Raw genomic sequence first — 71,156 nt, 5'->3', positions numbered from 1 at the left:
AGGAGGCTCATGGATATAGTAGCTTTGGGGCTCTGATTAGGGAAAGAGAAGGATTGCAGAGAAAGCCCAACCATCCTCTGGGGAAGAATTTCTCTGCCCTGGCTAGCTTTTGCACAGAGCAGGAGGCGACTGTGAGCAGAAGAGACAGTCGTGAGTAGGGAGCTTTTCTGTTAGCGAGTCAGCAGGGGCGGCCCCTGCCACTCATGTTTGTGGTCAGAGACGCGGAGTGCCTTTTTTTTTTTTTTCTGCACAGCTTGGAAGAGAGTGCAGAAAGAGTTACGCACTGACTTCTCATGACGACTGCATTTGGGGAGGTGGCATGGTTTGCAGGAAATGAATTTTGGCTTTGGAAGCAAAGACAGCAGCTAGGCTATTCATAAAGTGTTTGATTTAGAACTCAACTTCTAAGAATTTGAAACAAGGGTAACATTTATTTAGAAAAGGTACTGTGAAGATGAAGGGGGAGGGGAGTTGAGATTTCCTAGTGTTCCCTTGTTCTGCACTGCACAGTAACAGCCAGCAGGTGACGCAATGGACCTCACCACTATTCCTACCTTTGCTCTCCACCCCCAAGTGTATGTTTTTAAAAATTAATTAATTAATTAATTTATTTATTTATTTATTATTTGTAGCCTGTTCCTGGCCCCTTCCCTCCTCTCCTCCCAGCACCACCTTCATGCTCTCTTCTTCCATGCTCCCCTCTCCTTCTCAGAGAAGGGGAGGCCTCCCCTAGGGGTACCAACCCACCCTGGCACTTCAAATTGCATCAGGACTAAGGGCATCCTCTTCCATTGAAGCCTGAGAAGCTGCCCGGCTAGGGGAAAGGGATCCAAAGGTAGGCAAAGGAGTCAGAGGCATCCCTACTCCCAATTGTTAGGGAACCTACGTGTTGGCCAAGCTGCACAACATCTGCTACATATGTGTAGGGGGTGTAGGTCCACTCCAAGAATGTTCTTTGGTTGGTGGTTCACTCTGTGAGCCCCCCATGGGCCCAGGTTAATTGACTCTGTGTTCTTCTCATGGTGTCCTTGACCACTCTGCCTCCCTCTATCCTTCCTCCCACTCTTCCACAGAACCCTCCTCAAGAATGATCAAATGCCACCACGTCAATTGCCTCTGCCAGAGGCGCGCTCATAATTGGACACTAGCTCAAGGGGCATGTCCCATGGAAGTCTTCACTTACCAGGAAATTGGGATAGATGTGAGGACATCCTATTGGGACTCTAGGCTAGAGAAATATGGGAGAATGGGGAAATAGAAGAATCCAGAGGGTCCTAGAAACCTGTAAGAACATTATGATGGGTGGATCTAAGCCCAGGAGTTCTGCTCAAACTTTGGCACCAACCAAGGACAATACATGCAGTAAACATCGAACCCCTACCCAGATCTAGCCAATGGACAGGACATTCTCCACAGTTGAGTGGAGAGCGGGGACTGACTTTCACATAAACTTTGGTGCCCCATATTCGACCACGTCCCCTTGATGGGGAAACCCAGTGACACTCAGAGGAAGGATAACAGGTTATCAACAAGAGACTTGATAGCCTATGACCATAAAGTGGGGGAAGAGGTCCCCTTCAGTTACAGTCATAGGGGAGAGGAAGAGGGTGAAAGGGGGAGGGAGGGAGGAACAGGAGGAAACAAAGGATGGGATAACAATTGAGGTGTAATATGAATAAATTAATAAAAAAGAATGATCAAATGCAATAGAGTTAATGATAAGGGAGGATAAAAGGATTTTTAATGATAAAACAATCTTACATTATCTAAGTTTTATGATTTAAAGTACTGTTTATGACAGAGCAAGGTGAGGTGGTGCCAGCCTGTAGTCTCTGTACTTGGGAGGCCTGGGCAAGAGGACTGCCACAAGTTTAAGGCCAGCCTGAACTTATGTGAGTTCTTTAGAGTGACCCTGTCTTTAAAAAGGAAGAAGAAGAAGAAGAAGAAGAAGAAGAAGAAGAAGAAGAAGAAGAAGAAGAAGAAGAAGAAGCAGCTCATCACTGGGCTGGGTGTGGTGGGATGCAGGGCGTGGTAGCATGCATCTGTAATCTTAGCACTTTTAGGAGACTGAGGCAGGAAGATTGAGCATTTAGCGCTAGCCTGTCTACATAGCAAGATTGTGTCTTAGAAAAACTAAAGAGAAAAGAGTTCCTTACTGAAACCCCAAAGTGACTCCAGTTTGTTCTAATTTCAGCTGTTGTGCTCCACCCATTTGGTCCCCAGCCACCCTGTACCCCCAAGCACATCCTATTGAGCAGAACATTCTCATGAAGCCAGAACTTTAGGACATCCATTGTTCTACCACATAAAACAAATTGCTTTAACCAACTAAACTGAAAATCTAGAAACATCCACCCCTTGGCCTGCCTCCGCTATGACGTAACGGTGGGTTTGGGCTTCATAAATCTTAGCCTGCCTTGAAAGGTCTTTCTGGCAGGAGCTTGCTCTGCACCCCTGGCAAATAAAGGCCCTTCATTGGGTAGCCTGTGTCTCCCATGGGTATATCACTCACTCTTGAGTACACGCTTTGAGTGGTTGAGCAGGACCAAGCATATGTTTTTACTGGGATGAGAAGATGACTCAAAAGATCCAGTTTAAACTCTGAACTTCAGCAGATATAGATTATATAGATGACCTGGCATAATGACACAGTCTACAGTTTGATTTAGTTTTTTTTTTATATTTATTTAAACATGACCCGGCAAACATAACAAAGGTGCCAGGATCAGTCAAAGGGGGGAAATGTGTCTTCAAAAAATGGTGCTGGAAAGTTCCTTGGACTTCTACACATGAAAGAGTTAGCTTGGATCCCTACTCTCATCCTAAGAAAACTTCATTCAATGGGCCAGTAAGGTGGCTCAGCAAGTAAGGTGCTGGCCGTGCAACCTTGACAACCCGAGTTCAACCCAGAACCCAAGTGGAAGGAAAGAACCAATTCCTGAAAGTTGTCCTTGACCCTGTGTGTGTGTGTGTGTGTGTGTGTGTGTGTGTGTGTGTGTGTGTGGCCTGTGGTGTGTATGTGCAAAGACACACTACACAATCAATAAAAAAGAAACAAAACAAAACAAAAAACCTCACTCAAAATAGAGACTCTTAGGAGGACATATAAGTATAGACCTTTGTGACCTTGGATTAAATAATCCACAGTCGATCTGTAGACCAGGCCACAAATAACAGGAGGCTGGAGCTACAGATCAGCAGTGGAGCGCTTGGCTATCTTGCTTTAGGTCCTGGGGTCAGGTACCAGGCTGGCGAGATGGTTTCGTAAGTAAAGGTGCCTGTCACCAAACCTGACAACCTGAGTTCAATCCTTGTCTCCCACATGGTAGAAGAAGAGACCTGAGTCTGAAAGTTGCCTTCTGACTCCCACTTAGATGCCACACAGTTAATTAGCCAATTAAAGAAACGAAGCTAAGTAAGCCATAAATATGGATGAAACTGGGGAGAAGCTAGGAGCCTCATCCATTGCCGATGGGCAGGTTTTGGAAGTTCTTCAGAAAGTCAGAGGAGCTGTCACAGAATGGAACAATTGCACTGAAAGTGCAGTCACACAAAATTTGCTGCGTGAGTGTCGGTGAGAGCGTTTTGTAAAATTTACAAGGTGGAAACAGTGAGAGTGTGCCACTGACCAATGAGTGTGCAGACACCCATATGGCACAAGCATTCAATGGACATCATTCATACCTCACAAAGAGTTAAGTTTTGGTAGATGTGCTTGGCACAGATGAGCTGTGAAAAGACTGGGAAGTGCTGCACTTAGAAGACTAGAAAGTATTTGATTCCATTTATAAGAAACTTCCAGAGTAGAGAAATGTTTCAAGACGGAAATCAGGGACCCAAGGAAGCAAAGAGCAGATCATCCGTGTCTCCCTAAATACCTACGGAGTTTTGTTTTTGTTTTTGTTTTTTTTTAAACTTCGGAGTTGTGGAGCGGTTCTGTATTAGATAGTGCTGATGGCTGCCTCAAATTGTGACTACACCCTAGCCTGTGTACTTTGTAATTATGTGGAACTATTTCATTAAGTGCACCACACAGCTGGAAGATGTCCAGAGAACCCGATTTAATGGATGTGACTCAAAGGCCCTGGCACTGGTGTTCTTTAAAAACTTCCAGGTGACTCTAAGGGATAGGCCGAGGTCCCTTCCTGGGAGATTGGAGCCTTTCAGGGTGAGCTTCCCTGGCTTGCAATAGCTCCATGGGCTGATATTACCATACCTTGCCCCTGGGAGAAGCAAAAGTCGCCCTTGTGACTCTATTGGGCAAGGACAACTGGGCTGTCTGTGTCTGGAGCATTCTGGCCCTTTGCCTAGACACTTCTTTTTTTGTTTTTTTGAGACAAGGTTTCTCTGTGTAGACTTGGCTGTCCTGGACTTGCTTTGTGGACCAGGCTGGCCTTGAACTCACAGAGATCCACCTGCCTCTGCCTCCCAAGTGTTGGGATTAAAGTGTGGCTGGTTGCAGTTAAAAAGAACATAACGGCTTTTCTGAGTTCTACACGTTCTTCTAGGAAACTGTTCACCATTGGCATGATCGTGGTGGACCTCTCAGGTTTCACAAACGGGATGACGGGAGAACACAGAACTGCTCCGACACTCCTGAGGAGCCTGCCCAGAGTGTGTTCTCATCTGAGTTTTGTGAGTTGGAGTAGTGCAAATATGTGGAACTTAGAAACACAAACTCAGAAGGTTCATTTGTGAAAGGCTGATAGGAGAAGGACAATAGATCATTCTTCCTCATTTTTTTTTTTTTTTGGTTTGTTTTTATGTTGAATTTGGAGATGCTGCATTTGATTGAGTTGACCAAATCACTTTAGAAGATTGATGTGTGTATGACTGTCTGATGGTGCTTATGTGTATATGCACATGTGTGATGGTGCTTTTCAAGACCAGAACAGGGTGTTAGGCACAACTAGAGCTGGAGTGACAGATCATGGTGAGGCGTGTGTGAGGAGATGTGGGTGTCTCACAGTGTGTGTGTGGAGATGAAGGACAACCAGCAGGAGTTAGCCTTTTCATTCTACTGTGTGTATTTCAGAGATTGAACTCAGGTCATCACAATTGGCCACAAACATCTTTACTGATTGAGCCATCTCACTGCTCCTAGATCTTCAGTTATTTTCTTTTCTTTTCTTTCTTTCTTTCTTTCTTTCTTTCTTTCTTTCTTTCTTTCTTTTTTCTTTTCTCCAGACAGAGTTTCTTTGTGTAGTCTTGGCTGTCCTGGACTCACTTTGTAGACCAGGCTGACCTTGAACTCACATCAATCCACCTGCTTCTGCCTCCCAAGTGATGGGGTTAAAGGTGTGTGCCACCATGCCCAGCCCTCAAAATTTTCAATTATCAAATATAATGTCTGCATTTAACTTCGGAAAACTATAATGTTTGCAGTATTAGATACTGCTAATTTGGTTGTTTTAATTATGTAATTTTATTTGTCCTTAGATCATTTATTTGACCTTTGTGCTTTTGTAGAATCCCACTAGGGCCTCTAACACCACAGTCAAGTGTCCTTGACCAGATTTACAGTGCCAGACATGAGTTTCCTCCTGTGGCGTGGGCCTCAAATCCAATCAGAAACCATAATGGTCACGCTACTGTTGTACTGGTGGGCATACTTGCCAGGCAGGTCACTACTGTAGCCACAGGGTCGGAGCAGGATAGGGCTGTCGGTGATTTCTTTCCCTACAGCTTGCGTAGCACCTTCCAATTCTTTGAAAGCCAGTGAGCAGAAAGGAAAGTCCTACCTGAAATTCAGCCCGATTTCTCAGTGTCTTTAGCATTAGAATCTCATGTTGTGATAGGATAACATTCAACGTTCTTAGTATTTCCACTTGACAGACAACAAGCCCCTAAGGGAGAAACAATGACATCCCCTACCCAGTACTTGGGGTTGAACCCAGGGCCTTATGCATAGTAGGCAAGTACGCTGTCACCAAGACACATGCCTATTCATTAAGAGGTTTGAACTTTAGGTAATACGTTCTATTTGATGGGGATACCCACGATCAAAATGCGAGAGGCAAGAGTCTTCTCTTACCTGTGTAACTACCTAATCCATGTGCTAGCCCATGGGACTTGGCTTTATTACCATTGAGTAGTACCCCTGAGAAGTACCTGTGTCTCCTAGCTATGTTTGTGGAAAGTTTTTACATGTAACAGTTTTAACATCTACAGAAAAGATGCTTGCATACAATACCAAAGAGGCCTCTTACACCCTAACTCCATTCATAGATTTTTGACACAGTGAAGTCTTTACAAAGTGGCTCAGGCCATTTCATTGTGTATATAATTAATAATAAGTCAAAATTCCCAGATGGACGTCCATTCTTGATGCTTTGTGTTGGGAGCAGTCGTGGCCGGGAGCTTGCAGGGTTCTCGGCAGATAATTCAGCTATAGCTTGAGTTCCAGAACTTTCCATCTTTCACAGTGTTAAAGGAAAACTTACTTTCAGGGTTTTTGTTTGTTTGTTTTATTTTGTTTTGTTCTGCTTTTATTTCATGGCCTCACAGACTTACTCCATGGAGACCAGGACAAGCCAGGGTGCAGTCTCCATACCTGATCTGGCTCTTCCGCTTTGCAGCAAGGTGTCACTGCTGGGCTCTGCTCATCTTTAAGACTTCCTTCTTGGGGATGGAGAGATGGCTCAACAATTAAGGGTACTGCCTGTTCTTCCAGAGGAGCCAAGTTCAAATCCCAGAACCCACATGGAAGCTCACAACTGTCTGTAACTCCAAGATCTGACACCCTCACATAGACACATGCAGGCAAAACACCAATCCACAGAAAATAAAGGTTAAAAAAAAAGTTAGACCTGTGTTATTAAAAAAAAAAGGACTTCCTTCTTCCTTGCAAGATGAGTCTGTCCCTCTTGCTCTGGACTCAAGTCCACACTGTAGCTGGCAGGAAGAAGTACAAAGTGTCCAGATTAGAGACAGACAAAAAGGAGATGGAGAAAGCAGTCCATGATTTTCTCCAACTCATACATCCCAGGGTTTGGGAGTGTTAGGTGATAGCTACTCACAACAAAGTGAGAGTTTGAATGCTACCCGGTCTTTCCTTAATCCACCGGGGCAAAGGGATATTGGGTTTACACAGATCTGCACACAAGTATTCGGTTACGAGAAAATTAAAGTCCCAACAATTAAATGTAAAATGTAAAATGTAAAAGAAAACAGCAAGAAAACAAGCAGCACTATTTGTTAGTTCACATAACAAACCAATTATTTGCTTACTACATTTATTTAGGTTTTTTTGAAACAGGGTTTCTCTGTATGGCCTTGGCTGTCCTAGAACTCACTCTGTAAACCAGACTGGCCTCGAACTTAGAGATCTGCCTGTGTCTGCCTCCCAAGTGCTGGGACTAAAGACCTGCATCACCACTGCCTAGGTACTTTTTATTTTTTGAGGTGACATTTTTGCTACATACCTACACTTACAGTGCTTGAGCCTCCCACATGCTGAGATTGCAGGGCCCAAGCAAGCAACACTCCTGAACTCAACATTTACTGTCCAATCAATACCCAAGACAAGCCAGTTTAAAAAAAAAAAAACAAGCCATGCTGTGGATACATGCTCCGTAAGAGGGGTTCTATAGCAGAGACACTGGCCCACCCTGGAACTGCTCTTTTCATTCCTGGAAGCTAGTATTGAGCATCCGGGGATCTGCCTGAAAGCCCTACTGATGGCCTTGTCTTTTTTCTGCAACCTTCAAGAACCTTAGACAAATACTGAAAAAAAAACCAAAAACCAAAAAACAACAACAACAAAAAACCTATCATAAAAGGTTCTAGGACCCAGGCATGGTGGTGCACACCTTTAATTCCAGCACTTGGGAGGGAGGCAGAGGCATAGAGAGCTCTGTGAGCCAGCCTTGTTTGTATAGTGAGTTCCAAGAGAGCTAAGACTGCATAGAGAGACTTTGCCTTAGGCCCTTTGAGAGATTTTTGTGTGCCAGAGCCCTTCCCTGTGAGTCAGAGGAGAAGCTGGGCTGGTTTTCAGTTGAAAGCCATCTATAATGGCCTAACCCTACAGCCAATTAACCAGTTACGTTTACTGGATTTCACTGAGGCTAAGAAACAATTCATTTTCAGGAATTTGTTGAGACCTGGCCCCCTTCACACAGCTGTAGCCATTTTTGCTTCAGGCCCCACCAATCAATTCTACTCGTGACTGTTGTAAAAGAATCTCTGTCCAGAGTCAGGTTGAACATAAACTATATTTATGTCCATTGAGAGACTCTGTGGCCTTGTTCTTCTTGGAAGTTTCCCAACCATCAGCATAGCTGTCCCCAGCTGCCAGACACCCTGGAAGGGTGAGTAATTCCGATTTTTAAAGATGTTTAAACATAAAGAAATAGGTATAGACAGTAGACGAAACACGGTAATCTCCAAAATGCTGGCAGTCCAGCCCCATCACACTTCCACACTGTAGATAATCCACCGCACACAGATTGGCCAGGATTCTCCTGTCCTACATGGGAAAAACCAACACTCGTGGAGAACTCTACAAAACTCACTTCTTTACCAGACTCTTTTTTTTTTCCTGAGACAGGGTTTCTCTGTGTAGCCTCAGCTTTCCTGGACTAACTTTGTAAGCCAGGCTGGCCTCGAACTCACAGTAATCCACCTGGCTAAAGACTGATTTATACAGTCAGCCATTGTTATAAGATAGTCAGAGCAAGTAAAGTATATGGAAAGTCTGTGCATTGCAGCTTTTTTTTTTTTAAATGATCCTAGAATTCTGCCACTGACTTGAAAGGAGCCTGATGTGGATTACTGGGTGACAAAACACATGGGTCAGTCCAGCCTGTCAGACCCAAGACATGTAAACGAGGTCCACTTTCGTCTTCCATTTACCATGAGAAAAGCCAGGTGCCTGCAGATGCCACTGAGATGGAAGGAAGCAGACTGCCCTGCCAACCTACAAAAGTTTGAGATCAGTAAATGGTTGGTTATCTTGTAGTTTTATTCTTTTAAACATTTATTTATTTATTATTATGTATACAGTGCTCTACCTGTGTGTACACCTGCGTACCAGAAGAGGGCACTAGATTGCATTATAGATGTTATGAGCTACCATGTGGGTAGCTAGGAATTGAACTCAGGACCACTGGAAGAGCAGTCAGTGCTCTTAACCTCTGAGCTGTCTCTCCAGCCACTCTTTTTATTTTCTTTATCTTTAAGGCAATTAATGTTTTATACTTGGTTTTGGTTTTTAATCCTTAAGGTTTGGGGTAGTTTGATTGATACAGTCAAAGATCACTCAAAATGTACTGTGCAGTACAGTCTAAAATTTGTAGCATGCAGATGGAAACTGCTTGTAAGCTGCTCCTCAGTTTGTAGTATTCTGCTACAGAAACCTGAATAGACTAACACAGAAAGAGATGAGAGAAGAAAGATCTGATCCACTTTCAAGTGGAAATTGGAATATAAAGTGAGGAATTTCTGGATTATAAGACAAAATCTTTATCATTTGTAATCTCTTAGAGCAATAAAAGACTGCCAAAGTAACATGTAATTTCAGGGTAAATTTAATAATTATGACGATGATAATTTGTAAGCCTTGATCTTTTACACACATGCTTTCTTTGGGGTTCTTTAATGCCTATACCTCCCTTCCAACCCACCTATCCTAGACAGCAGAGATAAGAGGTTAATGGGACAAGAGAAGTCGACCTTTCTAGACTCAGTTTCTTGGGGGCAATTCCAATCCTTGTCATTGGTATTCCAGAAGACCCATTAAACAGCAAACCAGTATTTCAGCAAAAAAAAGTGACCTCGAAGCATTCTCTTGAGCATTTCTCTATAGGAGTGTTTTGAAGTGGAGTGATGAACAGCCAAACGATAGGAAGTGATGCAAAAAACAGAAAACCCCAAGCCTCTCAGAGTCTGTTCCAGGATGTTTATCAGCTGGCAAAAACCATGCCCCGGCACGAGGCAGTTCCCTCCTATCAAACAAACATCATGTCCCCTCTCACAAGTCTGTTTCCAGTAGACAAACACTGCTGCTCTCACCTGTCTCTTTTACTTCTCACACTCGGGATCAAAACAAAAACATGTTTGCATCCACTACAAATAATAGTAATAAAAGACCACTTTGTAAAGACCTCTTTGGATTTTAGAAAGAAGTCAGGACTGGTGAGATGGTGCAGCAGGAAGAGGCACCGTAAGCCAAGCCTGATGATGCTAGCCCCACCCCCAGGACCCACATGGCAGAGGGAGAGAATTGAGTCCTATGAGTTGTCTCCTGAAATCCTCACAGACACTTATACAGGCACATGTATACACAAATAAGTACTTAAAGGATCATTAGTTAGTAAGGAGACACTGTCCACCTTCCATGAGGTGACCAGTTGCTTCTGTGGGTATTCTTGCCTAGGGATTCTGAAATGTCCCTTGGGACGCTGCTTGGGTTTGCAGCCAGCAAGGCAAGCCCCAACAACATGAACCAACTCCAAGCTTTCTTCATGTTTATCCTACTTATTCTGGGTTCTGGTTGAATCCTAACTGGCCTAAGAGGTTAAGAGAGGCCGACTGAGATACAGAGTCACCAGCTTCATTAAGTGTGGTGGACACACTGAGATTACATGAGCGGCATGTCTGATCCAACCCCATATAAAGTCTCTAGGAAGGCACAAGCAAGGAGCTGGGGTTTAGCATGTGAAGAGACACAGCAGGTGAGCTGTCAGGAGGAACTGGGAGCTCAGGAAGGGTGAAAAACAAGAGAACTGAGAATCAGAACTCACACAGATAAGAGACACGCATTTAACAGGGCTTCTAGAGGAAATGGGCCTAGTGAATTGGAGAGAACGAGATGTGGAGCAAACATTCTGGAGGGAGCTACACAGAAGGAGGCATAGGGCTGTCAAGTTATAAGGGAAGCCATGTGAGGCATAGGAAAGGTGTGACAGAGTCAGGCAGGAGACACCAGCCATTGGCAGACAAAGTTGAGAGATCTAGGAAAGTTAACAGACACTGTTTCCTGGTTAGATTCCCCCATGAAAAGGAAGGATTTAATTAAAAAAAAAAAGTACTGATCCTTTGCAGTGATTCTCATAAACCCTAAACAATGTTGACGGAACCAAGCCATCAAATGTGGACATGGATTGCACCTCATCCAGCTAAAGCCCGGGAAAGGAGAAGGGGAAGGGGAAGGGGAAGGGGAAGGGGAAGGGGAAGGGGAAGGGGAAGGGCTCAGACACCAGTGCTGAGCTTGAAGGATAGAAATGGACCCGAAATTCCTAGAGGTATTTCAGCTAAGTTCTAACTCTCAGTGAAGACAGGAACTGGTACTTCTAATCCGTGCTTTTTTGAGATTTAAAAAATTATTTTAAATTATGTGTACTATGTTGAGGAGGTATAGATGCACATAAGGGCAGGTGACTCGGGAGGATCCTAATAGAGCTGGGGCAGAGGGAAGCTCTGAGCTGCCTGACGCAAACACTAAGAACTGAACTCAGGTCCTCTGGAAGAGCAGTCTGTGCTATTAACCACTAAGCCAGCTCCCCGGACTCGGACTCTTAACTTCTGCTGAGAGGAACCATACCCTGAAGGTCATGGTCCTGCTCCTGGATTTCTATCCTGTCCTGCAGGATGCTGGATTGTCCTAGAACAGGGAATTCCAGAGCCCTCCCTGCTGCTCCTGTGTCATCACCCAGTAAGTAAAGGCAGCCCCAGCAGGACAGCTCAGTGGGACGTGCTCAGTTCCTTTTGTTCATTTGACGAATCTTATGTTCACAGAATGCCCCAGGAAATATTCTCATGTCCCCTGCCATGTCTGCAGATACACATGCGGCAGGAGGAAAAGATTTACTTAGGGCACACTTGTTCCCAGTCTGCTGGGATCCAGAGGAGTCAGCGTGGTGTTCACGGGACTCTCTGCCGGCTCCAGGGATGACTCTACTGACTAGAACGGTCAATAGGATGTGTAACTGGGAAGAACTCTTTAGCAAAGTGATTGCTAGGGATGGTTTATTTTGGACACAAACACATTAGGAAGCCGTCACCAAATTAGAGATCTTCATCTTGTAAGGACGCAGGTCTAGGTCTAAGGAGTAGGCAAGCATGGGCTTCGTGGACTCAGGAGGAATCTTCTGGGGCTGGCCATCAGTCATGCTTATAATAGTCAAATGCTGCTTTCACGGGGCTGCCATTGGTCTACAATACAAATGTGATAGTTAATTCTTCTGTTTAGAAACCTTCCATTGTTCATCCCTTGCTCTGAGCTTTGCAGCTCATTGCTGTTTGGATGTGGACTTGTTGTAGCATCCTCCCAGCTAGACACTGCAGCCGCCTTCCCTATCTGGTGGGCTCTGTGCATCCTAACTTAAGCTTTCTCCTAGTTCATCTCCAGGCTGACATCTTTCCCACCTCCCCCCAGGCAAAGCCAGTCACCCACTTTGAGAACTTGGTAGAAACTGGCACAGAGCTCAGGCTGACACACAGGCCCGGTTCTCCATTGTACTTACATTTACCGTTGGCCCCTGGTTCTAGCACATTCCTGCCTGACATTGAAGGTATTCCACATCAGCTTCATTGTCATCTCCCTCCTAGGAAGACATGGTTTCCTGAGGGAGTTAAACCTGTTTGTCTGGGGAGAGGAAGAGTGAGATGCCCTGGCAATGACCATGTGGCTTCTAATCATGATGGCCTTTATCACTTTAGTGACCATGGGCCTGTGTTTGGCCATGATGGTGTAACTCAGTGTCCTGCTGCCATTTCCTTCCAGCTCCTTTCTCCTGGACACACCCAGACCCTTGTGTGCAGTCAGTGGACAACGTACATGAGACTGTCCCACAAAGTCCCCTGGAATCTCCCTCCCTCCCTTGGACATACCTTGACAGGATGTTGTGGACTGGGTGATAATGGTCGTCCTAGCCTGATGTGTTTGTGTATTTGCTTCCCAGTTACTGGAAATTGTGGGAAAGGATTAGGAGGTGTGGCTTGTTGGTGGACATGCACAACTCAAAAGAGGCAAGCAGCTGTCAAAGTCCCATTACTCGTCCCTTTTAGCTCACTTTCAGCCTCAAGACTTTCTGCCTTGGCATGTGTTGTGGGGGGGGGGGGCTGCAAGGCGATTTGTGGCTTTTTTTGTTGGTTCAGTTCCTGGTAGGGTGAGATAGCTGTAATGGCCCTTGGCAATGGAATTTTACAGAGTTTGGTTTCCCAATGGGAGTTAATTGTATCTAATTGCTCCTGTGGGATTTCTGGAGGCCACTGGCAGGTCTGGTTTGGAGCCATATGTGGTCATTCCCGGAATGCAGGAAGAAGTGAAGTCACCTGGAAACAAGTTCTCATACAGAGCATGGTATTAAATGCAGAACATAAATTACATATAGGATTTGGCAATACTTTTGCCCCTATAACACACACACACACACACACACACACACACACACACACACACACACACACACTCTAGAGGGTGCCCATCCATCAAGGCACATCAAATCCCAGCAGGACGAAATGCCTCCCTCCCAGTAAGGCCAGGCAAAGCAGACAGCTAAGGGAAAGGGATCCAAAGGCAGGCAACAGAGTCAGAGACATCCCACACTCCAATAAAGAACTCTAACACCAACAACGTAAATAACCCAATTTAAAAATGGGGTACAGACTATGGAGAAATGTCTTGAGTAGATGTAACAACTGTCAGTAAAGCACTGTTTAGCCAATCAGCTGGGCAGAAGGACAGGAAGTGGAAGGCGGGACTTGCTGGAGAGGGGGAGGAGCCTGGAGTTGACAGTTGATGGAGAGAGTAGGAAGAGAGAAGTAGCCTGAGAAGGATCAGATTGGCGAGTGCTTGGGATATACGTAGGTTATGAGGATTAGAGTAGTTTAGTTTAGTTTGTTGTTAGATTAGTAGCAGTTTAGAGTCTGCCCAGTGAAGTGCTTGCAAGCTTTGAATTACATTTCAGTCTCTTTGTGTCAGTTATTGGCTTCCTAGGCCCAACACATACAATTTATTGTAACAACAGATCTAAATAGAGAATTCTCAACTGAGGACTCTCTAAAGGCTGCAAAGCACTTAGAGAAATGTTCATTGTCCTCAGTCATGAGAGAAAATTCAGTCCCATACCTGTCAGAATGGCTCTGATCAAAAACCCACGTAACAGCACATGCTGGCGAGGATGTGGAGCAAGAGGAACACTCCTCCATTGCTGGTGGGAGTGCACACTTGTACAACCACTGTGGAAATCAGTCTGGAGGTGTATCAGAAAATTGGGAATAGTTCTACCTCAAGTCAGCTCTACTACTCCTGGGGATATACCCAAAACACACTCCACCATACCAAAAGGACACCTGCTCCGCTATGTTCATAACAGCTTTACTTGTAATAGCCAGAAACTGAAAACAACCCAGATGTCCCCCGACCAAAGAATGAATCAAGGAAATGTGGTACAATTAAAGAATGGATTGCTACTCAGCTATTAAAACCAATGACATCAGGAAATGCACGGGCAAATGGATGGAGCTAGGGCATCATGAGTGAGGAACCCAGGCCCAGAAAGACATGCATGCTATCTACACACGTGTGAGTGGATATAATCCACAAAGCATATGAAAGTCATCTGACAATCCACAGACACAAAGAAGGTGACTAACAAGATCAGCCCATGGGAGGATGCTTGAATCTCACTCAGAAGGGGAAATAAAAGACAGGCGAGGTAGATGGAGGGAGGGAACTGGATGGGAGAGGGGGGTCAGGGCGAGGACTGGGGGTGGGGTTCAGGTATGGGGAAAAGGTGAGGAGTGCTGGGAAGAGAATGGAAATCCTTGGGGGGCATCTTGGAGAGAGAGGAGGAGGGAGACTCAGTATATGGGGTTGATCCTAGCTGAGACTCCTAGCACGAGGTCCTTAAGGGGTCTGAAGTGGTGACCTCCTGCACCCGGGCAGGACTTCCAGTGTGTGTGGGGGCCACCAACCCACACAAAAATGCTTCAACCCAGCAAACCACTGAATTCTCCAACTTGAGTCCTATGCCATAAGAGAGAGTATCCATCACTGACACTATTAACAATATTCTGCTACAGATGCAGACAAGACCTTAGCATAAGTGTCATCTGAGTGGCTTTGCCCAGCAGCTGATGGAAACAGATGCAGAGATCCACAGCCAAACACAAGGCAGAGAGTGGGGAGTCTTATGGAAGATGGGAGGAAGGAAGGCTTGAAAGAGCCAGAGAGGTCCAGGACACCACACGACAATCTACAAAAGCAATTAACTTGGACCCACAGGGGCTCACCGAGACTGAACCACTAACCAGTGAACAGCCATGGGATCAAGCACCCCAATATCTAAGAGATATAAGCTTGTTGTTCCTGTGGGACCTCCAACAGCAGGAGCAGGGGCTGTCTCTGACTGTGCTGCCTGACTTTACATCCCTTCCCGATACCTGGGATGCCTGTGTAGCCTCAGTGGAAGAAGATGCACCAAGTCCTACTTGATATGCCAAGGCGGGATGATAGCATGGGGGGTCTCTCCTTCTCTCAGAAGATAGGATGGGGGAGGGGGAAGAAGAAGGGAAGGAAGAAGAGGAGGGACAGGGATGAGAGGAAGGAGGGGAAGTTCCTACTGTGTTGTAAAACAAACGAATGCATGAATGCATGAATGAGTGAATGAAAAGGAAGGGTTTGCCTTTTAATACCTGATCCTTTGCAGTAATCCTCATCACACCCCCCAAAGGCTAGGAAAAAAAACCATTAATCAACCCTGGACATGGCTGGCACTGCCTCTGGCTAAGGCCAGAGGAAGGGCAGAAGCACTTCCTGCACACCAGTGCTGAGCATGAAGGACAGGAATGGCCCCAAAATTCCTAGAGGTATTTCAGTTATGTCCTAATTCCAATGTAGATGTAAACCGATGCCTCTAATCCAGTGTTATTAAAGACTGAATAAATTATTTCAACGTATCTGTATGTGTATTGGGGGTATGGTATATGTGCATTGAGTGCAGGTTTATGAGAAGATCAGAGGTGTCAGACCCTCTAGAGCTTGAGTTTTCAGGAGTTCTGAGCTGCCTGATACAGATGCTGGGACCGTGCTCATGTCCTCTGGAAGAGCAGTCTGTGCTATTAACCACTGAGCCAGCTCCCTGGACTCTTAACTCCTATTGAGAGGAACCATACCCTCAAGGTTATGGTCCTGTTCCTAGGTTTCTTCCCAGTCCTGCAGGATGCTGGATTGTCCTAGAACAGGGAATTCCAGAGCCCTCCCTGCTGCTTCTGTGTCATCACCCAGTAAGTAAAGGCAGCCCCAGCAGGACTGCTCAGTGGGACGTGCTCAGTTCCTTTTGTTCGTTTGACGAATCTTATGTTCACAGAATGCCCCAGAAAATAGTCTCATATCCCCTGCCCTGGTTCACATGGGGCAGGGGAAAAAGATTTACTTGGGACACACTTGTTCCCAGTCTTTGGGATCCAGAGGAGTCAGCGTGGTGTTCACGGGACTCTCTGCCGGCTCCAGGGATGACTCTGCTGATCAGAACAGTCAATAGGATGTGTAACTGGGAAGAACTCTTCAGCAAAGTGATTGCTAAGGATGGTTTATTTTGGACACAAGCACATTAGGAAGCCGTCCCCACATTAGAGATCTTCATCTTGTAAGGACGCAGGTCTAGGTCTAAGGAGTAGGCAAGCATGGGCTTCGTGGATTCAGGAGGAATCTTCTGGGGCTGGCCATCAGTCATGCTTATAACTGCCAAATGCTGCTTTCACGGGGCTGCCATTGGTCTACAATACAAATGTGATAGTTACTTCTTCTGTTTAGAAACCTTCCATTGTTCATCCCTTGCTCTGAGCTTTGCAGCTCATTGCTGTTTGGATGTGGGCTTGTTGTAGCATCCTCCCAGCTAGACACTGCAGCCGCCTTCCCTATCTGGTGGGCTTTGTGCATCCTAACTTAAGCTTTCTCCTAGTTCATCTCCAGGCTGACATCTTTCCCACCTCCCCCCAGGCAAAGCCAGTCACCCACTTTGAGAACTTGGTAGAAACTGGCACAGGGCTCACTCTGACACACAGGCCGGGTTCTCCATTGTACTTACATTTATCTTTGGCCCCCGTTCTAGCACATTCCTGCCTGACACTTAAGGTATTCCATAAGTGAAGGCTGCTGTCTGTTACACTATCATCTCCCTCCCAGGAACACATGGTTTCCTGAGGGAGTTAAACCTGTTTGTCTGAGGAGAGGAAGAGTGAGATGTCCCTGGCTATGACCATGTGGCCTCTAATCATGGTGGCCTTTATCACTTTAGTTACCATGGGCCTGTGTTTGGCCATGATGGTGTAACTCAGTGTCCTGCTGCCATTTCCTTCCAGCTCCTTTCTCCTGGACACACCCAGACCCTTGTGTGCAGTCAGTGGACAACGTACATGAGACTGTCCCACAAAGTCCCCTGGAATCTTCCTCCCTCCCTTGGACATACCTTGACAGGATGTTGTGGACTGGGTGATAATGGTCGTCCTAGCCTGATGTGTTTGTGTATTTGCTTCCCAGTTACTGGAAATTGTGGGAAAGGATTAGGAGGTGTGGCTTGTTGGTGGACATGCACAACTCAAAAGAGGTGAGCAGACATCAAAGGCCCATTACTAGTCCCTTTTAGCTCACTTTCTGCCTCAAGATTGCTTTAAAGATGTCAGCTTTTGTTACTGCTCCAGCATCCCTCCCTATGTGCCTGCTTCCATGCTCCCCTCCATGATGGTCCTAGACTTGCTCCTTGAAACTGGACCCCACATTGATTTTCTTCCATAAGTTTCCCAGGTGGTGCTATCTTATCACAACAATAGAAGAGTAAGACACAGGTCTATACTCACTATAAAGACAGGCCTCATGCACACATGACCACACCCATTGCTGCAACACTTCATTTCACGGGGACATGAGAGGTCGTCTAAACAACTTTCGACACAAATTCCAACACCTCCTGTGTGTGCCCTCGGGCAAGATCCAGGTTTTTGTAATGTCTTCTTTCTCGAGCCTGTGTTCCAGAAAGGCTTTGGTCAAAGACCAGGAATCATCACTGTGGATCCTGCCTCTTCACTTTCACCTGGCCCAGGCAGTCTGAAGGCCGTGACTATCCATCTTTCCATGAGTGACTTCCTCACCTACATCTGCAGGGAGGAGGGGCCCAGATCCCACACCTGTTTAGGGAATCTCATCTGAAGAGCTCCAAAGGCACAGCCCCCATCTCCCCCGGAAGCACACCACATCCCTATGCACCTGGATGACCCTGAAGCCACAGATGTGCCCTGACCCCTTTCAGTGTGTGTCTCTGCTCCAGCCTTCACTCTGAGATGCTGATCTACTGGGGAGTAACTATTTCCTTTGCTCATCACTCATACACAGGCCAAGCTGTGATGTAAGGAGGAGTGCAGTGCTACACTGTGTTCCTGACTTTTGCTAGCTATGACTTGCATCTACCAGGGAACAATGAGAGAGAAGCCAGTGATGCAACAGAAAAAGGAGGCAGGTGATTGGGAGACACTTTCTGGAAAGCTGCTTTCTCTACATTTTCTGAGGGACTGCCTCCTCCCACACCCATGATTCTCTCTTTAGAAATTGTATAAATTCCTTTGTGACTTCAGCCCAGCCAGAGCCAGCATGGAAACTGCCACAGTCTGCATTCTGGTGGCTTTGATTTCTGTGGAGATGAACATTGCCTGCGCTCTGCCTTCTCCAAAAAATTAATTGTGTTAAGGGGATCCCTGCTAAAAGCATGGAGGTCTCAGAGCCTGCTAGGGTCTGGTGCTGAGCTACCACAGGGGAAAGCCATCTTCCATTGTTCAGCCTTCGCTATGTGCTTGGCAGTTCATTGCTGTTTGGATGTGGGCTTGTATTGTCCTCCCAGCTAGACTCTGTAGCTGTCTTCCCTGTCTGGTGGGCTCTGTGCATCCTAACTTAAGCTTTCTCCTAGCTCATCTCCAGGCTGACATCTTTCCCACCTCCCCGCAGGCAAAGCTAGCCACCCACTTTGAGAACTTGGTAGAAACTGGTCCAGGGCTCAGGCTGACACGCAGGCCTGGTTATCCATTGTACTTACATTTACCGTTGGCCCCCGTTCCAGCACATTCCTGCCTGCCATTGAAGGTATTCCATAAGTGAATGCTGCCTTCAGCTTCACTGTCATCTCCCTCCCAGGAACATGTGGTTTCCTGAGAGAGTTAAACCTGTTTGTCTGGGGAGAGGAAGAGTAACGTGTCTCTGGCTATGACCATGTGGCCCTAAGTCAAGGTGGCCTTTGTCACTTTAGTCACCGGGGGACTGTCTTTGTAGAGTAGAGGGCCATGATGGTGTAATTTGGTGTCCTCTGTCATTTCCTTCATCTCCTTTCCACATCCAGACTCTTGTGTGCAGACAGTAGGCAAAGCAACACCAGACTGTCCCAGCAATGTCTCCTGGATCCTCACTCCCTTGGACATACCTGACCAGGATGTTGTTGACTGGGTGATAATGTCTCTCCTAGCCGGATGTGTTTATGTATTTGTTTCCCAATTGTTGGAACTTTGTGGGAATTACTGGGAGGCTTGGCTTTGCTGGTGGATGAAGATCAGTCAGGAGAAGTTAGGGGACTTCAGAAGCCCATTACTATTCCCGTTTAGCTTACTGTCAGCCTCATGATTGCTTCGGAAGATGTCAGCCTCAGTCAGTGCTCCAGTGTCACGGCTGTCGACTTGCTGCCATTCTCCTCGCCTTGATGGTCTTAGACTTGCTCTTTGAACCTGTACCCCAAATTGATTTTCTTCTACATGTTTCCCAGGTTATAGTATCTCATCATAACAATAGACAAGTAAGACACAGAACTATACTCACGTTAAAGACAAGAGACAAGCAGCGATGACCACACCCTGTGCTGCAGCACTTCTGGTCTTTTGGACATGATTTGTCGTCTATGCATTCGTCAATGCAAATTCCCATTCTTCCTGGGGGTGGCTCAGGACAAGCTCCAGGTTTTTGTAATTCTAAAATATACAATGGTGTTTATGGAGCCTGAAGTAACCAGAAAAACAAAGATGTGAATTGATGCAAGAGGTCTGAAAACCTCCTCACCTGCAAGAGACCAGCTCCTTCTGTGGCCTCCTTTGCACCCAAGGGCCCTTCCCTCAGCCTTACCAGCTCCAGCCTCACTCTTCAGCCCCAGTCTTCAGTCTGGCCCTTGGAAGAGTGTCCCCTCCTCTTCACAGCCTATGCACTCTCAGTAGAAAGCCACTTCCAGCACCACAGCCCCGCTTTACCCCTTAGAAGATGCCATGAAAGCTGAGATGACCGTCATGTGTCCCTCATCCCAACACACCCCAGGGTCACCTCTGAGCATGTGCTCCTGTGAGTCCCACCTACAAGACACATCTTTAGAGCAGGGGAGCCTCCAGACCTGGAGTCCAGCTGCTGTGGCATCAGATACCTGCTCCCCCTCTCAGCACTGCAGATGGACCACTGTTATAGGCCAAAGGAAGTGCGTGTGACCTAAGCAGTGGGCACATGGCTTGCCCTTGTGGTGGCTGAGCTCAGGCCCTAGGAGGCTTTGAGACCTCTGTGCTTTTAGCTTGGATCCCCTTATCGTACTTACTTTTTGGGGAAGACAGAGCACAGGCAATATTCATCTCCACACAAATCAAAGCCACCAGAACCCAGACTGTGGCAGTCTCCATGCTGGCTCTGACAGCGATGAAATCACGAAGGAATTTATATCCTTATTAATCAAGAAGCATGGGTGTGGGAGGAGGCAGTCCATCAGAAAATGTAGAGACAGCAGCTTTCCAGAAAGTGTCTTCCAATCACCTGCCTCCTTTTTCTGTTGCATCACTGGCTTCTCTCTCATTGTTCTTTGGTAGATGCAAGTCATAGCTAGCAAAAGTCAGGAACACAGTGTGTAGCTCTGCATTCCTCCTTACATCACAGCTTGGCCTGTGTATGAGTGATGAGCCAAGGAAATAGCTCTTTTTGTGTAGCTCAGCATCTCAGAGTGGCTGCGGAATGTTAGACCCACAGTGAGGTGTGTCAGTGGCCATCTGTGGCTTCTAAGTGATCCAAGTACATAAGGATGTGGTGTGCTTCTGGGGGAGAGGGTGGCTGTGCTTTGCTCCATGTGAAAACAAACTACCAAGCAAATGGAAACTATGAAAAGCAGGCATAGCTATCCTTATATAATAGATTTTTTAAAGGACACTACATATTAATTAATAAAAATAATTCCTCAAGAAGATATATTATTTGTAAATTCTAAGCACCAAATATTGGTGCCTTGAAATACATAAAACACTCAGTAAAAAGACATAAAGGAGCACATAAATCCTGACACAATAATAATGGGACTTAAATATTCCAGTGTTAGAGAAGTATTCTAAGCTAAAGACAAAGAAACCTCAGAGTTAAATATACTGTGAGTTAAGTAGACTTCACACACACACACACACACACACACACAAGGTCTCTCTCTCTCTCTCTCTCTCTCTCTCTCTCTCTCTCTCTCTCTCTCCTACCCATCAGAAATGGAATACAACTTTTCTTAGCAGCACATAGAATCCTTTCTAACAATAATTATATCAGAAGACAGAAGTAAGTTAAGTCTCAACAAATGCAAAAAATTGAGAAAAATCTTTGTCTCTTATTAGGCCATTGTGCGATAAAACTAGAAATCAACAATAAGAGAAACTACAGAGAACATAAAAATACTTGGGGAATAAATAATATAATTTTTGAATAAACAGTGAGTTATCCAAGATATCAGAGAAGAAAAAATTAAAAATCCTAGAGACAAATAAGAATGAAAACCTATTCTATCAGAACCTCTGGGATGCAGCCAAGGTAGCCCTAAGAGGAAAGATTATAGTATGTAGTGCCTGTGTTTAAAAATGCAACAGATGTCAAAGAAATACCCTAATGATGCATCTCAAGATTCTTGAAAAACAACAAGCATTCAGCCCAGACCATGGCAGATAGCAAGAAATGACAAAGATTAGGGGAGAAATTAATGAAATAGAGATTAAGAAACCAATACACAACACAGATTGAATGAAGAGTCGGGTCTTTGAAAAAGTTACTAAGAACAACAAACCCTTAGCTAATTTGTCAAAAAGAGAAAGGGAGAATGTACAAATTAACAAAATTAGAGATCAAAGGAGTGTCATTGCAACTGACTTATGTGAAATCACAATGTCATTAGAAATTGCTGTGAAAACTTATACTATGAAAAGCCGATAGGCCAGAAGAAACAGAATAATTTCTAAATACATACCATATATTAATTAAGCCCTGAAGATATAAGTAACTTAAACAGACTCATTATAAGCAATGAGATTGGAGGGCTGGAGAGATGGCTCAGCAGTTAAAGGCTAGGCTCACAACCAAAAATATAAGAGATTGGACCTGTTATTGAAAGTCTCCATTCAAAGAAAGGCTCTAGGACCAGACAGATTTACTGGTGAATTCTAGCCAACATTCATAGAAGGATTCATACAAATTCTTCTTAATTTTTCCACCAGGTGTAAGTGAAGGAATACAACCAAATTCATTCTGTGAAGTCAATATTATCCTGATACACAAACCAGGTCAAGATACTACAAAAAAAGGTAGTTGACAAAGTTCAACATACTTTCATGATAAAAGTCTCAGGGACGAGCCAGGCAGTTCCCAGCCCTCAGGGAAGCAGAGGCAGGCGGATCTCTGTGAGTTCGAGGCCAGCCTGGTCTACAAAGCAAGTCCAGAACAGCCACGGCTACACAGAGAAACTCTGTTTCAGGGGGGAAAAAAAGCTTCAAACCGAGAGCATTTCCTCTAAAAGCCAAGAACGTGACAAGGATGTCAACACTTATCTCTCTTATTCAGTATATCTCTCTTAAGTCTTAGCTATAGAAATTAGACAAGAAAAATACTTAAAAGGGATAATAATAATAGGAGAAGAGGAAGTAAGAAAGACTGTTCTTTTTTCAGATGCACTGAGTCTACTAGAAAACTCCTGGACCCCAAAACCACACTAAAGTTCATCATATATATATGCTGGATGGTACTGGATGGCACTCAGACATTGCTCTAGAAGTCACAAGTCCCTTCCTTTGCTCTGCCCTCTCCCTTGGGGCTCTGCTGCACACCCAGAAACCTGGAGAAAGTCCACATGACAAACTAAGCAAGTAGAAAAGCTTTCTCACAGTAGACTAGAAAAGGAGGTCACATACCAAGAGGAGAAGGGCGAGACTTTTTTATATGAAGACATTTTATATGAAGCAACAGGCAGACTCCCACAGGCAAGGTGCCATGAAGTCCTTTGCTTCTGGGTGAAGCGACCCCTCCTCTGTGGAACTGACTTCCTCCTTTTTAGTTTGCCCAGGGCAAGGCTATATGGGGCAAGAACTAATTATGAAGAAGGAGATCCTAATTCTGGTCCTAACCTTGCTCTCTCAGCAATAATGCAAACACAAACAGGCCATGACTCTACTCTAGGCCTCCTCTGATAAATGAGAAGATGGATTCTTCTCCAGCTAAGAATTTCAAGTCCCCCAGGATGCAGTGGGAATCTTAGGCAGAGCTGCACTTTCTGAGAGTCAGGTACCTTTGGGAAAGACTCAGTTATTTTCTTTCACTGTGGAAACAGAGCCTCATCCTGAGATGCCCAATCTCACTGTAGTCCACCTCCCTGGAATATGTTCACCTCGTCCTGGGGTACCCTTTAGGGATGTTTGGCTTACTTTCTAGAATGTTCCATTCTCTTCTGCACCTGTAGGGATCGCTGTGAGTGACTATCAATTGTACCAGTTTCTTATTACTGCTATAACAAATCATGATAAGCTTGGTACCTTGAATCAAAAGACATTTAATTCCTTAAACTTCTGGGGGGTCAGAATCCAAAATTATTTTCACCAGGCTGCTTTCACTTTGGAGGCTTTGGTATCCAGTATCTAGAGCTACATTCATTTCTTTTAAGATTAAAAAAAAAATCCTGTTTGCCTGTGTATACATATGTGTTTGTATGTATTATGTCTATGTATATATGTGGATCATATATGGTGTCTGGTACCTGTGGAGGCCTGAAAAGATAAAGGCATTGGATTCCCCCAAAACAGGAGTCAGAGATGGCCATGAGCTCTTGTGTGGGTACTGGAAATCAAATCTAGGTCCTCTGCAATAGCAGAAAGCCTTCCTCGCTGCAGAGCCATCTCTCCTCAACTCTTGGCTTATGGGCTCCATTGCCATCATCAGAGGCAGTGGCATGGCATTTTCTTCAGTTGTCACCCTGCTGCATTCTTTCCTGTCTTCCAAATTCTGTCTGCCACCCTTATCAGGACGTATGACTACATTTGGGGCCTGAGTAATCAAGGGTAAATGCTTCACCCCAGGACCCTTAACTTAACCCTATCTACCATGTCCTGTTTTCTATGTGTGGTGACAATGACAGGTTCTGGGGATTAGGATGTGGTCATATTGGGAAGTCATTGTTCAGTCTTCTACAGTGATCTGTACCTTGCTTCCGTTCCGGGGACCATCTGTTTTCTCTCCTGTCCCATCCATTCAGAATGGAGCTGCGTGTCTTTGAATCTATACCATAACCTTCTAGGCTACCCTGACTTCTCCCATCACCACTCTCAGGAAGGTGCCATGCAATGGAGCTTTCTGTGATGACAGGCGGGTTCCGCATGGGCTCTACACTAGTGCTTTCTAACGCAGTAGCCATCAGCACCTATGAGTGCATGCAGTGAGCAGAGAATCCGCCTTAATTGCTCTGTACATCCCGCACACCTCATACAAATACAATGTTAGAACTGTATAATGCTTGTGTCTTCAGAGCAAAGAGCACTGCTGCTGGAACAGACCTGGACAGGATTCATTCCTCTCAGCATGCTGCACCTAGCCAGTGGCTAACGTATCGGACAGCTCAAATCCAGGCACAGGACATCAGAAGCCAACAGTTCTTTACGGCCAGCCTCTCAGACCTACCTTAGGTCCACTTCTATGAAGTAGTTTGGATGCTAAGGAGTACCTGAGGGAGGGATAAGGAAGGGAGTTGCGCTTGTTGGCGCAGAGAAGAAAGTTCCGTTTCATTCTTGACAGAAGACAAGGTTGAAGTGGCTTTCAAGGCTGTCCCCAGCAGGGCCTCCTGCGCTCTGCCTGATTCTATCTGGAGAGCATCTTTAGACATAGATGCCTCAGCCACATTTGATATATGGCCCTTGACACGGCTCCTTGCGCCTATAGGATAATTAGATACTGTGTCCCCGTTCATATGACAGGAGCATGATGCCTAATGCAAGTCGAGCATCATTAGAGTGCCTATTTCAAGCAACTGTGTACACCTATCCTGGAAGCTCCCCGCCCCCCAAGCTCCCCGCCCACCCCCCCCCCCAAGGACTATACAGCCTTTGTCCTCCCTGAGTAAAGTTAAACTAGCTCCCTGAAGTGGTTCCCAGGGTGTCCGATCTCAGTGGTCCTCAATGCCTGCCAAGTTCTGAGCCTTGCTCTCTGCTCCTCCTGCCTTGTTAGGACTGGTGACCAGCAGCCCCACCCCACCCCCTGCCCCAGCCCCAGCCCTGCCCCACCCAGGGAAGAGGAGAGCCACACATCCCCTTCCCTCTGCAGTGTGCTGTTGCTGTTATTCACACTTCCCCCTGGAATGTCGGCCTAATTACCCTTAGGATCAACATTGCCCTTCTCGATCATTCTTTCACAGTGCTTCCCAAGCAAAGCTACAAGCCTCTGAAAGCCCCTTCTCTCTCTGTCTTTGTTTCTTAGTTTGTGAAATTGTAGGCACCAGTCTCCCCACCTCGGACTGGTGTTAACATTCTCATCAGAAGTGTTGAGAGAATCTTCTGAGACCATGAGGCCAAGAGGACTTGTTAAGGTCTCAGTATTTACTCGTTCTCACCGCTTTTGCAGACTGTAGTTTATACCTAATAGCACCAGGCAGCTTCAACCCAAATCAAAATTAAGTTAAGAATCACAACTACATTTCAAAGAAGTGTTTATTATGAAAACACATGAAACCAATTACACGATCATATCCACAATAGCAGAGAAACAGCAACGGTGGACCGTCCCCATGGGAGACACGTGTCCTTTAACGGAGCATAAATAATAGAAATAATACCAAATACAATAACAAAGCCTGTATAAAGATTTTACATTACGAAGTGGGTCAGGGATTCTGAATGTTAAGGAGCAAGGCACTTCTCAGTGAAAAGTGTGAGGGCTCAGGAGGCCTTTCCTTGAAGAGGTTCCTCCTGTCCTGAGCCTGGAGCAGCTCAGTTTAACTCCAAGTCATTCATGTACTCAGTGACCCAGGGCTTGCTGGGGTCAGCGCAGACTTGCCTGCCTCTTTTGGTCAGGAATCTGTAGAAGAAGGAGAGCACAGGTGAGAATCCCATGGGACCTTAGAGGGCATCCACCACTGTCCTTCCCCTGTGGTAGGCATGCTGCTCTGCTTGATCATTATTCGCGTAGGCGAGCATGGTAGATGGGATCCTTCCTGGTTGAACTTGACACTAGACTCCCTGTAACTCTGACCCATGGGTATAGCTATGGCCCCAGGGGTTCCCTATGTTAGGAAACGATGGGTTTTTATAATCAATTAAATAATGTCTCCCAGTGTTTCATTGTTCTTTTGAATGGCCTTTCCACATGATTTCCTTAGCTTAGTTTAAGCAATCTGTCTATATAGCACGCATCTAGTTTCATGGCCTGTGTGGATAGCTTCCTCCCCCAAAGCCCCGCCCACCTGTCACCCCCCCCCCTCCTTTACTGACCTCTCAGCCACTATCAGAACTCAAAAAGTGACCTCAGGACCTCACTGTTCTTTGGCAGAGCTTTAACCCTTAGAACTGACTTCCCTCTGTTAGATAACCTTTGCACCTGAAGCCAGCTTGCCCTCACCCCCAGATATACTTACACCACGGCTGGCTTGGAGCAAAGGCTGCTGGTCTCATAGTAATCCATCACAAAGTCGCGGTGAAGCTGCCGTGAAGTGTAAGAGAAGCAGCAGGAAGTAGGAGGGTCAGAGCCCACTGGAAGGAGAAGCCAAGGTCAAAACCGTGCCGGGCTCTGTCCCTTCTAGATCTTCCCTGAGCATCCCTATTGACAACTAGCACCCAAAACATGGTCCCTCGAATCCATGGTCATTTACCCAGAATGAGATTTATACTCTAAAAAGACTGTCCTCAAGGAAGAAGGGAAAAAAACATTCCAGGAGACTGAAACTGGGTTGAGGCTCAGAACCCTTCCCAATTCCTTCATGTTACAGGTGGGGAAATCAAGGCCTAGAGACAAGCCTCAACCAGAGAGAAAGCGGATTCAATATCTGACTTCCATCCCACTATTTTCCTCTATTGGCTGTTAATCCTTGAGGAGATAGAAGCACAAATATTAATGGATGTCTGGGTAGACTGTATTTAACAGCAGACTTGGGAATCTTCCCTGCTTCCCTTGGTCTCCCTGCCCAACCCCCACTGTTAGGATGACCCCAGCCGGAAGACTGGACCCACTAGAGCTTGAAGGAGCAGTGGGAGGGTCAACTTACTTGGTGCTGAGAGCACTGGGGCACAGAAGGCAGCCACGAGCAGGAGGAGAGAGAGGGCCGACACGCAGAGCCTCATGGTGCTGCTGAGGGAGAGGTTTGCACAGAGCTGAGACTGCAGAGCCCAGAAGCTTGAGAAGGCGGCTGAGTGTTGTGATGATCTGAGTTGGGAACCCCCTCTTTATAGGGACTCTGGGGTCTGGGTCATAGGAGGGGTGGTGCAGGAATGAAAACGGAATTTCCTGAGGAAAGATCATGTCATGGCATCAAGACGGAAACTGAAATTGGCTGAAAGTGAGGAGTTCCTTGTACTTGCAGTGACATCACGGAAGAGAAAGGAGGGAGATGGAGGAAGAGAAGTAAGGTGCATGCTGGAGGGGGAAGTGGTACACCAAAGATAGTGACTGAGATGGAGTGGGGGGGGGGAGGTTGTGAACCCAAGAGGAAGGATGCGAGGTTCACACCTGCTAGCAAGGGCTTGTGGATAAGAAGTCACTGCACTTGGCGGTGAGCACCTTCAGGCAGCGGAACCTTCTCGTCAGTCTTTGCAGGGTAGCTATAGTCTCCAGGGGAAAACCCATAGGGTGTGACCACAAGAGAGAAGATACTGACCACACTCCAGACTCTTCTGTGATCAGCATCATCCAGAAGGGTTTGTTTAGCCTATCTAGAACAAGGAAGGGATAGATAGAAAAAAAAACACATTTCAGGATTATTTTATTGGAATGATAAGAGAAGTAGAGAAAGAAAGCAAATTTGAGAGACCCAGACAAAGAATGTTCCAGGGCAACTAAGGATTGATGCCTCGCGATAGTGTTTGCAACAGACAGAATGTGTAGACAGTCCCAAGGAAACACCTCCTGTTCCTAGCTGCTGGGGGACCTGTGTAGAAGACGCAGCCTACCAAGGCTGGGGTTACAGTCGAACTCCAAGTAGGGCAAACCAGGGAAACTGGAAGGTGGACTCCACGTTCTCACTCACCTGACTCAGTCGCTTGCCTTAGACCTCACACTGTAACATGCTCCCCTGAGAAACAGAAAATAAAGAGTAAAACAAAAAGCTAGGTCTCCTTGGTGCTTGGGAGAGGCGGAGAGAGCATCATCCTGAAGCACTTCATGATCGTTTCACAAGGCATAAGTTTGTGCTACCTTGTTCTTCTTCTTCTCCCCACGCACAGACCACACTCCCTGCGCCACCCACCGTGTCTTCTGTCTTCAGCAGCAGCATCTAGCTTCCCAGGTTCTGTGCTCCCTGACAGCACACAAGCGAGTCTTTCTCATGAGCTCTCTGGGTTGGTGCAGCTTCACCATCACACATCAAAGGACTTGTGCCTTAGGCTCTTAGGTCCACATGGACTTCATTTCCATGGCGTTTCAATTCAGCCCAGCTCCCTGCTCCTCCGCTGTTTCTTAGAGCAGAGACAGTGGAGATCTTAGCCTATTGATGGCAAGGACAGTGATAGAAGTGACTGTCCCATGAGGTGGAATAAGGTGGCACATGAGAGGTAGTCACGAGGTGTTGGGGAGTCTGAGAATGAAGGTTACCCCTCAGGTGTAGGTAGAGCGTTTAGAGTAAGGTTGAACCTCCCAGGGATAGGGAGGAGCCTCTGCCTATGTCAGTGTCTCCACTGTGGAGCCATCTGCTCTGGAGTACCAAAAGATGCTAAATGTGAATGGATAGTTGGTCTGTGAGGCGGAGTCTTATTGCAAATAAAGCATCCTCACCGGTGGTGAAGACTATTCTAGAAGATTAGAACTGGAATGGGTCTCAGACTCTGTTACGTTGCTTTCATATTACAGACATAAGTAGGTGACAGGTGCCATGGCAGTGTTGGAGGTTCCTGTTTTAAATGGTGGCTGTGAAATGTTGAGAGGCAGCAAGAGTATAGGAGCCAGAGAGTGGGGAGAAGTGCTGTGAGGTGCTGTCTTAGCTGTTGTACATGTGAACTCATGGCAGTTACTCTTCCTTTCTGTGGGTGGGGGCCATTTTTCGAGACAGGGCTTCTCTGTGGAGCCCTGGCTGTCCTGGAACTCACTCTGTAGACCAGGTTGGCCTTGAACTCACAGAGATCTGCCTGCTTCTGCCTCCCGAGTGCAGGAATTAAATTCTTACCTCCACAAGACCTGTTTAAGGTCAAGCCAACAAAGTAGCAAAGTCAGTCAACATTTCATCAGGAAGGCACTATAATGAACTCAATGGGTTACCAGAGGGGGGAGAGTGGGGAGTGGAGGGGAAAAGGGGGGAGAAGGGAGGAGGAAAGGGGGTGACTGTGGAGGAGAGGGGAGTAGAGAGGGAAAGGGGGTGATTAGGGAGAAGAAGGGAGTGAAGGGGAGGAGAGGAGAGAGGAGGGGAAAGTCTGTCAGGGCTGGGGAAAGAGCTTATTGAGGGATGTCACGGGGATAGAAGGAATTAAAGGTGCATAGGATCCATGCACACATGCGTCAAAGTGTCAAAGAATAAATAAGATAAAAATCTGGTCTGAACTTTTAAAAGAAAATTACATTAGTTTGTTTTCCTTTTATCAAAAATTGTCAAAAAATTTTACAGCAGTTGCTATAAATTTTTTTTTAGAAACCCTAGGAAGACCAATATCCAAATTCTTAAACTTAAGAGGACTTAAAATTATCTGTCATTACGTACCTTGTTTTAGCTGTGAGTACTTAGCATTCTTTCTTAATAGCACGTCTTTGCATTGCTGGTTAATACCCATCAAGGGTGTGGGTATTACAAGTCGTTACTGAAACATGGCTTCTGCTGACTATACAGCATTCCCCTGCCTGGAAGTACTAACGCTTATCTTTATTGATTCTCCTACTTAGGTAGGTTGTTTTATTGTTTTGAACCTTTGTCTAAATTGGGCTGAGAACTGAGGGCTGACGAGCTGGGCAGAGAGTGGGTGTTGGTTATTCAGGCAAAAGTCGAGAGACCTGTGCTTTTATGTGTGAGACACATTTGTTGCTTTTTGTTTCACACTAGGGCAACTAAAGACAACACGGTGTGTGTGTGTGTGTGTGTATTTGTTTTGTTTTGTTTTTCGAGACAGGGTTTCTCTGTGTAGCCTTGGCTATCCTGGACTCACTTTGTAGACCAGGCAGGCCTTGAACTCACATCAACCCGCCTGCCTCTTCCTCCCGAGTGCTGGGATTAAAGGTGTGCACCACCACGCCCGGCTGGCGATGTGTGTATATTTCAACAGAGCTGGAATGAAGGATTGAGAATGTTTTTCACAACCAAGAAATTGCCCAATAGGTATTCAGACCCCATCATACAGTTATATACATCAAAACATCACACAGTGCCAGTAAATGTGTAAAAACCCGTACTTCAATCTTAAATTACTTTTAATTAAAAAAACTGGGGATTTAAAAAAAATGTAAGTGATAGTAATGGTGGTTGGCACTTAACACAGCGCTAACACATGAGTCAGTGACAGCCTTGGCGCTGATGTGTTTAACCCTCCCAGTGGTCCTCTGAAGTGCTCACCGTTAATAGCCCCTGTTACGCACGAAGGCACAGAGCCCAGACAGGCAAGGGACCTACAGAAACGCACACAGCTGAAACACATCACATATTTGGAAATGAAACCAAGGAAGCCTGGCTCCAGGATAAGTTCATCAGAAAAGGAAACCCACTTCATTGTGAGTTTCTGTTATAAAGCTTAACGGGCACGTCCTGTGAGTGTGCCGTGGTTTCTTGGTTCACATGATTTTGAGCAACAGAATCCACAAACTTCTTCTTTTAAAAAAAAAAAATATTAGAAAGTTTGGTAATTTTAATAGTAGTTTTCAAAACGCTGATGGGGGAGCAGCAAATGCACACGTGATGTGAAGACAGAAGGGAGACGCCAGGGGAAGGATGGCAACAGCAGGGAATGGGGGTTGAGAAAAAAAAATTGTACTTAAGGGATGAAGATATGCTATGCCCCCAGTAACAAATATTTAGCCAAAGTTTAATCTTTTTATAAAAATGACAAAATTATGTGTTTTTCACCTTTAATAAGAAGTAAAATTAGCGGGCTGAAGAGATAGCTCAGTGGTTAAGGGCATTGTCTTTGCTTCCAGAGGTCAAGGGTTCAATTCCTAGCACCCACATGGCATTTCACTACTGTCTATAACTAGGATCGAATCCCGTCTTCTAGTGTGCAGACAGACATGCAGACGAAAACACACATACACATAATATAAATAAATAAATCATTTTAAGTAATAAAATTATACGTATACCAAAAAAATAGTTTTCTTTGTCTTGAATATGGATCCCCATGGCTGTCGTGGGAATGACCTGTGCCCATGGTGTTTCACTATACCCTGCGCTTTGCAGAAAAGGGACACTGTGCCCTGCCAAGTTGGCACTCATCATCATAGACGGTCTCAGGCAGTTCACAGAGGCATGGTCTTGGCGGTGAGGAAGCTTAAAGAACAAGGTTCAAAGCCAGGCAGGCAGGCAGGGCCTGAGTCAAAGGGAAGTTTCCATGTTACTGGAAACCAGGAAGTGGCTTTGAGGAGTGTCAGAGGAAGGGGAGCCTGTCTGGCTCTTTAGCAAGACCACTCTGGCGAATTTGCTGCTCTTGGCCTGCTGAGCACCTCAGAGGGCTGACCTCAGCAGCACTGGGGGTGGGTGAGTGGGGGGTGGGGGGGCTGGGGGTTGGGAGGGGGTAGGGGGTTGGGAGAGGGGTGGGGGCTGGGGGGGTGGGAGAAGGTAGTGAGTGGCTGGAGAGCCCCTGCCTCTTCTTTTCTTCTTAAGATAAATTATTTGAGCTGCTTTACGTTTAATTTTTTTAAAAAGATCTCTTTTATCTTTAATTGTGTGTGTTGGTGTGTGTACTTGACAGCAGGTGCTCATAGAAGCCAGAGCCATCTGATACTTCCGGAGCAGATAGATACACAGGTGGTTGTGAGCTGCCGACGTGGGTGCTGGGAACTTCGGCAAGAGCCCTTTCTTAACTGCTGAGTCACCTCTCCAGCAACCACAACCCCCCACCCCCACTGGCTGCCACTGTTGCCCAAGTTTTAATTTCCAGTATAGTTTAATGTAGGTGACTGAACAGATGTCGGAAGTTGGGGGGGAGCGGTGTCAATGGAGTTCAGTATCAAGATTTACAACCTAGCCCGGCATGGTGGCGCACACCTTTAATCCCAGCACTCGGGAGGCAGAGCAGGTGGATCTCTGTAAGTTCAAGGCCAGCCTGGTCTACAAAGCGACTCCAGGACAGCCAAGGCTTGAAAAACAAAACAAAACAAAAAGATGCGCCACCTGATCTACTGTGGATAAGCGCGCGCGCACACACACACACACACACACACACACACACACACACACACACACCAGAGTAAATGGCAATAACTCATGCAGGAAATGAAGGGCTTGATGCAAAAGGAAGGGATGTCATCATTGAGTCTTTGTCTCTGCTGGACGTGAGTAAGGGGGCCTGACTCCAGGATGCTGTTTCTGCCTTGATGGGTCATGGCGCCTAGCCTGCTGCAACCTAGGGACGGCCAGAGGTAGACCTGACAAGGGTGTTATTATCAGTTAGCCCACTCATGGGGCCACTGATGCCAAACAAGAGCTGAGACTGGTACCCAGAGAAGTGGAGCCTTGGTGGGAAAACTAGGAAGAAACCAATTGGCAGGGCTGGATGATGGGACGCGTGGGGAAACGGGAAGAGGTGAGCGGAGAGAGCAGCAGTGAGAGGCAGTGACAAAGGAGATGCACTGCCCCCACAGAATTCCCTGGGCGCGCAGATGGGAAACTCTGCTGGACTGAGGCAGGGCCTGGAAAGGCTGGAGTGAACTGGAAACCCAGGACACAGATCAAACCCCTCACACCAATGGTTGTGGGTCCATGGTGCTACCTTCTGTCCCGGCCAGCTAATTGCTTTTGGTGTTTCCCCTAAAGATGAAGATATTGCCACTTGTGGTCTTTTATTTATTTATTTATTTATTTATTAATGTGTGTTGGTGTTTTGCCTGTATGTATGTCTGTTTGAGGATGTCAGATCTCCTGGAACTGGACTCACAGACAGATATGAGCTGCCAGGTGGCTGCTGGGAATTGAATCTAGGTCCCCTGGAAGAACAGCCAGTTCTCTTAACCATGGAGCCATCTTGTCAGCCCCACTATGGTCTTTTTTTTTTTTTAAATCCTTTCCTTCTCATTAGTATTTCAGCTCTATGATGAGTTTAATGCATAATACAGTTTATCAGATCTGTGATTTATTCACTTACCAAATAGTTACTAAGCCTCATGATGTGCCAGGCTTTGTGGCAGACAGTGAAGAGTGTTGCTGACCAGTTCTGGGTGTGACCCAAGCAAACCATCCTTCCTGGAAACATCAATCTCTCACCTAGAACATTTCTGACACCTTCTAACTCAACCCTTCTGTGACTCATTCAGTATGTGTGCTAAGCACATACTATGCACATAAGCATGTCATTTTTCCAACCCAAATAGAAACACACGGTGAAGAGCTATTTTCTGGTTTGGGGATCAATATAGAAAGTCGTAAAACCCTAGGGTAAAACCACTAGGGATTGCATATTCCATCAATTACCCTCATTTAAAAGAATGGAATTCTATGAGTTAGAGACTACATCAGGAGACCCTCCACGGGAGGTTCATCATGTGCTAGGATTTGGGTGCTTAGATTCCACCAACTAGACGTGGTCTGAATTTTCATAAATCCGACAGGGCAGTATTTAAAATTGAAAACAAATCTTTACAGAGATGACTGAGGACCCATTGCAGTAGGTGCTGTAATTCTGGACATAGAAAGTGTCCATTGCCGGAAAAGTGACTGACGCAGCAGTTTTTGTTTCCTCTTCTGCCCTCTTCAGCTCTTAGAATCCAGCTCTCAGAAACTGAATCCTAGGTATGAAGGTGGCTTCCTAAGAAGTCAGGGAGTGGGGGGGGGGGGGGAGAGACAGAAACAGTAGGGAGAAAGGTCTGTTAAGTAGTTCCTAACCTGATTGGGCACATTCAAGGTGTTATGGGTAGACTGCGTGTTTGTTTGTTTGTGTGTGTGTGTGTGTGTGTGTGTGTGTGTGTGTGTGTGTGTGAGAGAGAGAGAGAGAGAGAGAGAGAGAGAGAGAGAGAGAGAGAGGTGGGGGGGGTGTCTCACATACCCAAGGCCAGCCTCAAATGCATTCTGATTCTCCTGCCTCTATCTTGAGAGAGCTGAGATTGCAGGCATGCCTGATCACTCCTGGTTTTCCTGGGATGTAGTTTCTAATGAAACACATGATTACGTTGCTTTTCTTTAGAACTGGTAGCAAATGGAAAGAAATTTGGATGCCCCAGTCCTGGTGAAGGCGTGTTGCCCTTGATCTTTCCTTTGCTTTTATGTCTCTTGCTACCAGCATTAGCAATCATCGGGAGGAATGGGAACAAAGCCTGTGTGCCTTAGAGATGGATAGTGAGGGCCAGGGACTAGGGCACATGCTTCCAGATGCTCTGGTCCACGGGCCAGTGTGCATGGGGGAGATTTCACAAGGCCCCACGCCTAGATGAAAAGCTATGGGCGAGCAGTGGCTGCTGAGAGAGGCACAGTAAGTTTTCTTCGGGAATGAGCTCCCAATAGGCTATCCAGATCCAAGTGACCAGCCCTAAAGACATGTATGTAAAAGCAATGGTAAATGAACTCAGTATGTAATATGTAATATGTATATGTAATAACTATAGGAGAATGTTGAAGTGTGGTCTGGTGCCTTGTATTTGTTCATTGATTGCCCCCCCTCAAGATTCTTACTGCAGACTGTCACATTTTGCCTCCCTGTTTGACTAATAGAGAAAAAAAAAAGACCCAGAGAAAACAGATAATGTATTAAAATATGGACAGCTATTGAAAATAAAAGATATTTGTCTAAAAAATAAAATAAAATCAGATTAAAAAATATTACTATTTGTCGAGGCCAGCCTGGTCTACAAATTTGAGTCCAGGACAGCCAGGATTACACTGAGAAACCCTGTCTCAAAAAAACAAAAACAAAAACAAACCCCCCAAAATTACTATTTATTTTATTATGTATTTCTGACCTTGATTAAATTATATTAATAATTTTATTATTGTAAAAAAAAATAAAGAAAGCTGATACCTGGGCAGGGCTAGAGGAAGGTAGGTGGAGCAAAAATTTGAGGGCTTTGCAGGACAGAGAGGATCTTGGGAGGAAGAAAGACAGGTGTGAGAGGAGGAAGCAGACCATGGTGATGGGTTAGGTGGAGAGAGCACATGGCCCAGTTGGCATGGATGGAGGAGATGGATGACGTTAGCAAGTGTTTATGGGTTATGGATGGAAGGTAGCTCAGTAGGAGTTTCTAGAAGGAGATGGTGTGTGATGGGGGCTGGGAGATAACGGAAGGTAGTTTAGGGGATTAATATCTGCCCTGCCGAGGTGAACCAAGGCTAGTCTAAGACGCCACGGGTGTCTGTGTCTTTTATTGATTGATAGCAGATTGGAAAATATCGCCGTAATAACTATAGCCTAGTAATAACACTTACTAGGCCATACATTTAAATTGGCCACAACAAAGGAAGAGGACATGGAATTCAGAGGGAGTTCGGGGCATGGGAGAAGTTGAGGAAGAAGGCGGAGAGATGTACCTCAGTGTGTGGGGGCCAGCAGGGCGTCGGTCTGCATGCGGCAAGAAGGAAACATGGCTCGACACAACTCAGCAGCCCGTGTTGGTTCAAACTTCTAGAGTCTGACGCTGGACAGTTTATTTTACACACATTTAAGCCCAGTACAGTTTAGAAAGAAGTTTCCAGATGTAACACAGACCCCCGTGCACAAGGAGGCATAATTATATCGAAACGCTTCTCAAAGTACATGCTGCTTCTTCCATGAAGCTGGGTTCTAGGGATGATCCGGTGTGGTCTTGGTCACACAGATAGGGTACAGATCATTTGGGCTCTTCGTCACTTCCGGTCCTGGTTGTGGGAGCTTGGGGGAGCTCCTGACATACAGATAATACAAAGATCACCTAGACTATTAGTTATATACAGTTGTGGTTGTTGGGGCTTGGGGAAGCCGCTGACCATAAAGATCACACAAAAGTCACCTAGCTTAACAGCCAGCTCAGGTCCTGCTTGTGCGAGCTTGGGAAGCCCTGGCCTTACAGATAGCACAGACTGCCAGGCTGTCAGCTACCTCCACCCCCAGCCTCCTGGGGTAGAAAAACAGGTAAACAGGCTGTACAGCCTTCCCGTCAAAGAAACACCCCTGAGTGTTTAACATTCCTGGTTTCTCAGAGCTTATCTGTGAGCACAAGGACATTTGTGCTCCCAACAACAGTACTAATTATTAAACTGTCAAAAAAAAAAGTCAAAAAAATCCTACAGCATAACAATAAGAAATGTCTAAGGACACAGAAGAGAAAGATGAGAATTCTTTTTGGTTTTTCAATGTGGTTTTTCAAGACAGGGTTTCTCTGTGTATCCCTGGTTGTCCTAAAGGTCACTCTGGAGACCAGGATAGTCTCAAACTCACAGAGATCTGACTGCTTTTGCTTGCCTGAGTGCTGAGATTGAAGGTATGTGCCACCACTACCAGGCAAGGTTTCTTTTTTTGAATGTATTAATTTTTATTGTATGCATATGAGTGTTTTGCCTGCATGCATGTATATACATCATGTGAGTGCTTTGCGCCTGAGAAAGTCAGGAAAGGGCATCGGATCCCCTGGAACTACAATCACAGGTGGTTGTGAGCAGTCATGTGGGTACTGACATTGGACCCAGGTCCTCTGAAGAAGAAACCAGTGCCCTGAACTGCTGAGCCATCTCTCAAGCCTTGATACAGAGTCTTAGAATCAGGAAAAGTTCAATCTTAACCACCCTTTGATGTTGTAAGCAGCACTTCAATTTGTTCTGGTGGTGTTTCATTTCAGGAGACAGATAGTGAGGTGTACCTCATTTCAAAATGCTTTAGAGGGCTAGCAAGATTTCCTAGCAGGTCATATCATTTGCTACATTATACCTGACTACCTGAGTTCAACCCCTGGAAAGAGAGAACCGACTGATGAATGCTGTCCCCTGACCACCACATACATGCTATGGCACATTCACACACACATAAATACACACATGCATACACAACATGCAGTATAGTAATAATAACAATAACAACAACAACAACAACAATAATAATAATAGGAAATGAAAAAGATGTGACTCTTTAGATACTTTAAAGGACAGACTTCCTAAGGTGAGTCCTTGCTTTATTTGTGCCTGAAACCCTTCACTGTTGTCTTGTGTCTAACCTATGAACTTTAACCCCTCTGGGGAGATTTTGAAGCCTCGGTTTAGCTTCACCATCCATGTTACCCAAAATTCTCTGTCATTTCACCAACCCCACAAAGTTATAACCTCCCACTTTGTCTATATGCATTGAATTTTGTCTGATTTTTAAATTTTTTCAGATTATAATTACATAATTTGCCCTTTTCTTCCCTCCTCGTTTGCCCTCTCTCAAATTCATGACCTCTTTTTCTTTAATTGTCATTACATATGCATACACACATATGCACGTGTGTGTGTGTGTGTGTGTGTGTGTGAGAGAGAGAGAGAGAGAGAGAGAGAGAGAGATTGTGTGTGTTCTTAAGTACATAAATGCAACCTGCTCAGTCTATGTAATGTTACATGTATGTATGTTTTCAGGGCTGACCACTTAGTACTGGCTAACCAATCGCTGTGCTCTTCCCTGAGGAAGACTGCCCCTCCCCCTCTCAGCATTCCTTGGCTGCCTGTAGTTCTTTGTCTAGGGTTGAGGCCTTCCAAGTTCTCCTTCTTCCGCGGTTAGCTTGTCTGTTGATGTCATGGTCAGGTCGCGTTCAGGCAGCCATGTTGGGGAGTCTTCGTTGGTGTAGCTTCTCTGATATGTTTAAGGAGACACAATCTCGCAGCAGACATCCGGTTTCTCCAGCTCTTACAGTCTTCCTGTCCCTGTCTTACGCAATGAACCCTGAGCCCTGGGTGCAGTTGCTGTGTGGCTCCGTGATGCCGCGTTTTGATGAGTTGTGGTTGTCTGCAATGGCCTTGTCCAAAGGAGACGTTTGCTTGACCGTGTGCTGCAGCCCTTCCATGAAGGCCCCCGAGTCCCTCTGCAGAAGGTCGGTCCTCCCCTCTCTGAGTTCTGAGGAGCTCATTTCTCCCCTTCCCTTAGCACTTCCTGCCAAGTTTTGTGGTCCCTGTTCGCTTAGTCATGTATCCCCCTGCTAGACTGTGGGCTCTGAAGATAAACGTCACTAAAAAGAATGCAACATTTGTCCCAGAAAAGTATCAAGACAGCAGTTGGACCAAAACTTCACTATATCTACCAAACCTTTTCCCAAGGACTAGAGAGATGGCTCAGTGGTTAAAGTGCTTGCTTTGAAGGCATGCGAACCAGAATCCGGATCCCCGGTCCCTACGTAATTGTCAGTGGGCATGCTGGCCTGCTGCGTGGGTTAAACACATTAGTGACAGTAGGCTCTGCATCACCAATAGTGTGTCAGTATTGCGTTAAGGAAAGAAATAAACATATCTTCCCCTCAGAGTCATTTAACCAAGAGCAAGTCCAGATCTGAATTCTCTGCTTCATGCTCCCTGTGTCTTCTGTCCGAATGCGGCATCAGCCTGATTCTGTGTGTGCCTAAAGGCTGTCTTGTGACTCTGTCTCTGTATCTGTGTGTGACCGTGTCTGTCTGTCTGTCTGTGTCTGTGTGCCTGTGTCCCTTATATGAATGTTGTGTGACTATGTCAGATATGTGACTGTGTCTGTCTGTCTGTCTATGTCTGTGTATCTCTGTCCCTTGTGTGAATGTTGTGTGACTATGTCAGTTATGTGACTGTGTCTGTCTGTCTATGTCTCTGTATCTCTGTCCCTTGTGTGAATGTTGTGTGACTATGTCAGTTAAGTGACTGTCCCTAACACAGGCTTTGCTCTTTACTTATTGAACAGCACAGAAAACATCACCTGGAGAAGGAAAGGAATACATTATAGAAATATTTAACTTTAACAGACATTACGTCACTGGCCCAAACTGATCCCATCGGACCCAGGCAACAAACTACTATAAGCATCATCGCTTATTACCCAATATCCACAAATGGGTTTTCATTTTAGAAGGTGCTTTCAACCTCTGCATTGGCTACTTTCAGCAACTGGTCTGCATGCGTTGTTCTGGGTCAGGAATATGAAGAGTACATAACTTAAGATTAAAGCAACGCCCTTGCTTAGGTTGTAAAAGTTGATTGCTTGGGAAATCCAGGACAAATACAGTTGGTTGTGACCTTGTCCTCTTTAAAGGCGAATTAAACGAGCAGGCTGAGAACATAGTAAGATGGCAGTCTTAAGTCTTAAATGATCTCAAGGTACATTATTACTTCCGGGTGTGAGATCCAGCAAAACTTCCAGTATGAGACTTTTTTTTTTTAAATCATAATATTGCACCTCTACAGTCTGCCTGTTAATTCTAGTCTTGGAAGGCCAATGTGGCAGACCATCCCGATGAGTGTGCTCTGGATTTGATTAAGAGGCCCTGCCGCAATGAACAGCATAGAGACCAGTGCAGAGGATGGCTCCTGACATCAGTCTTGGGCCTCCACATGAACATGCATGTATATACACTCATACATATGCAGACCACACATACACATGCACATGCACACACACATGCATACACACCTTCTTTCAGGCATGTAATCCTAGCACTCCAGAGCCTGAGGCAGACAAATCCTAATTTTGACTACCTGACTGAAATGAAAAGTAATTAAAATTAAAACATTCGTTAACAGCTTATTTTTAAACTGTGATATTGAAAGTGCTTTAAAAATGAGTTCATGAGTGTGAGTGGACAGGAAGGCTATCTCGCCAAATAAAATAAGAAAAATCTCAAAATATAAGAAAATTAATCACCCACAGGCCCATCACACAAAATATTATTAACTTTTTAAAGTTTGTACTTTTAGTGAATTTCAGTACTGTTTATTTGTAATACCTGGGTCTGGGGTAGAAATCCATGTATAGTCCTAGATATTTGTAGAACTTTTCACTTTGCAAAAGTTGCACAATTTTTCTTGATATTTTATTTACCACTGATGTGATGAGTATATTTATGTCATTTTATTAATATTTAAGAGCTTCATAAATAAGTGATCCAGTGAATATACTATAATATCATTTATAATTTTTTCATAGTGATAAGTCCTGTTTCCTTAGTTCACAGTTACAATGAAACTGGGCCTGCTGTCTCTGTGTTTAAAGATGGATTCATATTTGGGTGGTTTCCACAGAACTCTTTCCTAGAAAGGCTTTTTCTACTTTAATGGGCACAAATATTTTTAGGGTTTTCACGTATTGACACCCACGCTTAAAGTATCTATATGACCCACAACTAATGTTTAACCCAGTTGCCGAGTCACTCTGTGGCTAATGATTGGACAGGAATCTGAAATGTGACCTCATGTTCCCTATTGCTCTAGCCAAGGAATCTTTTAACTCAGCCCCTCATGGCGGTGGTAGGTCCCGCCCCCTGGTCCACAGCTATTCCATCCATGTGGTTAAAGAAGGTGAGAAATAAGAGTTTCCATTCCATGGCGAGGAACAGGGCTGGAGTGCTCATTCACAGAATGGTTTTTATGAGAAGGGACCAGCTAAGAATAGCCCTGGGCTGACATTATCCTGGCTCCTCTTGTTCATGAGAGAAACTACTTCCCCACAAGAAGTAAGAATAGGTCACGAGTTGAGAGCTGAGACTTGTATCTCAGAGATGCTATTCTTGGATATCCTGAGCCCATGTGGTCACCGGGGACCCGGGGTTGTGTAATATTTGACATGACACTGTTGCTGTGCTTAAAAATTTCCCTCCTCACCCCCCGGATTCCATTTCATCACCTTCCAGGGCTACTTATAAAGAGAAGGGGAGCATGGCTTCAGACACCAGGAGGACACAAGCGGCAGAGAGTACCAGTCCGTTCTCAGCTCTGCTGACAAGCGCACGCTCCATCACCTGCTCAGCATCATGAAGGTCCCCACCGCTGCCCTTGCTGTCCTTCTCTGCACCATGGCTCTCTGCAACCAAGTTCTTCTCAGCACCATGTGAGTCCACACCGCTACCACGGGTGTCCCCACTTGCTCACTGGTCTTGGGCAGACCACAGTAGACTTTTCTGTGGCTTTAGAGTCTACGAGAGAAAAGAAACTGATCTTTCTCTTTTAGACTTTTATTTTCCTCTTATGGGATGGGAGTGTCTTTTATAGCTACCCAGGACCTAGAGTCACAGTGAGGGTAGTGGTGTCGTGCCTTTACCCGCCTAAGGTACTCTGTCTCTGGGGTGCCTTAAGCAACGTCCCCTTATCCCTATGCCTTTTTGGCTGACTTCCTGTATCAGAGAAAGCTGTGAAAGAGACATGGGGCAACACAGAGAAAGAGAAATCCTGCAGTGATGATGTGGAAAGAACAGACACAGAAATGAAGACGGACATGGGACATTTCTGATCCCAAATGCCCAAATCCGACACCCCCCCCCCCATAGCCTTAGCCTTGCAACTCTCACCCTAAGCGAGGCAGCCTTCCCACCTCTTAAGTTACATAGGCTGGCCTGTCCCTCTCAGTGATGACTTGATTCATTCTGTCCCTTCCCCTGCAGATGGTGCTGACACCCCGACAGCCTGCTGCTTCTCCTATAGCAGGCAGATTCCACGCAAATTCATCGTTGACTATTTTGAGACCAGCAGCCTTTGCTCCCAGCCAGGTGTCATGTAAGTTCTGTTCTCCTGCTTTTCCTGATTAGGTGGGGTGTGGGACAGGGCGAAGGAGGGTTTTTCTGGCCACGTCGGTGGGGTGGGGTGGGGAGTAAGCACAAAAGGGGTCAGTAAGAGAGGCTCTGAAGAGCATCACAGAAGACGGGTGGGCTGGAGAAGAGATCCGCCAATTTCTTGACCCTCACCTCTCTTTGCAGTTTCCTGACCAAGAGAAACCGACAGATCTGCGCTGACCCCAAAGAAACCTGGGTCCAAGAATACATCACTGATTTGGAGCTGAATGCCTGAGAGGCTTGGAGGCAGCAAAGAACCCAAGGCCTCCATGGGTCCCATGTAGAGCAAGGGCCTAGCCCCCAAACATTCCTGCCACCTCCATAGTTTCATCTCCTGTGAGCTGTTTGCTGCCACATCCGGAGACTCTCAACTTGAATTTTAATTTAATTTAATCTTATTAATTTAATCCTATTTAATTTAGTAATTTATTTAATTTGTCACACTTGTGTTTGTGTCTGTTTGTTCTGAAAGACCTCAGGGCACCTCCCCGTGACACCCAGCCCCCCTCCCTGTTGCTCACACTGCGGTGACAGCTGAGTGGCTGTTAATAGCCTATCCTACGGGAGACTTGATGACAAAGTCATAAACTGACAAATTTACAATGGATGCTTTGTCTATGTCAGAGAAATAATAAATATGCCCTTTAAAAAGTGACTGGCTTTGAGTTTTGTTTATTTTATTTTATTTCCTGGAAAGTCAGAATTACTGGTTAAGAGGAATAAAAACAACTGCTAGGAAGAGGTGAAACAGAGGATGGGGGAGGGGGTGGTGGGAAGGGGTGGGCAGGTGGGAGTGGGTGGGCTTTCACGGAGCCACTCCACTTCATCCTGGAAGTCTGGTTCTGGAACACAGGAATGGTGGCTATTTTGTGAACCAGCTCACAATGAACCTGCTCTAGAAAAATTCACCATTTAAATAAGTATCCAGTGGAGTAGCCGTCAGGCATACCATAAATCAAGCTTCCTTAAGAACAGTTTTGAGTCCACTTGACCTTGGTTCCTCCTTTTGTTTTGAGACGCAGCCTCACTATGTAGTGCTGTCTGGCCCGAAGTTCTAAGATCTGTGTGCCTCTGCCTCCTGAGTGCTGAAGTTAAAAGGCCGTGCTATACATCCTCCGAAAGCTCAGGCATCAAAGCATTTGGTCCCCAGTACAGCAGGACTCAGAGGAGGAGCCTTTGGGAAGTGATTGGCTCATGAGGTCTCTGACCCCATGAATTGTATGATGTCCTATTGACTTGGGGAGTTGGGGGTGGGATTTCTGTGGTAGAAGCAAGATCTATGTCTTGGTTGCCACTAACAAGCGGCTTTTCTCCACATGCTTCTGCCATGATGAGGCCTCACCATGTGCCTGAAGGTGCCCTGGCCAGCTTCAGAAACCGTGAGCTGAAATAATGTTCCCTTCCTTTGAGCTGAGTCTCTGGTATTGTGTCACCATGGCCTAGAGCAGACTGAAGCACCTGCCAGGACAGTTGTATACTTTACACTGCCTGATGAACCAACCAGGCTGATGGGAAAGTAAACCAGGCCTCAGAAAGCTTAAGCAACTTGGCCAAAGTCAGAGCACAGGTGATACAACAGAGTTGCCAAACTCAACTTTTGCTTACTGACTATTCGGTTAACTACTGACCTGCAGCAACTGCCCAATCAGGCAACGGCACCAGGTCAAGCAGGGTCAGCAGTTCATAGAGAACCACTACAAGATGGTCAGAGGGTAAAGGTGCCTGGCACCAAGCCTCACAACCTCAGTTTGAGCCCCAGGCTTCTACCTACGTGGTAGGAGAAGAGAACCAACTCCTTCAAATTACCTTTTGACCTCCACACACACACACACACACACACAACAAACAAACAAACAAAAAGGTATTTTTTTTTAAGGGGAGAGGCTACCATTGCTGTGTCCTCCTTGCTCCCATGTGTAAGTGACATTGTTGTGTCCAGTGAGATGAGATGCCGGTCCAGCTTCCCAAACGTCAGGAGACGTCAGTCTACCCACGGAAACGGCCACAGCTGTCACGGCCACTGTGGAAACTTCTGCTTAAGCTCTGAGGGACATTATGTGGGTGTCTGTTTCAGTCACCATCTTTCTAGGAACCCTGATATAACGCCAGAAGTAACCAGCTTGCCTCCAGTAACCCAGTAGCTTCGGGTGGCACTGCTTATAACCGTTCTGGATGTTTCTGTTCATCTTTAAGATGTCCTCAGTAGGACAGGGGAGAAGCTCGTGCTTATGACAGCTAGTGTGGGCAGGCTCAGTAAGACTGTACACACTGCGGGGATGAAGTGCGGTCAGCCAATGGGAGACTGTCCATCTGTGTGGCTGGTTGAACAAACAGCCCCCCTCACTCTTTAGGTCAGTCCGAGAGATCCCAAGATATCTTGCAGCTAAAGCCCCAATAAAGTCTCGTCCAAGCAGCTTTATTGGTATGTTGTGGTCTTTTAACAGTGATAGAGTGGGTTGAGTTGGTAGCACAAGACACAGACAAGTGTAAGGCTGGCAGCCCTCAGCTCACCCAGCAGCTAGAAAGGAGTCCGAAGCACCTCAGGGTGGGTCTGGCAGCAGTACCTTCAAGCTGAGTCTTCAAACAGCGGCAGAAGTTCTGAGAAAGTGAGAGACCACAGAGAACTGAGCTGGTCCTCAGAAAACAAAGAGACTGCAGAAGGCTAAGAGCTGTGGTGGCAGAGGGCTGAGAAAGAGCACCCGCCCAAGGAGACTGACAATTACATACATCAGCTCTAACCAGGTGTCGGGCCTTGCACTCAAAAACCAGGCTGAACCCTGTTGAAAGAAAGGGGCTCTGCTTGGTTATCTGTGATGTCCATGTGAATAGAAGAAAAGAGCCCAAAGCAGACTGGTAAGACAGTGATGGTTCTCAAAAGGTGGTGCATGGACATCTGGGTGGCCATCACCTAGGATCTAGAAACCCAAGTTCCAAGCCTTTTCCAAGCAGTGGGCCCATCCAGCTGTGTTTTCACAACCCTCTGGTGCACGTTAGAGTTTAAAAACTCTATATTCTATTCAGACCATTCTGTACTTCAACCAGAGCCATATTTCTATATGGTAGAGTGCTCTGTGTTTCTCTGGGTGTTAGCTGTTGTAAGGAGGAAGCCAATTAACCCAAACCAAAGAAGTTTGAGCCAATGAACTGTCTGCCAGGTACAAAGTGGGCTATGGGCCGAGGTGACCCAGATGCAGCTGCCCAGCTACAATCACATCTCCCTTAGAGGTGTTTCCAGGAAGCCTACTTGCCACTGGCCCATGAATCCTTTTTTGTTTCTTTGTTTGTGATCAGGGAAGCGTGTGTTATTGTTGAAAAGAAAAAAAAAAGTATCTGGGATATTTTTTGCTTCTTAGCCAGTTACTGGTGGTGAATTTTGTTATTTGCTTAGGTTAATCAAGATACATATGTCTACATAATTTCATATCAATTTAAAGTTGAAGAAATACAAGGCTGCAGTGGCTCACGCCTGGTAATCCCAGCACTCAGGAGGCAGAGGCAGATCGCTGTGAGTTCGAGGCCAGCCTGGTCTACAAAGCAAGTCCAGGACAGCCAAGGCTACACAGAGAAACCCCTGTCTTGAAAAACAAAGAAGAAGAAGAAGAAGAAGAAGAAGAAGAAGAAGAAGAAGAAGAAGAAGAAGAAGAACAAGAACAAGAACAAGAACAAGATCAAGAAGAACAAGAACAATGAAGAAGAAGAAGAAGAAGAACAAGAAGAAGAAGAAGAACAAGAAGAACAAGAAGAACAAGAAGAACAAGAAGAACAAGAAGAACAAGAAGAAGAAGAAGAAGAAGAAGAAGAAGAAGAAGAAGAAGAAGAAGAAGAAATACAAAGAAAGGCGTCATCCCCAAGGAAATACAGGCTTATGTTTTGAGGAGGGATGTAGCATAGACTGCAGTGTGGGCTATCCTTGATTTCCTTTGTAGGCATATGAAGCGCACTGATATTTTGCATGTGATGTGTGTTTCTTCTCTTTTGCCCTGTAAATTAGAAAAGGTCAGGCATTGGGAGCCCTTTGGCTTAGAGGTCTTGCCGTGTGTACTTCCTGCTTCCCCACAAAGGTCTATTGTCCAGATCTGAAACTCAAGAGAAATTATTACTCTCTATGGCATGAAGGTAATCACCAGAAAACGGAGCTACACACCCACTCTGGAAAGAATGCATGCAGCCCCGTCTGTCACCAGCACCACCCACCTCCACTTACAGACGATGGCGGATGGGGGAAGTGAGAGAACTTGTGGAGATTGCCCACGTGAAGGAACACAGGGGAGTCTTTTCATAGTGAAGACACAGATGGGGAGTCCTCAGCTGAGGAGTTCCCTTCTTTTCTGGCAAGATCATCAACATAGAAAGCTTGTATCAGAGTCTCCAGATTCTCAAAGCCTGGGTGGGCAGGTCTTGCTTAAAATGGGCTAATTTGCATTTTGGACTTTTTTCTAATGTATTATCATAATGCAAAGATTTCCAATTTGTAACGGTTACCGAATTCTTCTGTGTGGTAATTGATCTAAATTACATCCAATTTCAAGTTGATGTAAACGCACTGGAGATTAAACATGTGTATGCACATGACCTCTCCCCCCAGGGTTGGATTTTTTCAAGGGAGGAAATGAATTATTCGGTGCAGACTTCCTTGGCCAAAGCCTAAGTGCCTTTTCAGGTTAGTTAGCATTGGTTCGTTAAGCTTAGCCCTATGTCCATACACCTTGATGCCATTTGACTAGTGTACTCTGGCTCCTGAGGAAGGTCTCTGGAGAGAGCATCATCTGAAAGGTTGGCTGTGCCCTCGTCACTCACTAGCCCAGCCCTTGGCTGGTACTGTCCCAACCAGCCTGGGTGGAATCATTTGGGTCGCATTGTCCATGAGTCGTGGCGTCTTTGTTTATTCACATCTGCGTGGTTAGAACAGCTGTGGACTATGACAGAACTTTCTGCTCTGCAGGGGAAACTATGATTGCAAAGCTCTAGTGAGAAGGAGCCCTCAAAGTGTGATCCTGGGATGGCACTGACATTTCACCTCCTTGTACTGTGGAAACCACTGCCCTGTAAACAGCCCAAGTTGGGTGAGCACCTGACCTGTTCTTGCGGATATGCCGAGCTCAGTGGTTACCCAAGACCCCTCTTGCATGTACAAGTCAACAGGACACAGCTGTGTTAAAATACTTCCTTTCCAATCTCCCCACCCCCAGTTCCCTCCTCCCCACAGCCTAGGGTCTACCTACTAAGAGACTAAGATGTAGGTTGCCCCAAGAAGGATGCTGACAAGTGAGCATCCAGACCCCATCTCGTTCTGCCCACACACAGAAGCCCTTGTTATTCTCCTCACTCGCCCCCCCAATCCTGGGCTTCCTGTAAGTCTACCTTCGACTGTGGTTCTTGCCTCTAGCTTGGGTCAGACCACGTGACCAAAATACCGAAGACCAAAGTAACCATGTGAAACAATTTCACAAGGGATTTTCAAAGCGCCTTTGGCTATAGGTTTGGTGGTGGTGGTGATGGTGGGGCGGGGTTCTTTCCAAAATACTTTAGCTTCCTATTTTTATACAGCTTAGAAGACGGGTTGAGTCCTGTCCTATTTGGGAAATGGGGAAACTGAACAAGTTTCATCAAGCCGTAGAACCCAGCGACACTGAGGGTTCCTTAGTCTGTGTCACGGGTGATCTTCTGGGTTGGTCTCTTCTTAGATTGTCTGGAGTTCCTCAGAAGAGCTGGAAACAAGAGACAGACTATTCATTCAGTTAGCGGCATTTCCTGCAGGGGGAGATAGTGACCAGCTGCAAAGCAGAAACAGAAATGGAAGGGGCAGGACAGGGAGAGCAATCTCCAGCTGCCTTCTAGTTCCCCCCAGTCCTCACGTGGAGCAGCAGCCTTTCCCTCTGCTGTCTTCTGATTTTATCATTGGTTTTAAAAAAAATGGAGCTGATAAACTCCTTTAGGCTCAGCCTGTGCCTTCCCTCAGAGTTGGCTCAGACCCCTGAGCATCTGTGAATTTTTCTATGACCACCCTCTACACACACACACACACACACACACACACACACACACACTGGCAGCAGGCCCCTAACAAATCCATAGGTGATTATCACGAAAGAAACAGGTGGTGTCAGGTAAAAATCAGTCTTCTTGTCCATCTCTGGAAGAGGCAGGACATATAAAGTCATCATGAATGAGGGTAGGAAGAGTCTGAAAATGCCCACAGGGTGGCTGTGGACAGTTGTAGGGAGTCCTGCCCTTTGAGGATGCATAGAAAGGTCAGGAGGGGACTTCCGGGCCTGGCCTGGAAGCAGCAGGAAGTCAGGCAGGAGCTGCAGAGGAAGAGGGGCTAGCGGCTATGAGACCACCATCACCACCACCACCCCCATCATTATGAAAAGACCTAGAGGTGACAGGTTTGGGGAGACAGCCTTGAGAAACTGGAATGACCCTGAGCTTTAGCTTCCCAAGCCGGAGGAGGTAAAGAAAAGAGTGAGACCGGAAATTCCCTTTGCCCGTTTCTCAGTCTTCATAGTGTCTAGGTCAAAAACTGATAGGTCTTTCTCAGGTACCCGGTGTCAATCAAGTACAACACAGAAATGAATTTCTATGAGTCCTGGAAACAATAAAAATACCAGTTACATCTTGGGCAGATTAGGAAACAAGAGACCCAAGGACAGGCTGGTTACCAAGAAACTACGCTCTGGATATTTAATGAATAATGATTTATTTAGGCAAGCCAATTAAAAATGTATGTGTACACATTCATTATACAAAACTATGGACTTTATTGGGACATTTTCATCCACGTGTGTAACATATTTTGATCATACACACTCCCCTATTATCTTCTCTTCCCTGCCTATTACCTGATAGTGCCCCATCCACTTTCATTGTATCTTTTTTTTTTCCTCCCAGTATATTCTACATATAAGAGAAAGCACGAGACACTTGTTTTCCCACGGCTGGCTCTTTTCATTTAGCGCGATGACCTCCAGTTCCATCCATTTTTCCTGCAAATGTCCTGACTTTGTTCTTCTGTATGGAATATTAATATTCTATTATATATATATGATATTCTCTCTTTCTTTTCTTTCCTTTTTTCCTTCCTTCCTTCCTTCCTTCCTTCCTTCCTTCCTTCTTCCTTCCTTCCTTCCTTTTGCTGTTTTGAGACAGGGTTTCTCTATGTAGCCCTGGCTATCCTGGAACTCACCCTGTAGACCAGGCTGGCTTTGAAGCCTCCCGAGTGCTGGGATTAAAGGTGTGCGCTATCACACCTGGCCTTTTTGTTGTTGTTGTTGTTGTTGTTGTTCATTATCCTGTTGATGGGCACTTAGGCTGATTCCAACACTTGGCTTGTGTGACTAGTATCGTGATAAACCTGGGTTTGTGGGTGTCTCTGCCTTATGCTGACTCTGACACTTTGGGTATATGCCCAAGACAGTATAGCTGAATCATGTGGTGGCATTTTCATTGTTTTTGAAGAGTCCCTATATTGATTTCCATCGTGGCTGTGTGCTATATTTCTGCCAACAGTCCACAAGGGTTCCTCAGCCTCCACCCCTCACCTGCATTTGTTATTTTAACCCCTCTGGCTGGGCTGAGATAGACCTCGATGTCACCTTGTTTTGCAGTTGACCGACAGCCAAGGACTGAACACCTTTTCTTGTACGTGTTTGCCGCGGGTGCTTGTTTTAAGACGTGTCTTTGAAGTTTATTTGCCCGTTTATTGATGGAATTACTTGCATTTGTGTGTGTGTTAATTATTTTTACTTCCTTATTTATTCTAGAAATTAGTCCTCTGTTGTATAAAAAGCAGAGGAGCCACACGCTGCTCCACAGCTGAGTAGTCTCAGTTTGAGAGAGCAAACAAAAGTTAACATCATCAAACACCACTTAGCAGAGACAACTGGGGGAACACTTTGAAGTTATGTGGAAATTCCCAGTCCAGAGTTCTGGGTAGAATCGAGTCTTCCCTCCAGGGTGAGCCTCTGCCTTCTCTTTTCCTCACTAGGCATTTTTATATTATAGATTAAATAGTAACCTTAGTTACTATTACAAACAGTTTACTTCCTAGCTGTTCTCAATGACACAGTGTTTTGAATCTTGGGCAGCTTTGCTATTCTCCCTGTTACAGTAGGAGCTGAGAGGCAACCAGCCTCAGCCAAAACTCGCAATCTTCCTGCCTCCCCTCCCTAGGCGTACCGCAGATATGCATCGCCATGCCTGTTTAGGGTAGCTGATTTTTGTAAGGCGTTTCCATGCATTCTTAGCTGCTTGCTGAAGAGATTCCTGTAACTGTCTATGCCAGCCTTCCCCTAGCCCTGCCAATCACACAGTGGTTGACACTTACTCTATATGTAGTTGAGTAATTGTTTGGTTTTGTCTGTAAGACCTTGTTCCAAAGCCGTCAACCAATAAATAGTCATAGCTTGTCATTGACTGTTTCCACACTCAGATGTGTAAGATAATGGCTTATTTTCGGAATGACCCGCTCCGAAGACTGGTGATTCTGCCGTCTTTGTTCTGCAAAGTCAGCATTACTGGTAGGAAAAATGGTGGGGGAAGAGGAAATATCTGAGGAAGTCATCGACAGGAAATGGCCAGAGTGCCTCTAGCTTCAGATGCCTGAAGTAAAACGTTATTTATGAAACCATGATTATATTAAAAAATATCGTACAACTGGCATATAGTGCTACATAGATACGATCAATCTTTAGAAGGTTAATTTTATGTGTATGAGTGTTCGGCCTGCATGTTTGTGCATCTTTGTATAATTTACTATGTGCATGCCTGGTGCCTGTGGCGGCTAGAAGCATCAAACCCAGGTCCTCTGGTAGAGCAGCGAGTGCTCTTAACTACTGAGCCATCTCTCCAGCTCTGACAAACTGTCTTCTAAGAATCCTGCAACCGCGCTCAGCTTAGTGGTCCATGCCTGTTATCCCAGCACTTGAGAGGCTGAGACAGGGGTGATCTCGTGTTTAAGAGTAGCTTGGACTCTGTAGCAAGACTTTCTCTCAAAAAGAAAAAAAGTGCATGCCAGTCTTTAAATTCTAACAGTTCTGCCAAAGGCTAAGTACAGAGCTGGTGGAACGGTAACTGCTGGCTAAGAAGTTAAAATAACTTGCCTATGGTCCAGGATCGTGTAGCTAATTAATAGTATGACTAACACGTTATGTTTGCTTGACCGAGACTTCTAGAATCACATAAAATGTTCATTTAAAATACTGAATTTTAAGCAGGACAATTTCTTAGGTTTGGATCTAGGATTTTTTTTTTCTAGTTCCCTAAGTGATTTACATGCAAACCCAAAACTACTGACATAACTACGCAGGATTTAACTATTTTTAAAAACCAAGGTACATGGGGCTGGACAGATGGCTCAGAGGTTAAGAGCACTGGGTGCTCTTCCAAAGGTCCTGAGTTCAATTCCCAGCAACCACATGGTGGCTCACAACCATCTATAATGAGATCTGGTGCCCTCTTCTGGTGTGCAGGCACACATGCAGGCAGGACGCTGTATAAATAATAAAAATTTAAACAAATAAACAAACAAACAAGGTGCATATGGGAATGGGCGGGTTTCACAATGTTATTTCCCACAAAAATCAGTAATTTATGTTAAATAAAAGAAAACTGACCAATGTATGTGTTAGTCAGCTTTCCATTACTGGTAAAAAGTACACAGGATAATCAAGTTTTTTGTTTTTTGTTTTTGTTTTGTTTTGTTTTGTTTTTTTGAGACAGGGCTTCTCTGGTTAAGCCTGGCTGCCTGGATGTCCGGGAACCCTTTCTCTCTGTAGACCAGGCTGACCTAATTTGGAGATCGGCATGCCTCTGCTTCCACATGCCTCTGCTGGGATTAGAGTGGTCCACTACCACTCCCTCCTAAGATAATCAAGTTGGAAAAAGGATTTATTTTGAATCGTCAAGAAATTTCAGTTCATGGTTGTTGGTCCCATCCTTTTAGACCTGTGGCAGCATGGCACATCACGACGGGGACGCAAATCAAAAACTACTGACTGCTCATTTTAATGGCACGGGGAAGCAAAGCCAGAGACTAAGACTTCAAATCCCTTAGGGCATGTCTCCAATAACCCAACTTCCTTCTCCCACTTGCTAAAGGTTCCACCACCTCCCCACAATGCAACAGCAATCCTTTAATACACGGGTATTTGGGGGGAAAACTTGTGAAAACCACAGCTCTATGCTCTGCTAGACTGCTTTTGTTGCAGCCAAATTTCCTACTAGACCAATCACCTAGATCAGGGCTCACCAACTCTGATCCTCAGGAGAAATCCAGCATAGCATCTGTTTTTATATATAAAGTTTTATTGATACAGGGCCTTGTCCATTCATTCCTTGCTACTTTTGACACTGCTTCTTCACTAGTAAGACAGAAAGGAATAGCTGCAAAGCTAAAAAACATTTACAGGAAAAGTTTGAGGATGAATGCCCTATATTGTGTGTGTGTGTGTGTGTGTGTGTGTGTGTGTGTGTGTGTGTGTGTGTGTGTTTTATAAAATGCAAGAAGAGAAATTTCAAGAATATTTCACAAAGTGTTCATATGTAACAAGAATTGTGAGGCATTGCTGGCCCACCCCCCTCTGGAAAGGTGGGTACACATCTGTGCTAGGAAAGGTCAGGGACTGCTCTTTTTTTTTTTCCCCCTATCTCATCAGTTCCCTAGATCCCATTTGGTGAAAAGTGTCACAGAAAACAAAAACAATAACAGATAAACAAACAAAAACTTCTTGAGTGAGGGTGGCCTTTTGAGCCTTTTGGCTCCTTCTGGTGGCTTTCCCAGTCCTCCCTCGTCCTTTCCTTCCTCCTCCTCCTTCCCTTTTGGTCCCCCCTTTTTTCCTTTTAATCTTTGGTCTTGGGCCCAGCTTAGACTTTCCTCTTCTACACCGAATGCGTGAGACTTAGAGTGCACATTAAAGTATAGCTCCTTGCTTTTTAGCTGCCTCCTTTTCCCTGATCTGGCTGTTGCTTTTGTGCTTCCCAAGCCGAGGTTTCCCTCTCTGCTTGAGAGAAGGTGCCGGGGTGGGCGCCTTCCCTCAGAGAGGCCTGAGAACCTGGATTCTCTCTGCCTGAGAGAGATGGATTCGCCTGCACGCCCTCTAGGAGAGTAGCCACTGGGCTTCACTGACCCACAACCCGGCCCATCCGGTCTCCAGGTCCTCAGTGCAGCAGCGTGCCAGCCTGGAGCAGCTCCCTGAACAAGCTTCCCCAGAGGGTCAGAAGAAGAGGGACAAAGAATACTAAGCTGACAGTCTATAGTAATCAGTGGGAATGGGGAAAGGAAATAAATAATTCTATCAGTGTGTGAGTTCACATTGGTTGTGTCACTTTCAGTGGTAAAACTTATACATACATATATATATATATATATATATATATATATATATATATATATATTCATATTATGTCTCAATTGTTATCCCATCCCTTGTATCCTCCCATTCCTCCCTCCCTCGCGCTTTCCCCTTACTCCCCTCCCCTATGACTGTGACTGAGGGGGACCTCCTCCCCCTGTATATGCTCATAGGGTATCAAGTCTCTTCTTGGTAGCCTGCTATCCTTCCTCTGAGTGCCACCAGGCCTCCCTATCCAGGGGACGTGGTCAAATATGGGGCACCAGAGTTCGTGTGAAAGTCAGTCCTCAGTGGTAAAACTTTTTAATGAGTAAATAGAAGAAGCTACTCAGGAGGCTGGCGCAAAGTTGTTGAGTGACTTTCCAGGGAGACACAAAATAACATATGTTAATTTTGGATAGCATGAAAACACCAAAAAAAAAAATCAATAAACTCTTCATGCTGTGGCAAAATGCCTGATAAAAAGCAAGATGAGGGAGAAAGGGTATATCTTGGCTTACAGTTTGAGGAGACACAGTCGATCTCGGCAGGGAAGACATGACGGCAGGAGTGGGAGGGAAGTGGTGGTCACATTGGGTGCAGCTCAGGATCCCAAAGCATGGACCGGCGCCACCCACATGTAGGGTGTGTCTTCCTGCTCCTGTTAACCTAATGTAGAGGATTCCTCACAGACATGCCCTGAACCTTGTCTCTTCAGTGATCCTGGACCCTGTCAAGTTAACAGTCAGTGTTAACCACCATACGCATTCCTCCTGATAGGTTAAACAAGTTTGTTGGGGGTTACTTATAGAGCAGTGGACGAATGCAAATGGCAGAAATTCCCTGAAGTCACCAACCATCCTACCTAGGCAGCCTTCAGTTTAGATGGCTGTGACTCTGCAGCAGGCTTCCTGCAAACCCAGGTTCAGAGCTTTTAGCTAGGGTTAAAGCTGCAGACGAAAGGGTAAGACCACACACAGCCCAGGCAAAGGCAGACTCTATTTTCCATGTGTCTCAGAATGTCTCTGTCCTTGCCTTTACAAGGCACTTTGCTGGCCTTAGCAAACACTGTCTGGCTGTGGGGGGTGGGGGGGCGGGATGTAGGGCATCCACATGGAAGCTTCTTGAAGATGGAGTCTATTCTGAATAATATTTGGCGGGGGGTGGGGGTGAGGGGAGGTTCATATCACTTCAAGGAAGCTCATAGACTAATTGTAGCCAAAACAGTTAAGTCAGCATGGCCTTCAAGCCTTTCCTCTCGTAGAGCCTACAGATGAAGACAGAAGCATCCTGAAGGCCCAAGTCACCACGGGGAATGAAGCTGCTTTGAGATGGAAATCACAAAAAGCAAAGTCCTTAGGCCTGTAGTATCAGCCTCGCCTGAGTGCTCACTAGAAAGGCAGAATCTTGAGCCACGTCCTCAACCTATAGACTCGGGGTCTCCTGGGAGAATGCCGGAAATCTTTTGAAACGTGCCCTAGAGGGAATTACCTAAACCACACAGATCCTGTGTGAACAGAAAACTTGTATATATAAAACAAAAACATGGTGGGTTTTGTTACCTGGGCTAGCCGAATTTACTGACTGTTGTAGAGTAGAAAACAAGACGCTTAACTTTTCTCCTATCTTAGCTCCTAACTATGCTTCTCCTGAGCATCTCCAGCACAATCATCACTTTATGGCCACACTCAGTCATAAAATGTCTTTCCAAATAACACTTCAGTCTCAAATTACATTAACTGTTGCTGTTGTTGTTGTTGTTGTTGTTGTTGTTGATGATGATGATGATGATGATGGTATTGTGTGTGATGCACATGTATGGACACACACATATATTGGCATGCACATGCCATGGCGCATGTATGGAGGTGAGGGGACACCTTTGTGAAATCAGTTCTTTCCTCCTACCTTTGTGTGGATTCTGGGGATCAAATTTAGGTCACCCTCTTATTCAAATGCTAAATCTCCTCTGGAAACACCTCCTAAGCACATCCCAAAATAATGTTTTATCTAAGTAATAATTAGCCTGGCAAAGTTGACGCCATAGAATTAACTGTCCCAGTTGTGTTCTTTGCGAAGGTGCAGCTGGTATACAACAGTCAGGGAACAACCTTGTTGGCTGTCACACCTGTGACATTGTTCCACCAGCAGGGGGTAATGTGAGGGTAGAAATTAATACAAAAGAGCAGCTAGAGGACAGCTAGGGCTCAGCGTGGCTCTTAGATCTGCTGGAGACACACTGTGCATGGCGGCCTGTGCTTCTGATTAGCCAGCCGACAGAATTAACAAAACCCACCAGATCCAAGGCACTGAAACTCAGGAAAGACTGCCCTGTCTTGTCTCTGACTCAAACCAGCCCGCAACTGTAGGTCCGATGGTGGTTCTCAGTCCTGACTCACTTTAATAACACCCAGGGAGGTGTTTTTTTTTTTATGTATACAGTGTTGTACCTGCCTGTACACCTGTAGGCCAGAAGAGGGGCATCAGATCACGTTAAAGGCGGTTGTGAGCCACCATGTGGTTGCTGGGAATTGAACTCAGGACCTTTGGAAGAGCAGGCGGCGCTCTTAACCATTGAGCCATCTCTCCAGCCCCACCCAGGGAGTTTTAAAGTTTGGTAATGGAGTTTGAACTTTGGAAGTGAGAGCCCACCCTGGAATTTAGGAAAGGTTCTGGCTGACTCTATCTGAGCTCAACTTTGGAATAACCTCTTTACATTTAAGCCAACCTTAGGCAGGTATCTCCATCAGGAAATGGATATTTGAATAAAAGATATTCACCCCAGAGAGGGTGGCCAGGTATAATATAGGAAGACCCAGGAAAATTCAAACCCTGGACAAAAAACAATTTCTATATATTCTAAATATACACGAGGCATACTTATCCTTAAAGCCTGTTCAGTTGTCATCTGAGCCTCACCACAGATATGGCCATGGAAAAAAATTCTCCAGAAAATAAAGATGTGAACAACAGGGGATATAGCCAGGCTACCAGCCCAGAGTCCTCGCTAGCTCTGGACAGCTTTGCTAGGCTGGCACTCACATGAGCCAGCATGAACACAGAACCCAGCACCTGACAAGCTCTCAGCAGATGTCAGCTGTCGTTCAGCAGTGGTTCGCTTATGAAAACGAGCTTAAGGGCACACACAGAACACACTATGTTTGCATTTGTTCCAGTGGAGTATTCCCAGAGCAGTGGTTCTCAGCCCTTCCTGATGATGCGACCCTTTGATACAGTTCCTCACATTGTGGTGGCCTCCAACCATAAAATCATTTTTGTTGCCACTTCATAACTGTAATGTTGTTACTGTTATGAATTGCAGATATCTGTGTTTTCTGATGGTCTTAAGTGACCCCTGTGAAAGGATCAGTTAACCCTGAAAGGGATTGAAACCTAAAGAATGAGAGCTGCCACCCTAGACCATATTAATCCTGATCTACTTTATAAAATACTGTCAGTGTCGATTACCCAGGAAACCTTGCCCTGGGAAGCATCTGATATACGCGCTCCCATCTCTGTGGCTTCGGCCTCTTCTCAGATGTTCCTGGCCTCTTACCATTTCCCTGTCAATCTGTGCTTCGGATTTGAGAGGAAAACAAAAGCAAGAGTCATCCCAAGGAAACGCTCGCTGACGTTTGATTGAAGTACCTTCAGTGTGTTGGCCACTCTTGATACGTGTGGTTCAGTTTCTCGCCACCCCCCCCAGAAAGTGAATCTCACTCACCAGTTCACAGAGGGTATCTGAGGAGAGCTGAGGAGAAAGGGAGAAGGATGAAGAGGAAGTCACAAGACAGCCACAGAGCATTTGTTGCACAACGCCATTTAAAAATGAAAACACGGTGCCAACATGAAATGAGATGCATAAGCAAGATCGAGTTAAGGAGGAGCCCAGAGCGTGGCTGGGCTTTAGGGTGGGGCCGCAGAAGAGATGCAGAGCAAGCATTTCTTCCTTGCTTAAGCCCACAGATGTTATACTTCCCTGATGCCTCCGGAACCTTTACGAGTTCCGTTCCAGGTCAGTGACGTACTGCTGGGCCCAGTGCCGGCTGGGATCAGCACAGACCTGCCAGCTTCTCTTGACCTGGAAACTCCAGAGAATGGTAGAATGGTAAAACCTTAAGGACGCCCACTGGGGGACTCCTGTGACCCTCTGCATCCGTCTTTTCCTATACATCTCAGGGTCTGACCTTATGTTCTCCGAATTTCCTCCAATCTTAGGGCTCATGGGTCTACCCTGAGCATCTTTGAGGTCTTTGAAAAGCCAGCTTCCTTATGACATCCCTGTCTTTGCAGTGCCCAGGGGCTGTGCAGGCACTAGACCAGGTCTGAGCACCCAGGAGCCTCCCTGATGGACCTAGGGAACCAGGTACTCTCCGCTCCACCAGCTTCTTGGTCACATGACAGCCATTCCCAATCTCTGTGGAATCTTCCATGAGGTCATCAAGATGCATTGGGCAGTTGGTCTCTCTGTGGCAGGTGTGTCTGTCTATGAGAGACAGAATGGAAACACAGAAGGAGCCATGCAGAAGAAAGGTCAGCTAGCCACTCTGTGCCCTGGCCCTGAGAAACAGGCAGAAGCGCATGCAGACAACACTCTTAGAGAGGACAAAAGAAGCCAGCCAATCTTTTCCCTGGCATTTTTTTTTTTTACTAGATTTCGCTGTGTTTTCCTTTCTTAGGGTGTTTCTTGCTTTTGGTTTTGAGACTCCACATCTCTCTATGGGCAATTTAATTTTCTGATGAAATTACTTTCGCTTCTCATTGAGAAATGCCACCTGGAGCTCACTGGGAAAGTCAGGGCTCTGCCACACTGCGAGAACTTATTTGGACCTACTATTTGTCAGCATTCTACTTCCTGTCAAAATCTGTTAGGCCTCCATTTCCCATCCAGAAACTAGGACTCTCACTCTCTGTGCCTCTCAGAAAAAAAAAATAGAATTACCAGACCCTTCCTCGAAGGAGAATTCTCTGAGAAGTGATCTACAAGTCCCTCTCGGGCTTCCTACTCAGAGGGTGTCAGGCACATTCTTTGGCACTGTGGTCCCAGCCATAGCCAGACACAGACACGAAGGATAATAGGCTCACAGGAGGCAGAGCATCTGTGAGAAAAAGGGGTTCCAATGTAGGACATGCCTTTGGGGTCTAAGACATCACCTCTCTTTATAAGCACTACGGGGATTTGGAAGATGAAACACTGAGCGGACAAAGGAAAGACTTTTCACCATGTTACTGACACCTACACCGCATGGCCCAGGAGAGCCTTGGGTCACCACAAGGTTTCAGGCAGTTTGCAAGAATGGTCCAGCTGCTTACTCACTGGGGAAATGGTTTCCGCAGTGAGAGGAGGTGTGATGTGTGGCTGGGGAGCTGGTGATATCTCACCAGAGCAGATCTGCATACCAAGCATTCGTCCCACAGAGTAAGCTTGGGCTTACTGACAGCCAGCCTCTCCAGTTATCCCAACAGTGCCGTGTGCCGTGGAGTCGTGAAAAGCACAACCCAAGTTAAGGCCATGCCCTGCATGGAGATAGCAGAATTAGGAAAGCCACAGCTGCGGGAGAAGCAAGATTGAGACTGGCAAAGGGTGTGGTGTGTCAAATCTGTTGATCCTAGCACTTGGGAGCCTGAAGCGGGAGGACCGTCATGAGTTTATGGCCAGCATGTACTACCTAGGAAGTTCCAGGCCAGTATAGTATATGTATATGAATGCGTATACATATACACATACATATTTATGCTATATGATGTAGACATACGTGTTCATTGTACATGCGCACTATGTATGTGTAATCGTACATATGTGTACAGAGAGACCTTTCTCAAGAAAAAAAAAATCTGTCCCATATCAAAAGCATAGTCAAAATCCTGATAAGAAACTGTGGGGCTGGAGAGTTGGCTCAGTGGTCAAGAGCACCATCTGCTCTTCCAAAGGTCCCGGGTTCAATTCCCAGCACCCACATTGACAGCTCACAACTGTCTGCAACTCCAAGATCTGACACCCTCACACCAATGCACATAAATTTAAAAATTAAATTTAAAAAAAAAAGAGAGGGAAACCGTGACGGCTTTGATACGTTAAACGACTGTTTAAAGTTTGAGCTCATTACTCTTTTTCTTGTTTTGATACAGAGTCTCGGTCAGGCTGGCCTCAAACTTGCTCAAACGTGAGGTCCTCCTGTCCGTGCCTCGGGCCGCTGGGATTGCAGGACGAGTTCACTGTTCTTATTACATCTTCAGCCTGCTCATCAGTCTCTGATGCTCGCGCCTCTGACTGGTTAACATGTTTTTTTTTTTCTTAGAAGCATCCAAGCTCCATGACGTCACAACCCTTCTCACTCAAAGTGTGGTTGAAATGTTACTTACACTGCCCAGGTTGTGATAGTGTCACCACGCACATCACCCTCTGTGGTCAGAGAGATGGTAACAGCAGGATTTGGCTCTGTGGAAGGAAATGTTCGTCTGTAGATTCTTGTGGGGCCACCACGCTAGCATCCCACCTCCACTCTTCGCCAACAACATTTCCATACGGTCAGCCTCAGTAAGTGAACATCCGAGCTATTCTTGTACATCCTGACTTCGTGGTCCTCCCCTTGCCCCGGAGTGTGCAGCACTACGTAATTTCCTCTGGTCATCCCTAACCTTTAACTGCTCCTAGTCAAGACTAGGGAGCATGGCTGGAGCCCCAGAAGGGTACAGGCGGCGTTGCTCGCCCCGCCTTGCCTTCGCCCACAATCCTTTGCTGGCCCGACCCCATACAGGCCTCCGCAAGCTTCTCACTGGAGCTCTCAGCTTAGTCCAGCGGTTCTCAACCTTCCTAATGGGGCGACCTTTTAATACAGATCTTCAAACTGTGGTGACCCCCAACCATAAAATTATTTTGTTGCTCCTTCGTAACTGTAATTTTGCTACCGTTATGACTCGTAATGAAAATATCTGCTATGCAACCACTGCGAAGGTCACGCCCCACAGGTCGAGAACCACTGGCTTAGTCTCACCTGGTCCCTGAAACTCTTTTAAGCTTGGCCTCTCTTCATTTTAGAGTTGTTTCTCATGCTCTGGTCAGACATTTGAGCCATCTATATCCCTGTTGCTTCTGATTATCTAGGGGGAAAAAAATCAAAGAATTTCATTTCTGGTGGCCAAATGTTCGGGCTAGTTTCTGAGGACTCTTATTTGTCCTGGTTTCTGGGTCTGAGAAGCAAGAGAAGGCTGGGGCCAGTTTTTAGTTGGGAAAATGGAGATCTTGAGCTTAGTGTAATGGCATACAGCTCTAATCCCAGCACTTGGGAGATGGATGTAGGAGAATAGGGCATTCAAAGTTATCAGAACGGAGGTGTGTGTGTGTGTGTGTGTGTGTGTGTGTGTGTGTGTGTGTGTGTGTGTGTGTGTGTGTTACATTAGATTATAGGCAAAATTAAAGCTGAGTGTGAGGGCACTCAGCGTTGCACAGGAGAGCTGGCAGGAAGAGAGAGTATGAAAACCCCCATGGAAGCCTATTATCTGTAAAAGTTAATTTTTTTTCTCCTGACTCAATTGTAGCCTGGGAAGCTTACTGCTTCCTTCTGCTGCCCTGGACCTAGTTCTGGAAGCTTCTAGCCTCCATACAATCTAACCTAGGCCTAGAATGTTTTCAGCTCTGAGACTTGCTGCTGACTCAGCTCATCCCTTCTTCTTTCTGAGCTCTGGTTTGCCTGGTTCAACTCAGCTGTTCTGGATCGAATTCTTCTCCCAGATGATTTATACAATCTGGCTTCTCTCTTGGCCTCAAACTAACTCAGGAATCTGCTCTAATCTCCTGGCTTCTTTTCATTTTCTGGCTTGTTCCATCTTCACCTGAATTCTCTCTCTGCAACCCATCTCTCTGTTACTGTCCTGGTTAAAACTGCCTTGTCTCTCTCTCTCTGAAAAACTGCCTCTTAAGTAGCTTTCCTTTCCTCTCTCTTCTTGTGAGAATTGGGCCTATCCTATTCTGTCAAATCTTTTCTGATTTGCCACCTTTTCTGCCACTTAATTAGACAACACTTTCAAACATGGGCGCTTCCTTCTACAAACTAACTTTACTTTCATTGTTTGGGATTAAAGGCATGTATCACCATGCCTGGACCCGAGCTGTTCTTTACCTGATACTTGTTCTATACCAGGACGGCCTTGAACTCAGATCTGTTTGCCTCTGTCTCCTGGATTAAAGGTGTGTTTGCATTCCAACCAGATCACACAGACCTAGAAGGTCTTTGGATGTGATCGCTTGCCAGAGCAGCCATGTTCTGAATTAACATTCCTCTACAATTATGTTAAAACCCAACTTAAAAGCTAATTAGAAGGCTAGTAGACTGTGTGTGAAATGAGCGAAGAGAGGGCAATGCTGACAGGGGTTTAAAGGATTACATGAGGCTAAGAAAGGGATGGGGAAGGAGAGAGAGAGTGGGCAGGCTCGCCACAACTAAGATGTATAAAAAAGCCTTTTTGAAGACCCACCAGTTAGGATCTAATAGACCTAGCATCTCTTCTTTGATTATACATTTTATTGTACTAGTCAGGGCTCTCCAGGGAACCACCGTGAGAACCCTAATATAAAATTGGGGAGCAGTTTCATGTAATCATGAAAATCGATGAGCCCCAATATTTAGGGGTAAGTTGGCAAGCTGAGGGGTAATAGGGTAATCCCATTGTTCAGCCCAAAGAAGTAAGAACTACCAAGCCTCTTCACAGACAGGAGAGTCAGACGTCTTTATTCTAACCTCGCCATCAGCTGACTGACTGAGGCCCATCCCCTTAAGGGGGGCGATGTGCTCCCCTTGGCTTCCTGATGTAGATCTTGGTCTCATCTGAAAATGCTCTCACAGAAATGCTGAGTCTTACGTCTGGGCATTTTCTGGCCCAGTCAAGTTGATGCTTAAATTTAACCATGGTAAGTGTCACTTCCCATCGCTCTGTAGTTCCATCTTACATAGATCTCTGTGTAGTCCCTTGTTGAATTCTGTATTCTGTCCCATTGGTTTATCTTGTGTCAATATCATATTATACCAATTGGTGCAGGTCAGTTAGAAATCCTGACACAGCCCCTGCTTTGTTCTTCTGTGTCAGTTTGCTGGATGTCCACAGTGTTGCTCTTCTAGGAACAGATTTAATCCAGCATTCCCTGTTGCACAAGGAAACATCCTGGCTCTAGCTCACCAGGTCATTTATTCCCTTGGGATGCCGTCTTCTGCCTCCATGGGTACCAGGCACATACATGGTGCACATACATACACACAGGCTAAACATTTGTACATATAAAAATAAATAATTTTTTTTTCAAAAAAGAACCTCACCGGGGCGCAGAAATCAAGTTCTATGGGAGAATTCTTATCTCGCTCATAGGACATCTGAAACCAGGGGAAACTGAGTCAATCTAAAACTGCACCAAAGCCCACATCCCCTAGAGGTCAGACTGAACCGGTGTCGCATCACACAGCAGCCTGAGAGGAGAGGCACATCTGTTCTGGGTGTGTTCTTGGTCTCCATCTTGATCGGTGTTTTATTTTTAGAAAGCCCAATATACAGTCACACATTATGATATATGTGAAGAAGCAAGAAAGTATTTCTCTAAGAACTTAAAAAAGAAATTAAGGCATATCGGGAACTAGAGTGTAAAGTAGTGTCATGTGTCTGAACTCGGACTCCAAGCGAGAGTGAACGTAAGGAAGAAAAATGGAAACCAATGATGAATGAAATCAGATTAGATTCTCAGGGATCCCATACAATTTGCAATGTGACAGTGAGTCAGGATATAACGGCTGCTGTGAATGATAACAGAAAATCCTCAGAGCACGACTACTAAGCAGATGGAGAAAACTGCACTTTTAATTAAAATATCACCATACTTATTTTTCTTTGGAACTTAGGTTTAAATTTCTGTTTCCATTTTATATTGTGAACATTTTTTTTTTACATTTTGAGTGTTTTCCCTTTTATTTGCTATTATACTGATTTATTTTATTGTGAAATAAGTAAAGGAAATAAAATTTAAAGATGAAAAAAAATCAGACACAGGAAAAAAGATTAAACACAGTAAAAATGAATGTGTGTGTGTGCGCGCACGCGCACGTGTGGTATATGTAGGTGGGTGGGTGGTGTGTGTGTGCGTGTGGTGTATGTGGTGTATGTGTGTGTGGTGTGTGTGTGTGTGTGTGTGGTGTGTGTGTGTGTGTGTGTGTGCGTGTGTGTGTGTGTGTGTGTGTGGTGTGTGTGTGTGTGCGCATGCGTGTGTGTGTGTGTGTGTGTGTGTGTGTGTGTGGTGTATGTGGGTGGGTGGGTGGTGTGTGTGGGTGTGTGGGTGTGGGTGTGTACCTGGTGATCACAGGTCAGAGGCGTCAACTTCCATGGAACTGGAATTACAAACAATTGTCAGATACTTTCTCCATGCTGGAAAAGGAAACAGGTGTTCCTAACTGCTGAGCCATCTCTCCAATGAACTGATGTCAAATATTATTGAAGAAGTTCTTAAGACAATAGGGAAAAATATTAGAATGCTAGACCCACAGAAGAGAAATAAAGAGAAACAAAACTGATAAATATTTTGGAAAATAGAATAAATGTTTAACATCTTTCTCCTATTCTTCCTCCTCCTTCTCTTTCCCCTTTAGGACAGAGTATCATGTAGCCCATAGATTTTAAACACCAAATACAGCCAGGCATGACCTTAAACTTCTGATCCTCCATCCTCTCTCTCCAGTATGAAGGGATTACAGGTCTGTGCCTCCAAGCCCAGTTTTATGGTGTGCTGGAGGTTGAACTCAGGGTTTCCTATAGACCAGGCAAGCACTCTACCAACTCAAGTACAGCCCAGCTTTTTTGATACTGCTAGATAATATTATTTATAGTAATATCAACCATTTAAGCAAAAATAAATGTGTTGTGAAATAAATAGTGCTTAAAGAAGGAAAACTTTAGACAGTGAAAGTGCAAACACAGCCTGAGAAAACAGCTGGAGAGCGTGCTAAGATGTTTACACCATTTATAGTCCTGTAAAGTTGTGAAATAAGGGGAAAGGGATACTAAAAGATATCTGATTAACCAAAAAAAAAAAAAAAAAAAAGGAGGAAAGGAGAATTAAAAAAAACTGTTTTAAGCATAAATATTTATGGTACTCAAAACAATCATGATAAATACAAGAAATCAGAATAGGAAAAAATACATTGTAATATTATGTCAGTTGAACACATCATATGATTACCAGGTTTAATAAAATCACTGGAAAATATTAATGCTGTTAAGCACTACAATATTAATACTGATATGCAGTGATCTTCTCCTCCTCTTCTTCCTTAACAACGCTATGAAAAGGCTGGCTATACCTTACATAAAATGCTTGCCCAGCGCCTAAGGAAATGGCTCAGTGGCCTTAGGACCTGAGTTCAGATCCCCAGCACCAACTTTAAAAGCTAGACATGGTGAGCATGCCTCTAACCCTAGTACTGGGGCATGGAAATCAGGGCAGAGAATGGGGGCAGAGACACAGATGAGGGCTGGAGACAGGCAGATAGGTGAGCAAGAGCTGTCCCCAGCCAGCCTGGCTGAAAAGGTGAGCTTGGCTCGGGGTAGACAGTAAGGCTGAAAGTGCTGTAAGACACCAAGGTCTTGCTTGGGCCTCTGCATAGATGCACATGGATCACATACCCACAGTCATGTGAATAGCACACACACACACACACACACACACACACACACACACCAAATAATTTTTGTAAAATATATAAAAATATATTCATATGAAAATGAAATGAAATCACTCATAATCATCAAAATAGGGGTTTTCACACTTTTTTTGTTATAATCCCATCCAGAAGGAAAGCATGTAGAGAGAAAATAATATTTATTATTCTCCTTTGCTTAAATGCCTTCTAGGTTTCCCTATAGCTGCTTTTAAATTAATGACTGACAGTCAAAGCGCTTGTTTTGTCCTAAGCAGAGAGTACCAAATGTCTACTGTTTAACTCAGAATACGAGTGCTTCTTATTCATGACTGAGCTGCCAGTGCTCTCAGATTATACTCAGTACGTACTGTGGCCTTGAGTAGCTGTGGTTCCATGTATGAGAATTCAACAAGCACAGACTGGAGATGTTTTTAATTGCATCTTTATTTAACATGTATGAACTCTTTTCTTGTCATCAGCCCTTACACAATAAACAACCATGATTGCTTATCTACCATTTACATAGTGTTAATGTCCGGCTGCGGCTCTGAAGAGGTCCAGGGTAGGGTCTCCAGGGCTGGATGCGGATTCCCCTCCAGTTCGCTTTATCTCTTGGGTCGCCATGGCTCAGGCAACTGATCAGGATTGAAAGAGGAAAGGGAGCCCAGAGTTTCTTCTCTAGGGACTGGCTGTACTGCAGCTGAGGAGGAGAACTTAAACTGACCACAATTTTCCTATGGCTGAGGCTGTAAGAGCGGCTTCTGGCTAGAGACTGCAGGGGTGGGGGTGGGGGGCGGTCGTAAAAGGAGGCTCTTTGATCTATAGATAGGCCTCCTTGCGGAGATCTCCAGTAAGCCAATGTAAACTTGGGCTTATTAGCCATAAAAAGCTGATGGCCCCGAGTCGGCTAACTTATTTGCGAATCTACAGGGAGATAAGAAATAAGAAAGAGATAGAAAATAAACCACTCACACACATACATTCAAGAGAAAAGGTGGATGAAATTAGGCATCTCGACTTCAGCTAAAGTTAAGCTTCCCAATTTCAGCACCGTTTATTGCAGTGACCACACTTGTACTTCTGAGAAAAGGGCATTACCTCATAGTCGGAGAAAAAGGCAATGAATCATGAAAACAGACAAATTCTAAAATACAACAGGTTACATGTTTTAAATCTAAACATTTCTTATCTAAGCATCCATTACTTAAGTTCACAGTGAGTTCAGAGTGACAAAGGTCTAAAGGTTACAAGAATATATGACTTATCAATTAGGACTGACCTAACTATACATTATCCAGCTATTGCTAAGTTCATAATCAGTTCAGGACAATAACTTTATCTGTCTTTAATTCTAAGAAACAGAGTAAATTTAGACATCTCTAGGTAGCCCCGTTCTACCTTGGGTTCATGCAAAGTTTAAACCAACTTGCGTATATTTTTGGTGAAATACCAGGATTCGTGGTGCCATCTGGAGTGGAGGCTTATCTGAAGCCACAAATCTGCCCCGAGGCTATCCCTAGTGAGGCATCTGGAGGTCCACAAAGGTATTTATTGCAGCCATAAGCTAACTTCAACTTTTAAAACTATTTGAATCAAATCAGGAATCCCATAATCAGGGATTAATTCATCTGAATAAGAAGCAGTACATCTTCAACAAAATCCTATAGGAAGTTTGCTCAATCAGAGCTGCTCAATACCCAGAAAGTTAACAGTTCACACCAATGCCAGATGTATTTACTTTTGGTTTTTCAAGACAGAGTTTCTCTGTGTAATCTTGGCTGACCTGGACTCACTTTGTAGACTGGGCTGGCTATGAATGTAGTCCTGGCTGACCTGGACTCACTTTGTAGACTGGGCTGGCTATGAATGTAGTCCTGGCTGTCCTGGACTCACTTTGTAGACCAAGCTGGCCTTAGACTCACAGTGATCCACCTGCCTCTGCCTCCCTGGGTGCTGGGATTAAAGGCATGTGTCCGGCTCTAATGCCAGATTTTAGAGAGATGCCACAAAGCACAATTGACAGGGCAGTCAGAGGTTGGAAGCAATTCTGGGGTACATCACAATACAGACCTTGCAAATACTAGATCACCTCCAGAGATTTCTCATGCCTTCTGAACTTCCCCAAATCAATGGCTCCTGACAGCATGTCAGAGGCTGGAAACAGTTTGGGGGTGCATCACGGTACAGACCTTGCAAATACTGGATCACCTCCTATACAGCCTACATGTCTCATGAGCTCCCTTAACAGGGTGGCTCTTGGCAACATAGTATTAGGTATGATAAATAATGTAAACTTTATCACATAGGAGGAAAGTTGGGCATTGTGGTTCATACTGGTAATTCTAGTACTTAGGAAGCTAAGACGGGGGATTGTGAGTTCAAGACCAGCCTGAGCTGCATTGCAAAACTCTATTCAAAAAGTGAAAGGGAAAAATCATATATATATATATTTAGAGAGAGAGAGAGAGAGAGAGAGAGAGAGAGAGAGAGAGAGAGAGGAGAGTGCCCAGGGGGATATGGACAGGTTATATGTAAATACTGTGCCATTTTGTATAAGAAACTTGAGCTTCTTCAGACGTTAGTGTCCTTAGGGGTCCTGGGACTGGCCCCCAACATACTCTGATGAACAACTGTATGTACAAAATAAGCGGATTAATAAATAAATGAATAAAGAATAGGCATTGAAAGGCGAATGAGATCAGGAAGAACATGTGGTCTCCACTTTTTATTTGTTCTTCCTGGGCACATGATAAGCTGTTAAAGGCATAACACTCAGAGACGAGAACGAAAGTGCCACAAAGGTGGTGTTAAAGCCCCTGGTGTGGATGAAGCCATTTTTCAGCAGTTGAGTAAATGCTGACAAACTCAGCACATTGTTGGAAGGCAGACAGGTTGTAGAATACCAAACAGCAGGAAGGAATCAGCTTCCCAAAGGGCAGTGGGCGGGCTGTGGGTAAGTAGTGGGTGGGCAGTGGGTGGGCAGTGGGTGGGCTGTGGGTAAGTAGTGGGTGGGCAGTGGGTGGGCTGTGGGTAAGCAGTGGGTGGGCAGTGGGTGGCCTGTGGGTAAGCAGTGGGTAGGCTGTGGGTAAGCAGTGGGTGGGCAGTGGGTGGGCAGTGGGTAAGCAGTGGGTGGGCTGTGGGTGGGCAGTAGGTGGGCAGTGGGTGGGCAGTGGGTAAGCAGTGGGTGGGCTGTGGGTAAGCAGTGGGTGGGCTGTGGGTGGGCAGTAGGTGGGCAGTGGGTGGGCCGTGGGTAAGCAGTGGGTAGGCCGTGGGTGGGCAGTGGGCGGGCTGTGGGTAGGCTGTGGGTGGGCAGTGGTTGGGCAGTAGGTGGGCAGTGGGTGGGCTGTGGGTAAGCAGTGGGTGGGCTGTGGGTGGGCCGTGGGTGGGCAGTGGGTGGGCCGTGGGTGGGCTGTGGGTAGGCTGTGGGTGGGCAGTGGGCGGGCTGTGGGTAAGCAGTGGGTAGGCCGTGGGTGGGCAGTGGGCGGGCTGTGGGTAGGCTGTGGGTGGGCAGTGGGTGGGCTGTGGGTAAGCAGTGGGTGGGCAGTGGGTGGGCAGTAGGTGGGCAGTGGGTGGGCTGTGGGTAAGCAGTGGGTGGGCTGTGGGTAGGCTGTGGGTAAGCAGTGGGTGGGCTGTGGGTGGGCTGTGGGTAAGCAGTGGGTGGGCCGTGGGTGGGCTGTGGGTGGGCCATGGGTGGGCAGTGGGTGGGCTGTGAGTGGGCTGCAGATGAGCACAGTGGAGCAGCCACTGCTGTTTTTAGCAAGCCCTTGTACCTAGACTGCTCCTATTAAGAAACCTCCTTTGTGTCTTTGACAAAATCCAACATCCCTTCATGATAAAAGTCCTGGAGACCCTGGGCATACAAGGGTCATTTCTCAACATAGTAAAGGTGATTTCACAGACAGCATCAGCTTACACAGAGAGAAACTCAAAGCATTCCTACTAAAGTCAGGAACAAGACAAGGTTGTCTACACACTCTCCATAACTATTCAAAATAATACTTGAAGGAAAAAGCCTGCTACAAATGCTTCTATCTACAGTGGCCACCTGCCTGTGTGACGCCGGTGCAGTAGTGACACAAATGTTGTATGAGTAACTAACCACTATCTGATTGGATTTAAAAACCACTCCATGAAACGGAACCCATGCCCAGCACTACTTGGATGGCCAAGAATCTGAAGCCAGATAGGCTGTGGACTTAGGGGAAAACCAAATACTATTGTTCTGCTAAAGAACTTAACAATAAAATGACACCCAATGACACTCTGCTATACCCACAGATCAGTGTCTTGCTCAGCCATCATCAGAGAAACTTCCTCCTGAAGTGCATGGGAACAGAGAAAGGGGCCCACGACTGGACAGTGTGCATAGAGTGAGAGACCTTTGGGCACTCAATCCTAAATGAGATGTCTTCACCAAATCCTTCCCCTCAGGATTCAGGTGGGAAGAGTGTAAGAGCCAAAGGGGATAGATGTCAGCAAGGAAACTGCCTTCCAGACACAAGAAGACCGGTGCACGTATGAAGTCACAGAGACTGTGGCAGCATGCATAAGACCAGAGCAGGTTCAAGCTAAACAGAGCCCCAGCACTGAGATGGGCAAGTGTTTGCATTTGTCACACTCCTTCTTAGCTTCTTTCTTCTGCTTTCTTCTTCCTTGCTTGCCTTTTTTTATTGGCTTGTTTGCTTCCTTAGGAGAAGAAGAAGGTGTGGAGTTGGAAGATGGGGAGGACGTAGGAGGAGATGAGGGAGGGAGAAAACTGTAATCAGAATACATTGTAGGAAGATAATTTTATTTTCAGGAAGAGAATACAACTTTTAAAAAGAAATGAAACCCCTTTGTTGGCACTGCCATGGTAATGGTGGGAGGAGCAATTATTGTTCGTCGCCTGGGACTGTAGAAATACCACTGAGGGATGCCCTCTCTAGAATCTTCCACACTCCCAGCTGATGATGTCCAGGGGCCCAGAAGTCAGACAGATGATGAGATAATGAAGGAAAAGTGTCCCTGTCGGGGCTGCTGTCAGCTACATAAATAAACTGGCAGTGTAGGAGGATATAGGGCTGTGGGGCAAGCGATAGGCATGCCTGTAGCAAAAAAAAAAAAAAAAATCAATAAACACTTTAAAAGTAGGCCATGTTTGCCTATTGCAAACACAAAATCACCTCACAAGAAGGCAAATAGGTGTCATTTATTAAGAGCTCCATTTTTTTTTCTGGTACTATGCACTAGGAACTCATGTGGATCCTCACTAAATACTGTCTGTGCCCATCAGAACAACTCTGTAAGGTAGATATTATTTGGTTCATTTCACAGCTATGAAAAACAAGATTAAAGAAAGCTGATATCCTTACCCAGGCTTACCTGGGTCATGAGCATAGAGCATAGAGCAGAACACTGCGGTCTCAAGTTCGCCTTTGTCATGGACTCTGTGACCGTGACCCTCAAGAACCTCAAGAGTCCAGGTTTACAGTATCTATGTTTGCTTTGTGTGTTAAGTGAGTTGTTGCTTAGCAACTCTTTAGGACGCGCGCGCGCGCACACACACACACACACACACACACACACACACACACACACACACGCTGCTCTCTTCCTTTCTCCTTCGCATGGGAAGAATGGGTAGGCGGGAGCAAGTCTGTGTGCTATTCCTGAGTACTAGCAAGAAGAGGAATCTCTTGCTGCCGTGTTAATGTTTGTTACAGCTCAGGTACCATAAACATGTATGGTACCTACTAGGCATTCCGCTCACTTGATAACAGCTGAAGAAGTTAGTAGTCAGCCCCTCTATCCTCCCTTCTCCATGGGTAATTCTCAAGTTCCTTATTTTCCCAAACGCCACACCTTTCAAATTCACCCATCTGTTCTATCCCCAATGTCTCCAGC

General features: G+C 45.6%; 2 protein-coding genes and 1 pseudogene across 3 annotated transcripts; 1 reads left to right on the top strand and 2 right to left on the bottom strand.

Moving 5' to 3' along the window:
- Positions 1–11,950: 11,950 nt before the first annotated feature.
- LOC311609847 (WAP four-disulfide core domain protein 2-like) lies at positions 11,951–20,710 on the bottom strand. Its single transcript, XM_084803234.1, has 6 exons — positions 20,553–20,710; positions 19,799–19,947; positions 19,593–19,707; positions 17,803–17,966; positions 12,465–12,545; positions 11,951–12,153 (listed from the first exon to the last, which is right to left on the bottom strand). The coding sequence occupies exons 1-5, from the start codon at positions 20,632–20,634 to the stop codon at positions 12,486–12,488; spliced, it is 570 nt and encodes a 189-aa protein (XP_084659360.1). The 5' UTR covers positions 20,635–20,710; the 3' UTR covers positions 11,951–12,153; positions 12,465–12,485.
- Positions 20,711–25,923: 5,213 nt separating this feature from the next.
- Positions 25,924–57,267, bottom strand: LOC311579728 (C-C motif chemokine 4). The gene is made up of 7 exons (XM_084750559.1): positions 57,155–57,267; positions 54,120–54,328; positions 28,464–28,508; positions 28,095–28,149; positions 27,486–27,568; positions 26,859–26,973; positions 25,924–26,302 (listed from the first exon to the last, which is right to left on the bottom strand). The coding sequence occupies exons 4-7, from the start codon at positions 28,124–28,126 to the stop codon at positions 26,215–26,217; spliced, it is 318 nt and encodes a 105-aa protein (XP_084606685.1). The 5' UTR covers positions 28,127–28,149; positions 28,464–28,508; positions 54,120–54,328; positions 57,155–57,267; the 3' UTR covers positions 25,924–26,214.
- Positions 41,353–43,015, top strand: LOC311579730 (C-C motif chemokine 3-like; annotated as a pseudogene). The gene is made up of 3 exons (XR_014783685.1): positions 41,353–41,550; positions 42,101–42,212; positions 42,413–43,015. The product of XR_014783685.1 is annotated as a C-C motif chemokine 3-like (transcript).
- Positions 57,268–71,156: the final 13,889 nt, after the last annotated feature.

This window comes from Acomys minous, assembly GCF_964271855.1.
Source record: "Acomys minous genome assembly, chromosome: 12".
Taxonomy (NCBI): Eukaryota; Metazoa; Chordata; class Mammalia; order Rodentia; family Muridae; genus Acomys; species Acomys minous.
Note: the sequence above shows the minus strand (reverse complement) of the source record. Positions and strands in the feature narration are given on the sequence as shown.

Coding starts and splice junctions, on each gene's coding strand:
- LOC311609847 (XM_084803234.1), bottom strand. CDS start 20,634: ATGGAGACTGCCACAGTCTGGGTTCTGGTGGCTTTGATTTGTGTGGAG. Junction 19,948..20,552: donor TGCTCTGTCTTCCCCAAAAA/GTAAGTACGATA, acceptor TGTATATTTTAG/AATTACAAAAACCTGGAGCT. Junction 17,967..19,592: donor AAGCAATCATGAGGCTGACA/GTAAGCTAAACG, acceptor TCTGGAACACAG/GCTCGAGAAAGAAGACATTA.
- LOC311579728 (XM_084750559.1), bottom strand. CDS start 28,126: ATGATGCTGATCACAGAAGAGTCTGGAGTGTG. Junction 27,569..28,094: donor ACAGAAGAGTCTGGAGTGTG/GTCAGTATCTTC, acceptor CCTCTCCCTCAG/CAGCACCATGAGGCTCTGCG. Junction 26,303..26,858: donor TGCTCCAAGCCAGCCGTGGT/GTAAGTATATCT, acceptor CTTCTTCTACAG/ATTCCTGACCAAAAGAGGCA.